Source organism: Corythoichthys intestinalis, chromosome 3, assembly GCF_030265065.1.
Source record: "Corythoichthys intestinalis isolate RoL2023-P3 chromosome 3, ASM3026506v1, whole genome shotgun sequence".
Lineage (NCBI taxonomy): Eukaryota > Metazoa > Chordata > Actinopteri > Syngnathiformes > Syngnathidae > Corythoichthys > Corythoichthys intestinalis.
Window position 1 is genome coordinate 18,069,456 of NC_080397.1, and position 60,948 is coordinate 18,130,403.

The following is a 60,948-nucleotide window of genomic DNA, read 5'->3' on the forward strand; positions in this document are numbered from 1 at the left end:
CATTATCCTGTTGCAAGGGACATGACCCATGACTGAGAACAAGCTTTCTGACACTGGGCAGTATATGTCTCTCTAGAATACCTTGGCAGTCTTGAAATGTAATTTTACCCTGAACAAATTGAAGACACTCAGTGCCAGATGCATTAGAGCAGCCCCAGACCATAACAGTCCACACCGTGTTTCACGGTAGGGACAGTGAAAATTTCCTGGTATGCTTCATGATTGCTTCTGTAAACATTAAGCTTATTTGCCTACCTGAGTTAATTTTGTTGTTGTTGTATTTTTAGTCCAATGGACATTCTTTAAATTGTTATTTTTATTATTATTATTATTATTTTTTTTTTTTTTGTACTTGAAATCGACATCAAATAAACTATAGCTAAACATCATCAGACACATGGGAGTGTTGTGCTCTCCAAACCATTTTGAATCTGAGAGCTACCTTTTGGGTATTGATTAATTCAAGGGGAGAGGTTTCATGGAGGGAAAGGATATTGGATACAATTCTCGACTAGAGCTACACACATCATAATAATGCTTAATAAAGCAACGTGATCATTCCAGAGAGATAAATATCCCTTGCTTGCGAAAGGTGTTGTCATACACGAAAACCCGTTGACGCAGAAACCAACAGATGGAGCTCAACGACATGACACTTTTTTGAGACGAGCATGATGGTGACGAAATTACGGATGATTGGCTTCTGCCATGCCTGTGTTTCTATTTTATTGTAATAAAACCAGGTACATTTTGTGTTAACACAAGGGCGTAGATTTGGTTTAAACATTGGTAGGGATGCTAACAGCATAACCTGCATTTTCACTTTTTGCTGGGGACGGGACATTGATAAGACCAAGCAGATTGGGCGAACGGGTGTCAGGGCTACATTTCTCACTATTCTGAACCCGATTAATCGATAGGCTAAATGATCAATGCAAAATAAATCTGTATTGACTGATCCTAACTTTCATGTCTATCGGTTCAGGTGATAGACCGTTCGATTCAAGCCTTTGATTACAAAAATGACTGAAGAAACATTTCTAAAATTTCCAGAATAAATGTCTGGATTTTATTACCAAATTTAAAATGCAATATTTGAGCATAACTTAATTATAATTAAACTTGACTAATTAAACTTCACATACACAATAAATACAAACTTGTTAATAATCTCTTAACTATCCAGGAATGCAAAAAATAAGCATGTGTCTTAAGACCACTCAACATTGTCTGTCTAAATACACAAAATATAACTGAAAAACCTTCTTAGTCAAGGAATGACAAAACTAAATAAAAATGGAGCCTTCCTTCAGGTAGAACACAACTGCTTTTGTCCACAAGCACAGCCAAACTCAACAAAAACTGAAAGCTCCTTTGGGTTGCTTTAAGACCGCACAAAAAAAAAAAAAAGGAAATTGGGGAGAAGGGGGAAAACCTCAGTTCACTACATTTCTCACAGTTTAATTAATGTTAGTAGTGCAAAACACATACAAGAGGACACTTCTCTCTACGCAGCTTCCTACTCGAGTTTTGCCGGTTAGCAAGTTCACAGTTTAATGTTATGATTACTTGATGCCACAACATTGACGTCTTTTTACATTGTGTACAGTGGCTGCTGCCAGCCGATCAAAAATTCTAATATACAATGGGGCAAATAAGTATTTAGTCAACCACTAATTGTGCAAGTTCTCCCACTTGAAAATATTAGAGAGGCCTGTAATTGTCAACATGGGTAAACCTCAACCATGAGAGACAGAATATGGTGAAAAAAAACTGAAAATCACATTGTTTGATTTTTAAAGAATTTATTTACAAATAATGGTGGAAAATAAGTATTTGGTCAATACCAAAAGTTCATCTCAATACTTTGTTATGTACCCTTTGTTGGCAATAACGGAGGCCAAACGTTTTCTGTAACTCTTCACAAGCATTTCACACACTTTTGCTGGTATTTTGGCCCATTCCTCCATGCAGATCTCCTCTAGAGCAGTGATGTTTTGGGGCTGTCATTGGGCGACACAGACTTTCAGCACCCTCCACAGATTTTCTATGGGGCTGAGATCTGGAGACTGGCTAGGCCACTCCAGGGCCTTGAAATGCTTCTTACGAAGCCACTCCATTGCTGCCCTGGCTGTGTGTTTGGGATCATTGTCATGCTGAAAGACCCAGCCACGTCTCATCTTCAATGCCCTTGCTGATGGAAGGAGATTTTCACTCAAAATTTCTTGATACATGGCCCCATTCATTCTTTCCTTTACACAGATCAGTCGTCCTGGTCCCTTTGCAGAAAAACAATCCCAAAGCATGATGTTTCCATCCCCATGCTTCTCAGTGGGTATGGTGTTCTTCGGCTGCAATTCAGTATTCTTTCTCCTCCAAACACGAGAACCTGTGTTTCTACCAAAAAGTTCTATTTTGGTTTCATCTGACCATAACACATTCTCCCAGTCCTCTTCGGGATCATCCAAATGCTCTCTAGCGAACCGCAGACGGGCCTGGACAAGTACTTTCTTCAGCAGGGGGACACGTCTGGCAGTGCAGGATTTGAGTCCCTGGCGGTGCATTGTGTTACTGATAGAAGCCTTTGTTACTGTGGTCCCAGCTCTGTGTAGGCCATTCATTAGGTCCCCCTGTGTGGTTCTGCGATTTTTGCTCACCGTTCTTGTTATCATTTTGACACCACGGGGTGAGATCTTGCATGGAGCCAGATCGAGGGAGATTATCAGTGGTCTTGTATGTCTTCCATTTTCTAATAATTGCTCCCACAGTTGATTTCTTTACACCAAGCGTTTTACCTATTGCAGATTCAGTCTTCCCAGCCTGATGCAGGTCTACAATTTTGTGTCTGGTGTCCTTCGACAGCTCTTTGGTCTTGGCCAGAGTGGAGTTTGGAGTGTGACTGACAGAGTTTGTGGACAGGTGTCTTTTATACCGATAATGAGTTAAAACAGGTGCCATTAATACAGTTAATGAGTGGAACCTTGTTAGACCTCGTTAGAAGAAGTTATACCTCTTTGACAGCCAGAAATCTTGCTTGTTTTAGGTGACCAAATACTTATTTTCCACTGTAATTTGGAAATAAATTCTTTTAAAAAATCAAACAATGTGATTTTTTCCCCCACATTCTGTCTCTCATGGTTGAGGTTTACCCATGTTGACAATTACAGGCCTCTCTAATCTTTTAAAGTAGGAGAACTTGCACAATTGATGGTTGACTAAATACTTATTTGCCCCACTGTACCTCTTCTTCGAAGGGGGCGGAGGAGGCGGCATGTCGCAACATATTGTCTGTGTCTGGGCTGTGTACGTGTGTGGGGGGGGTGGGTGTGGGGTGTCAAGTCGTCACCCAATCAAACCTGTGTTTAAGGGGGAAAAATGGACTGGCACATTGAGCAAGTGAAAAGGGTTAATGTAAGTCTGAACATGATGAAAATAATTCACTAAATAATGGTAGGGTCAATTTTATTCTTACAACATATGGGAAGACAATCTAAATTACCTGTATAATAACTAAACTCATTATATAATATCAATAAAGTTGCTTAAAAGTTGATGCGGACAATTTTAGCATCCTAAAAAGTTGGTTGTGTTATGTCCCCAGCGTCCCTATGCAAACCTACGGTCTTGTGTTAACAGTAACTCCACACGTGTGCACAGGAAAAGCTAAAGTATGTCTGAATGGCTACAGTGGAAGGCAAACAAATCAAATTATTATAAATGGACTGGCTCAGAACGCTTCGCTCGCTGTGTACTTGGTACGTAGGCCTTTAGTAAGTGTCTTTTGGACTTAATCAAACTGTTAATAATTCATTACATAGAGGGAATTCATCAATACTGTACAACCAGAGTTGCCACAGCATCTGCTGTCATCATCCTATACAGCTAGAGCAATACATACTCCATATATACCAAATATGACACAAAAAATGTTTTTAAACCAAATACATGACATTCACTCGAGATGCTGACAATTGCATATGTGCAGATTACTACAAAAACAAACGCTGACGTCATCGAGGGATGGCATTATGCCCCTGTGAGGACGAATTTAAAATGTGATTCTAATAATGGGAAGATTAGATTTTCAAGGAAATCAATCTTTTTTTTTTGTCCAATCAGATTTCATCTCCTATTCAATGGAAGCAGTGCATGTAAAATAAATGCTACTGAAGGGAGGTAATGAAAGGAAGGAAGGAAACACATCTATCAGATTTTAATGGAAAGAGATATATTGATATTGATTAGGCCATAATGGCTTCGAATGCAAGACCAAGGTTGCATTAAAACAAGCTTTATGTTTAGTCATTGAGTGTATGTCTTCTTGTGTGCAAAATAATGCTCCATTTGTGCGTTTGGAACAAAATGGTAGACAAATCCATTTTCATGCACCTTATCGGTCTGCACACTCGGTATTCACAATGAGACCAACCACTTAGGGTGTTAGAAAGTTTGTCTGGAACATTTTCGCGGGCAACACATGCGTGAGATACCAACTGTAAATCCACAGAGACTCTGAAAGGCTTGTGTAACATGTTCCCACAAATTTAAGTGATTACAAAACAAAGAAGACATAAGAGACATTAAGAAAACAATTGAGTGATAAGAAAACCTTTCTCTGTACCTTTGAATTATGGAAGATGTGCAGGGAGAGGACTTCTTTGAATACTGTAATAGCCGAGGTAGTATAGGTGTTGCAGTTTTGGTTAGCGATTTCAAATGAGTGGTAATGTAGCTGTAATTTCAATGTCTGAAAAAGACTATATAGGTAGTCCTTGGGTTACGATGTACCCGTCTTACGTTATTTCGACTTTACGACACCGGAGTCTTTCCGCCATTTTTTTTTTTTTTTTTTTCGTGCAAACAGTACCTTATTGTATCTCACAGTATCTTATTTTGTACTTTATTTTATTCATATGACTGTTCTGCCCTTTGTCGAAATATGTATTTGATTATAATGATGACTTTTGTTTTCTGATGCGTGCTTTTAATCTGGCACAGGAAGCGTAGAGCAGGTAGCACTTACGCATGCGAGTAAGAGTGCATGTACCCACGACGAAGAACATATTTGTGCAAACGAAGAGGAGCGCACACGCGAAGAAAAGCGCATTTGCTCCCATGAAGAAGTTGCGTAGCCGAGTAAGAGAGAGTAGGGAAAGCTTAGCTCGCTGTATAGCTAGGACTTAGCTCCAACGTCTTGGCGAGGATAGTACAACGTAATATACGACATGTTTTTGGATTGTTATTTTGACATTTAGGAGGTATTTAGAAGTACTTAAAGGGTTCATTCTGACTTACGCCGAGGTTCAGGTTACGTCGCCAGCTTAGGAACGGAACTCGTTCGTAATCCGTAGACTACCTGTACAATTGATTACAGTATGCAAACCTAAATTGGGGACCAGTGAGGCCCAACAACAAAATTGAAAAAAAAAATTTGACCATCCAACATCTTTTCACATTGGGACCAATTAAAAGATCTAATTTCTCAGCCTTTTGTCATGTAATCACTCTGTGCTTTTTCAGAGTGACAGACTGTATCTACCCACGTAATTTGACCAATGACAACTTTCACTGTAACAAATTTGGGTGCTGCAGATTTGTTTCTTTGTCCATTGCTGTAGTCAGGTCTTGACTTTTTACATTGATCACCCACCAAGCGTGATTCCTTTCCTTGTCTAACAAAAGAATCCTGAAAACCTTTAATCAATATTTCTGTTCATACGTTCGCAATTGTATTTGTAACTCTCGCTAACTGAAACCATTTACACATTATTTGTAAGGGAAAACGATTCACAGTCCTTGCCTGTAACATTTAAAAAAAAAAAAAAAAAAAAAAAAAAAAACGTTTTAACTGGCAGTACTAGCACTTGTGATCGCACTTCTGAGTCAGCACTTACAGTACGTCAGCATTGCGATGCAAAAACGTGTGCCTTTATGTTGGCACACTTATGAAAGATTACCGGTAATCAATAATTGAACAAATGTTGACTTAATACAAAAAAAATGTCTTAGATCAAGTCCAAATACACAGGACAGTTCTTCCCCGCTTTACACAAATTCATGGCAAAGGGATACATCTGTTTAAATCATGTGACTGAGTCGTTTTGGTGAGCTTTGACAGGAAAAAGCTGAAAGTTGCTTTTTCATTCTTTAAAAATGTGTGCACTTTACGGCAGTAATGAACCATTTGGGCCTTCTACGCCTTTAGAGAAGGATTAAAAAATTCTGAACCAATAAAGTTCCATTTACCATTTTACCATTATACAAATACATTTGAAATATATTTCATTAAAATTTACATTTCATTATATTGGATTGAATAAGTATATCAAATAATTACCTCTTATCTGGGATCAAATTATATCCACTGTCAAGTTCACATTAGCAATGAAAAGGTTACTATTCTAAAAGTATGTTTTTCAATAGCATATCGAACGAATGCTATTTTTAGACCATGACGTCAACATCATAAACCGGAAGTGGGTCAACATAAAAGCGCCCTCGCCTACAACCCATATTAGTACTGCTTGTTTTCTGCCAGTAATCTTTCAGAAATTAACATGCCAAGTAAAGACTGCTGCTATGGAACTTGTAGAAACGACTCTAGACATCATGATATATAAAGAATGTTTTCTTCTTTCGTTTCCCGAAACCAAAAACTCGGAGGAAAAACATGTGAAGAATAGATCAACTGGGCGGACGTCCAAAAGACCAGTTTAACGCAAGCAAGGTGAAGCCATTCACATTTCATTTGCAGTAAACATTTTGTTGGGGGCCATGGTCCTACAGAGGGCAAAGAGGTAAGCCATTTTGATTTTTTTACTTATTTTTTAGCGTGGCGATTTGCCGTGCTGCTTCTGTCTGTCAATGAATGACCTGAAAAATTTTAAATGGTATCTAACGGCAACTGTTACCTTTTCTGTTGTAAAAAAACAGCTTTATTAATTGCTAACATCATGAATTGAAATTGATCATGAATATCAAAAGTGACGTGTTGCGTGCTGGACGGCATTGGAACGAGAAGCATTGAGCATTTTTTAAAAAGTGGTTTTAAGTGCTCCGCAGGCTTAAAATCAGCAGTTACATTAGCCGAGAGTGTTATCCGCCATTTCATTAAAAATATTGCAGTTGATGATAAAACTTGTCAGTGGTACGTTTGGATCGTAGATGACAAGCTTCTCATCAATGGCAATGAAATAGTTGAGCCCGTCTCATCAGACCATAGGACATGGTCAGGATGTGTCTATTGCTATACCGACTTCTACAATCATTAGTGTAGAGGATAAATAGTAAAGGTGAGAGTGCACACCCCTGAGGGGAGCCAGTAGAAGAGACCTGCCGTTCAGAGAGACGATCATTTACTCTAACTCTCTGTGTTCTGTTTGTTAAAAAATCCATTATCCAGCACACAAGATTACTTTCAGTAGTAAATTCTGAATCTTGTGTCATTAATCTGAAGTTGTGCTGTTGCTATGACAATGTATTCTTTTTTTTACAGTGATGACTGACAGTTTGCCACTGACGTGCAGTATGTTCATTCATTCATTACTGGACCTATGCAATATTTTGGAGGGGTTGCAAATGAAGAAAACACAGAAAAGAAGGCTAATGAACAAAAAGTCCATCACAGATATTGTACATTGGGGTGATTCAAGGTAATAGTTAAAAAAAAAAAAGCTCGCCAGAATAAAATAATGGCCTAAGGCTAGAATCTCTCACTTGGGAGGGTTTGACTGAAGCGTGTTTTAACATGCTCAAGCAAAACTTAAGAGTGGAGTGTTTCTTTTGAATGAAAATGTACCAATATATGTGGATGGAATATTGGACAGTGTTTACGTTGGTCCACATAGAAAATGTCAATATGAACAAGAGCGTACACCTCTCTCAAGGCTTTAATCATTCATGGTTGGTAGACGCTTCAGAATAGGGTGGTAGATAGGGTTTTCCGTGTTTCTATCGAGTTTGACATCACAGTTTCAGATTCTGCCCCTGGATACACATGGTGAAACTATGACCTTTTTTTCATCATACTGTGGATTGTCACTCATAAAATGTTTTGATTAATTAATCGAGAAGAACAAAGTTGTGTCAAAGCCAATAGAACAATTCCAAGTTTCGGCACAAGAAATTGAATGGATATACAGTAGTACTGTTGTATCACAATCATAATGCATTGCCCATAAAAAAACAAACAAACAAACAAACAAACAAAAACAACTAGTTAAAGCTAAAATAAGGGTTCAAAGAGATAATAGAAAAAACACGTATTTGTTTTGATTGGGACTAATTCAGTTCTTCGTTCGTTCATTTCTTATTCGAAATAAAAACAAATTGTGAGGTTAGTTTACTCAAGTTGTATTTATCCTGCTAGAAAATGGATGAATGTATGGATTGATACTGTTATTTTAATTTATACTGTTACAAATTATAACGTAATGATAACAAATTTGCCAAAATTATTATATACATATATACTATATAGGTGCACGTACAAGCACGTAGGGGCCCACACAAACTACTGAGAATCATTTTGAGTTGCTACAGTGACATTTTGGCAAAATGGACCAGTGTGATGAATCATAACATTGTTATATATTTTCTGCAAGTGTTGTTTACATTTTAAATGTACAATTTGACACTAGTTCCAGAAAATCACAATGTTCCATCACATCTTTTTACAAAAAGCCTGTCGGTTACTTATGTAGACTTTGGGGGCTTTCCGGTACTCACGGGCATCACATTGGTGACTCCAGATTCAGTGTCTTTAATTAACTTTAAGTCTGCTTCACCCTGGAGCTTTCTGATGAGAAAAAAAGTCACTTGAGACCAATTGCTCAGCAGCGACTTTGCAGCATGAGGAAAAAAAAAAAAAAAATGTTTTCTGCTTCACAAGAACTTGGGGCAAATATGTAATTTGCTATTTTTTTTGCCTTGTAAATAACTGTGTAAAATAAAATGAAATGAAAAAGAAACAAAAGAAAAAGTTTGTCTGCTACTTCAAACTATATGCTTAAGACAAAAACTTCAAGTAGTCTATCGAATAAATAAATATTAGTGCTGTCAAATTTATCATGTTAACGGGCGGTAATTAATTTTTTAAATTAACCACGTTAAAATATTTGACATAATTAACGCTTGCGCGGATTGACCCGTTATTGCGTTGCCTCAAACAGTTTACAATGACGCCTTTGTAGCACATTGAGAGCGTAAAGGCAGAGAAATGCGAGTGGACACAGGTGTGAATTGGACCGCGCCTCAAATTGGCTTAAGCTTTGGCAACCTTTCACAACAAATATAAGTATTGTGGCGAACGACGTGGGGAAGAATGACAGGAGACGATCATTTTCTTAACTCACTTTATTGCACACAACGCAGAACATACTGTATACCATTTGCAGCCACCACTGACAGTCATGGTTGCCCAACTTCCCATCATGCATTTGGGCGGAACAGTTAAGTCGCTACAGTATCATTTAGTGAAATCGCAACAAAAATAATATTTCTATTGCTCAAAAAAAAAATGTTCACAAAAAGAAAAGCGCTTAATGCAAAGAGAACTGGCATTCCCAATCAAAATAGCTATGCAAAATACACATAAAACTTACTCAGACTTTGCCTTGGCTAGATCTTTAATTAATGTAAAACTTGCCATTGACACCTTGTGGTGTATTTCAATCATTACCCTATGCAGTTAAAGACACTGTGGAAGAACGGCAGAGAGCCCATGTGACGTCCCGCTCGGCGACGTCAACAATGGCGAGCTATTAGTTTATGTTTTTGATTGAAAAGTTTGAAATTTTATTAAAACAAAAACATTAAGAGGGGTTTTAATGTAAAATTACTATAACTTATACTCAAATTTATCTTTTAAGAAAGAAGTCTTTCTATCCCTGGATCCCTTTAACAGAAAGAATGTTAATAATGTTAATGCCATCTTGTGAATTTATTGTTATAATAAACAAATACAGTGCTTATGTACATTATGTTGAATGTTTATGTCCGTCTTGTGTCTTATCTTTCCATTCCAACAATAATTTACAGAAAAATATGGCATATTTTTGAGATGGTTTGAATTGCGATTAATTACGATTAATTAATTTTAAAGCTGTGATTAACTCGATTAAAATTTTGAATTGTTTGACAGCCCTAATCAATATATAAATTTATATATACTGTATATAAAAAATAAGTATTGTTGCAAGCTTGACTACTTGTGCCATAGTAACATGTAATCAAATGCCACTGGACAAACAGTGCACACAGTTTGGAACATTTGAAATATCATTCATATAAAACTGCTCTTACAGGCCATGAATCTAATGATAAACTGTAAGTACGGCTGTAAATGAGCATGGCTTCATGTGTGGCATTTTCTTTTAGCTCTATGAGACAAACTGCTGAGAACCCGTTGACAGACATGCCATGCAGGTACACTTCAGGAGGTCTTAGTCAGACTTCAGTCTTTATTCTCCAGGTGAGCTTTTAAGTTGACACAAACAGATGCGCACCACACAACATACAATTATGAAGAGTCATCGTATCGCTTTGGCCAAAAAATGTGGGTCCAGATGTTTATGTCTCATCATGCATGCCAACTTTAATACGGAGAAACAACATCTGCACCTTGGTGTTAAGTGTTACACACGCACAAACACTGCAGACATACAGCAGTCAAACATTACATCTTACATCCACTGACAAACGATTCATTTGATTGAAAATTATGTGGTTTCAAATCTCCTGTTGATTTTGGCTCAACTACTTTGTACTACTACTACTTAAAACACGTTTTTAATCGCTTGTTTTCCAACAAATTATGTCACCTTCAATTCATTTTTGCTTCGAACATTTAATTATAGAAGCTTCAAATGTAAATCATACCATCTCCAAATATGTACTCTATTTCCTTTCTGTAAATAAAGACAGATAGTGAAACCTGTGCAATTCATGACATAATTTGATGATAGTGTTTGGCCCTGGTGGAGTGATGACTAGGACAGAGCAGCCAAATAAATTGCAGGTGTTTACAAGTCGGGGATGACGACGACAGAACAAGTGAGAGAGGCGGTTGCCATAGAAACAGCAGCGTGTCTCCCACTCAACTCGATTGCAGTCAGTCCACGTAACAGTGAGTCATGATGCGTTTGATTGGCTCGTCGCTCTCTTTCGGAAATATTGTGCTTGACGACTCTGACCTCACGGCATGCTCTTTTAAGGGCATGCGGCTGTTTATGAATGAGAGGAGGAGTAATGTGATGGAATGGAATGGACGCCCATCTGACGGCTTGGTAACCTCACAGTTGGAGGGAGAGATTGAAATGCTTCCCTTGTATGGAAGAATGCATACATCGACATCAAATCAAAGCAGTTACAGTATGTTACCTTCCGGCATAACATTCCACCATGCATGTTTTGTATTGTACCTTCACTTACTGCTTAAAGCATATTTGTTTCATTACTAACTCGACCAACGCAACCATGTTGGATGAGGCGTAACAACTCGTGGTTGTGAGGCTTTATGCAATCTTTAAGCACTTTGTGATCAGCACATTTTGGATGCACCTGACTTCTGTGGCTTTGCATAGTTGTGCTAAGTCCTAGTGAAGCACCTCAATGTTTTTTTAATGAATACATTGACTTTAAAAAAAACTCCTGGTTTGAGTAATTGGTAAGAATATGTGAAGGATTTGTGAGTATCGGGAGTATCAACAATTGTTGAGCAATGCTGCCCCACCTACATCCCAGGGGCTTGTCTGTGTTAGTTTTGCTTTCTTTGTCCAGTGAGTCACTGGATTGAAGCCTTTCCCCTTCCACTTGGAATGGGTGCATTTAATAATTTTACATATTTTAAGAAGCTTCCTAAAATCTCCCTCGCCCATTACAAAACAATTCAGCTTGAAAAGTAAGCAGAAAAAGATAGAACGTTGGATAACTCGTTCTGTTCACTGATTTGCAATTACTGTCATGTGCTTTGTGGCTCGACAGGTGCAACATGTGTGTGAAACAATAATCGGAAATTGAGCTTTTAAGTAAGACTCACCCCTGGAATTGTTAGCATGTACGGAACGCAGTGTCTTAGGTCTTTTTCTCCTGCAAACAGTAATTATCTTTACGCCTAAATGCACTTCATTTATCATCTGCAGCACTATCACGCTTCAGTGATAGCACAGGATGTTTGAAGCAATGGTACCTTAGGTAAACCTTTGCAGGAATTGTATAAGAACAAAAATGCAAACTAAAAACTGTGGAATAATGGTGAAACAAGCATTTAAAATTTCACAGCTCCCTGGAAATCCACAACACTTAAAAAAAATATATATAATGTAATACCAAGCGCAAGTCTGTGGATATATGTTATCAGCTTGAATGTTAAACATACCGGTAGTATACATTCGATTGAATACATTTTAAAAATAATTTGTATATGATTGTATGTCATTTTTGCTTTTGTTTTACACATGTGTACACTGTGTTTACTGTATGTTAAAGCTGTTTATACAACTGACGGTATTGCTATCCCAACAATACAATCAGGCACAGTTTCCAAGAACATCACTGGTTGCACATTTTAGCCTTTTAAAGAGTTGCGGGTCACAGTAGTGCACTGCATGCGCCGTGACATACCCACCAAGATGTGTTTTCTTTGCCAACTGTGGCGGAAAACTGCCGACAGCCCACAACTGAAACACCTGGTCATACGTGCTCTGCTCACACAAATAAGGAAAATGCTTTCACAAACCAAATATCTCATACACCATTGAAATGTGTGTGAGCATTTCAGGATTGTGTGAGAGGTAATGTTAAATTATGTTACTCTTGGCCCCTTATAACAATCACTTCTGCTACACTGACTCAGGCTGTTGCCTGCAGACAACTGGAGGCAAGAAGCCCAGATAAAAGATTCCCCTTGTCACATCATCTGAGACTCACGGCTCAGCCTGCCTGCACGCGCTACAATAACTTCTCCAAAGTCGATGTGATTCACCAGTGGGAGCAGCCATGTGCCACACTGACAATACAAACTCTTTCCCCAATTAGACACTAGCTTTCATGCTAGGTGAATGAGTGAGTGTTGTTTGGGCTCTTTAGTGGAAAAGGAGCAATCAGCTTCCATGGAAAAGCCCCTTCAAATAAACGTATTCTGTTGAAAATTGACACAATAACAGTTAAGCTAAATTGGATTGGATGGCGCCAAACGCTACCATTAAAGCAAAGTTGAATCGAAATAAAGACATTGCTTGTTTTCCTGTGCTCAAGTGGATTTACTCTGAACTTCCTTCCACATTCCATAACTATGCATGATAGGATTCTCAAAAACTCCAAATTTCACATAGGATCTATATTGTATGTGACCTACAGTGGTATGAAAAATTATCTGAACCTTTTGGAATTTGTCACATAAAATCACCATGAAATGTTATCTGATCTTTGTCAAAATCACACAGATGTAAAAACAGTGTCTGCTTTAACTAAAACCACCAAAACATTTTTAGGTTTTTAAATTTAACTAGGAGAGCATGCAAACAATGACAGAAGGGGGAAAAATAGGTAAATGAATCCTCTGCCTAAGGAGACTTAGAGAGCAATTTAAACCATTTTTCACCAAAAAATTTAAGTCAGGTGTGTGCCCAATCACTGATGAGCAGTTTAAAGCTGACCTGCCCACTATAAAACAACCGCCGACTATAAAACACACACCTGGAAAGAATTGTCTTGATGAGAAGCATTATCTGATGTGCATCATGGCTCGGTCAAAAGAGCTGTCTTAAGACCTGCGATCAAGGATTGTTGATTTGTATAAAAGATACAAAACGATCTCTAAAAGTCTGGATGTTCATCAGTTGACAGAGAGAGAAGTTGGCTACAAATGGAGAGAGTTGGCACTGTTGCTTCTCTCCCAAGGAGTGGCCTTCCACCAAAGATGACACCAGGATCTCAGCGCAGAATTCTCAGAGAGGTAAAGAAACAACCCTAGAGTGTCTGCTAAAGACTTACAGAAATCCTTGGCACAGTCCAATATCTCTGTGCACACATCAACTATATGTCAAACTATGGCCAAGAATGGTGTTCATGGGAGGACTCCACGGAGAGAGCCACTGCTGTCTAAAAAAAAAAACATTGTTGCTCGTTTAATGTTCGCAAAAAGCACTTAGAGACTCCACAGAAGTTTTGGCAAAATATTTTGGACTGTTGAAACCGAAGTTGAATTGTTCGGGAGTAACAAACAACGTCATGTGTGGAGGAAAAATGGAACAGCTCACCAACATCAACACCTCTTCCCCACCGTGAAGCATGGTGGAGGGAGCGTCATAATTTGGGGCTGTTTTGCTGCCTCAGGGCCTAGACAACTTGCAATCATTAATGGAATTCAAAAGTTTATCAGGATGTTTTGCAGGAAAACCTGAGGCCGTCTGTCAGACAGTTGAAGCTAAAAAGAGGATGGATGTTGCAAAAAGACAATCCACATAATACAGAAATAATCAACTTCGGAATTGTTTCAGAAGAACAAAATACACGTTTTGGAGTGGCCAAGTCAAAGTCCAGACTTGAATCCCATTGAGATGCTGTGGCATGACCGAAAAACAGTGATTTATGCCAGACATCCCAGGAATCTGACTGAACTAGAGCAGTTTTGTAGAGAAGAATGGGTCAAGATTAGTCCTGATCGATGTGCCAGACTGATCTGCAGCTACAGGAAGCGTCTGGCTGAAGTTATTGCTGCCAAAGGGGGGGGGGGGCACAATAAATAATATTAAATGTGATGGTTCACTTACTTATTTACTTATTTACTCACTGAATGAATGAAAAACTATTAATGTTTGGGTGGTTTTAGTTATAGCAGACAGTTTTTTCATCTGTATGATTTTGACAAATATCAGATCACATTTGATGGTGATTTACCATACCACTGTATAATGCACTTTTGCCCTGTGAATTCCCAACTCTTTCCGATAAACATTAGCTCATGAGATGCTAATAGAGACAAGTGCTATACAGAAAGTTGAATGCTGAATAGTTGTATAATTAAGGTACATGTTTTTTCCCCCAATCATTTTTTGTCCAAGCTCAATGTATGTTTGAAAAACCTGTATTACTAATCGTGGCAATAATGTGGGTAAAAAAAAAAGAAACAAATACACAAAGAAAGAGAGATAAAGAAACAAAGGAATAAACCCTGGACAATTGTTCACATTTAGAACATATTTTGTGGCTATGTTTTATAATTGGACACAGGAAAAGGACTCCAGACCCAGTACTAAAAGTTGCAGTTGACCATTTGAGTAATTACATGAGCTTATACTTTGGGCAACTCTTCTGTGTTAATTCACTCAAATGGCCATCAATTGGGGATGCAGGCAGGGCCGGAGTGGGACTCATTTTCAGCCCAGGAATTTAATGTCTTAGACCGGCCCACTTTATATTATTTAGAACAGCGATTTCCCGATCGCATGTTATGGCACCCGCATCCGAGTCACCCAATTTTGACAATCTGCCGATAAAGAGTCCCAATCCGATTAAAAAACAAAACAAAACAAAAAAAACAATTATTTGAACAAAAGTTCCACACTTCTTAAAGTACTTTGTCGTCCTCTTTTTCTGGGAGTGTTGCAGAGGATAAAGCCTGTATATTTTTGTTTCTTTTGGAAATGCCATTGTAATTCTGGATTATTTTGTTACTTTTTAGCTCTTAAAAAATACAAAAAATCATAAGTGTACTGCCTAAAACAGTGCATTTCCTTGTGCACTGCCCAACAGCTAGCTAACATTGAATGTCCTCGAATAAACCACAAGGCTTGGTCTTTTCTTGTTTTTATATGAAGTAATTTGTTGAATTTTGTGAACTTTAACCAAAAAAAAAAAACATGTATGCATTCAACACAATTGCACAATACAAGCCGGTATACAAATACCATGTAGACACTAACTTCACTTGACTTCAATTCAGTATGAAGTTTGCCAGGGACCATCTGAATGATGCAGAGGAGTCATGGGAGAAAGTCATGTGGTCAGATGAGACCAACGTAGAACTTTTTGGTGCAAACTTCACTCGTCGTGTGTGGAGGAAAAAGAAGAATGAGTACAATCAAGAACAACATCCCCACTGTGAAGTATGAGGGTGGAAACCTCATGCTTTGGGGCTGCTTTTTGGCAAAGGGGAAAGGATGACTGTACTGTATAATGCAGAGGATGAATGGTGAAATGTATCGTCAGATTTTGAGCCACAACCTCCTTGCCTCCGTCAGAGACTTGAAAATGAGTCTTGGCTGGATCTTCCAACATGACGATGATCCGAAGCACACAGCCAAGCTGACCAAGGAGTTTCTGCGTAAAAGGCATATCAAGGTTCTGGAATGGTCTAGCCAGTCTCCAGACCCTGCGATTGACTGGCAACCAGTTCAGGGTGTACCTTGCCTACTGCTTGTAGTTAGCTGGGATAGGCTCCAGCACCTCTGCGACCCTCGTGAGGAAAAGTGGCATGGAAAATGAATGAATGAGTCTCCAGACCTTAATCCAATAGAAAATCTTTGAATGTAGCTGAAACCTCGTGTTTCGACAGCCCCGAAACCTGACAGAGCTATAGAAGATTTTCGTGGAGGAATTGGCCAAAATCCCTGTTTCCATATGTGAAAACCTAGTGAAGAACTACAGAAAGGGTACGACCTCTGGAATTACAAAGGCTTCTGCACTAAATATTAACCCTCAGTTTCTTGGGGGTAAGAATACTTATGAGCCCCAGTAAATTACAAATAAATTCTTTTTAAAACTCATACAATGTGATTTCTATACCTTATTTTTAGATTATGTCTCTATAAGTGGAAATGCATCTGTGATTGAAACTTCAGACCGCTGCCTATTTTCTAAGTGGGTGAACAAAATCACAAGAAGTTTATATACTTCTGCTCCTCACTGTATATTTTAAAAGAAGCTCCACTCAAGACAGATGGAGAAAAGATTTGACCTCAGAAACTCAGAACCCCGCTAACCACTAGTGCAGAGAGCTGTCCTCAGTTATTAGAAGCTAATGTTCTCCCAGTATTAATCACAGTGCATGTCCTTCAATGGCATTTCAGGTCAGCATCCCTAAAAATCCCCAGTGGCAGGATGATTACACGCTCTTGGTACTGGTATGTTTTTCTTTTCCAAGCATACCTCAAGCTATCTTTGAATTTCCTGAATTGTTCTCTATGTTGATGACTTCTGAAGAGCATACAGCGGTACATGAATATGATGCAGATGCTCCTCTGTGGCTGTTAAGACACAAGGTTAAAACGCCCTCGAATGCCACGCAATATCAACATCAACTGTCTATTTGGAGCATCCATTACCGCATCAAACCCTGGAGGTATCGCCAAATGAATAATTCCCGTTCTCTCCCTCACGTTGGCCGCCACTTTCTCTCCTGCCCTCCCACATGGGGTATGTCTATGCATTAGCAGCGAATTGTGGAGCTCTACAGAGCACCAGTATTCTGAGTGAACTTCTAAAGTAGATGATTCAAGTATCCACATTTGACTCCAGCCATTATATAAGCAAGCTGCGGAGGTGAATAGGTGCTCAATAGGCCTGTCAATTGCGCGTTTGCATTATACTGTGTAAGATGTGTGGAACTGACCTCTAACTGACATTCGCAAAGATGAAGAAAAATGTCATTCCTGCTGTTCAAAGATTCTCACTAAATGAGTTTTTAGTTTACCCGGTAAATTAATTAATTAATTAAATCAATAAATAAATTTCTCCGGTTACTCCGGCTTCATCCCAAAATCATGATTTTGCTGCATGTGCTGCAGGATTTGAGCTGGAGTAAGCTCCAGCACCCCAGTGACTCACATACCGAAATGGATGAAAGTAATAAAATTGTTCCCTTAAATTTTTCTATGAATCTTATTTGGAAAAAAATAAATCCTTAGTAGAATGAATAAAAAATAAACAAAAGATTTTTCCTTTGAAGGGTTAAAATTAAAGGGTAACATATGCGTATCTTCTTCAAATGATGATTTTTACTTAAATAATCCGCAAGACATTAAAGTGTGTCAGCTTCATTTATGAAAAGATTCTTTTTATTCCACAAACGCATCATTAGTCAGAGTATAGCGTTTTATCTTTTGACCCACTTACAACATACGCTTGGAAAAAACAATTTGGTGTTTAGGTTTGAAAACCTTTCTTGAATATTTGAAACAAGTACCTCATGACAATATAGGGGAAAAGGTGACTTCATGTTTGAGGGATTAAAATTACTATAATAATTCGAAATGCAAATGATCAAATAAAAATCTTTAGTTCCCCTAAAGAACTACCATTAGTATGCTTAATAAAATGTCAATGTTTCTTAAATTAAAACAATTTGATTGAAATAATAGTTAAGTCATTGAATAAATAGTCTAGGCTTTTACTGAGCAGAAACACAATTTAGCTAATTAGATTTGGAAACATGGGGTAGTTATTTACTGAAGGCAAGGCACCATGAAACGAATTAGGCAAGGTCACATCAGGCTATCTTTGCAGAGTTGAGGCCTTTAATGTTAACATCCTCTTCTATTTCACCAGTTTCCCCTCTCCAAACGTTCATGTTCAGATAAGCCTTGGTTTGATTTGGAACAGAATGAGAGGGGAGTGTCATTATGAGCCATTTAGCAATCATCATCCCTCTTTCACTGAGAAATTACTTCAAAATGTTAATTAACAAATGTAAAATATAACCTTTTCGACATACTTTGATCAAAATCCTTGTAAGTTAATTTACATAGAAGGACTTAAAAGGGAAAAAATCCCTGTACATGACAGTGGTGAAAATAATTATCTGATCCCTAGCTGAATTTATAAGTTTGACGAAAAATAATAATTTGAAAACCTTTCCATCAACACAAGCTCTTCAACTCCATTAAAAAACAATCAACTTTGTCGCATAACTGGAGTTGTCTTTAGAATTGATCATTAATATTTTACTGTATTTTAGATGGATTTCGGCACATACCCACCACAGTTTAAGTTGCGAGGTTCTGGTCCTCTGTTTTTCTGTTTCCTTTTCTTGCAGTCTGACAGTTTTGTGCTAATACAGATTCAAAGATTATGGGGAACCATAAAGGGAAGTACAGTGATAAAGGGAAAAAAACACTCTGTTCTAAGAAAATGCACTTTATTATTAAATAAATAAATATGGCACTTTTTGTACACAATAAATTATGTAGTATTTTTCTTCCGGATGATAATGCTCTTAATAGGACACTTAAAAAAATGCATCCTCCCTCAACAATGTGGGCTCAGTTTAGTTGTCATTCAAAATAAGAAATCACTTTTCTTTTTTTTTGCATATAATTGTCCTCCCACTCACTTACTCACTCACTGGTACACACGTACACAAACAGATGAACATTCAGTATATTAAAAACACTTGAACCCTGGCCCATCCACACACATATTAGCATGTGACTGTATGGTGGGTTAGTTTACACTGTACATCATTTACAACAATGAGACAGTCTTGCAGCCTTTTTGTTTGTTTTCAGCTGGTGCCAGCCCAGCTTTTGGATCTTCCCAAAAGACATCCGCTTTCCTTTCTTTCTCTTTATCCAACACATGTGGATCGTAGCAACATTCCTGGGTCCAACATACTTCTCTCTCCTGCAGTCCTCCTCCTTTCCCTTCCATTGCATACAGTCACTTTATTATCCACAGTCTCTTGTTACTCCACAATTCCATTTGCACAGTTCCTCACTAATGGATGCAAGCTCTGCAGGATGTCCGAGTTCATGTGTCTAACATGCTCTTCTGTATTTATCCGGGTTGGTGTCTCTAGCTGCACCACTGCAGCAGCATGTTAAGCGAGTAGAGCATGCGCTCACGCAGGTCGGCAGGACAGCCAGACGCCAGCAATGAACTGAGCTTGAAAGTCTTTGAAACGCGTTCCTCGTTGATATAGGTAAGCATGTACTCGTCTTTCTGGCAGCATAGGATTATCTTTGTGTGGTCGTGGTAAAAGTTCACCTTTGGGAAGAAGACATGATAATAAATGTTAGTATAAAGCACGTGAGTTTTTGCTGTTGATTTTCCCCCCCCCCGCCACATTCCTTCTTAGTATGAATTAAATGGTAGTTTTATCATCTAATATTTGGTTGTCACCAATTTTCATGACTTGTGATTCCAAACTGAGTTTGTTGTAAAGAAAAAAAAAAATCTATATTGGTAGTAATGAAATAAATGCAGGAGAATTTATGTGCAGCATATGTAATCTAAAGGGTTTATCTACATTTTGGTGATTTTTAGTGAGAATTAACTTCTAAGAAACAGAATGAGTCCTGAGGTAAAAATGAGCTTTACATTGTAAAGCTGTGTGTTATTTTTGTTTCAACTCCACCAAAGAGGTTCTCCCTGATAAGGGTTTGTTTGTTTTCCGGTTCTGGTTTTCCTGTTTACAGTTTCATTTTACATTCCCGCAAAGAGAGCTGTGTAACGGACCGAAACACAAAGTTTCCACTCGTAATTAATTTTGATAGGGGGGTGGTGGTGCTCTTCTATATTCATTTACAGTCATAATAAAGGTTATGATACAAGTGTCCAAAAGCCATCAAATGTTCCAGAAAAACACAGTTCAGTTTGACTTTCCTAATTGATGTCTATTCAACACTGGTGCAATGTGGAGAATGCCACAAAGACATTTGATTTCTAAAAGCTTGTTTTACCCAAGAAAGGTGAGCCACCACCCATTTTGCAAAGAAAAATGTTTCATAATAGGATGCTAATTGTATTTACCTGTTCTGACTAAAAATAATAATAAAGCAATTAAATCTTGCTTAAGTCTGATCAAATGTGCTGTGTGTAGACAGTAGTGATTGTGGTTTGGCAGTTTAACATAAAAATGCTTCAAAAGCATACAATGTCAACTAAACCAAGACAAAACTTCATATATTCATATTGCTTTCAAATGGTAGGCATTTTGAGGTTGTACGCAAATACAGTATCATAAACAATTGGAGAATGCATGTATTGGTGGTTGAATATTATGTTCTCTTCCTGATCCTTTGCTATTGATGTGAATTCAGTAATGTTATCTCGCTGCTCCTAGCAACCCCACCCGTGTTTTCCCTAGGAGTGTTTACCTGGAAAGTGCCGTCATTAAAGAGCATCATAAGGGCGCGGTCTGATTTGAGCCACTGGAGCAAATAGAGTCTTGGCATGTGTACATCCGTCATACTGCCCAAGTCACCGCCCTGAGAACACAGCAAAGTGTTGACTCTTGCACGCTGTGACACGCTGTCATCACAGAACAGAATGAATGAGAGGGCTTACATCCATGAGGTTCTCCTCCATATAGTGGGAAAAGTATTTGAGCACAGTCACTTGGCCCACAAAGTGTTCAGGAACCTCGCAGGTAGGGAAAACAGAGCGCTGGCCCAACCCTGCATAATAATGGATTGTCCTGGTGATGAAGTGGAGACAAACAAAGTGAGATAAAAACTCAAGTACATAATTTTTGGGCAGTGGCTGAACAGTACTTGGCAAATTATGCAAAGCGTAACATTCGAGGTGGCGCGTACTTTCTGTCTGGCAGGAGGCTCATGTGAGTGCCATTGTTGAAGAGAACGCCCACGTTGTGGTCGGACAACTGGTATCCAAAGCCGTACTTGTTGGAGTAGTCCACCCACTTGGTGACCCACTGGAGGCCGCAGCTATTTGTGCTCTGAGGAATGCTGTCAGCTGTGGTGCGGAAAACGACAGGGGGTAATTAGGATTCATTTGTCAGGAAGATGGTGTGCTATTCAAATACCTGACCATCAAATAGACATTAGAAAACATTGGAAAAGTGAAAAGAGACAGACTGGTAAATGGTGGCTAGTGGGCTTATTTATTCATAAAGGATCTATTAGTTTTTTAATTTTCAGAGCAGGAAGTGACATATCTCCGATATCAGCGGGACCCAACTCACCTTTAGGCATGTTCTCCAGACATCCTCTCAACACACCAGCAACCGTGTCGGCAACACTCCCCGTGGTGTTGTATTCGAGACCTTTAGGAACAATAGGGAATGGACATTAGCATTTTTTTCTACATGTCTAAATCTGAGTTAATCAAGCAGACACACAGAAACATTTTCACACCTAGCGTCTTCCCATGAAACTAACATGCACGTTATCGGAATATAGGAGCAAGCTGGAGGAAGAGGAAAAAACCCATGGGAACAAGGAGCTATAAGACATGCCAACTACATGGTCATTGTGCTAACCGTGAAATGAAGCAATAATGAGGTCTATTTAAGGACGTTTAACACTGCTCTGTCATTATATGTCATTACAGCGAATGAATGAAGTGGCCAATGTACAAGTATGTTCCAAATAACTCACATTCACTGCTGCTACTGCTGCAACTCCCCAGGCTTCCCCTGACGATCAGACGGATGGTATCTCGTGTTGTTAGGGATTGGCTCTCTGTTGCCAGGGCGACAGGACTCTGGGCAGATGGCGGAAGTAAACTTCCATTCTGAGGCAAACGAACCAAATGACGACAGCGTTTGAAAATGTGCGATGGCGGCTGAGTAGGTTTCATCTCCTCCCACTATGACTCAAGCCGAAATAGTTGAAAATAACCGCCTTTTTACCATGCTGCATAACCTGCTCGCTAAGGGGCAGTATGAAAATTCATAATTCATTCTTACCTCAGCTGTCTTTTTGCTCTGTTGCTGGCTGATACCAGTTCTCTCCAGGTCATGCTGCAGCTTGTAGATCTCCTCTTCCTCTTTGGTTAATTTATCTGAAGGGTAAAAAAAAAGACTTTGATACAGTGTAAAGACACACAACATAAGTGCCCAGCAACAGTGGGCCATCAAGGGCTTGTTTACTGATCACAACCAGAAAAAATGAAATGTATGAAATTGTATTCAGATGTTCGCCAAGTTGAGTTTCTCATGGCACCAATTTTCCATAAATTTTTACAAAAACTATTACAAGCATGTTAAACTAGCAAACTTGCTTTTTTAGCAATCAACACATTTGAATATTATCTGCTCCCGATGATGGCAAAGATACATGCCTTAATTTTGTGTTTTGTATTTTTAGAACTGGTTGTTTCTGTAATTGTGAATAATAATGGTGGTGTAGCTCAGTAAGTCAATCATACTCACTTAGAGTCTCGTAGTATTTGACCTTGTCGCGTTTGCCTCCAAAGAGGGCTGCCGCTGCTTTCTTGAAGAAGCTCTTGGCGGGACTAGAGATGTGGAAGTCGGGTGCAGAGTGACAACAGCTCGCTGACAGACGTTCTGGACTAAAGCCCTGCAACGGCACACCAAAGATGGGTCAGCACCAAGCTGGAAGGAAGGGAGGGGAGAAGTGATCTCATCCAATGTAAAATTGCATATCACCTGTGTGAAGAAGTCGTGCCTCAAAATGTGTTCCAGGTTGGGTCTGTCCTCTGGTGTCTTGGCAAGCAGGCTGGCAATGAGCTGCTTGGCCTGTGGCGATAACGAGGAGGGTAGCGCGTAACGAGCCTCCCTAATGCACCTGTACGTCTCCTTGAGATTGGTGGTTTCGAATGGCGGCCTTCCCAAAAGCATCGTGTACCTGGAGCAAACAGAAAGGGGTTAGGCTCTTTCCATCCATGTTCTATAACATTTATACATGAGTCCCTGGTGAACTGCAGACAGTTACAGGTAACTTTTGGAAAAATGTTTCTGTAATATGAATGACTTACATTAATGACTTTGCAGTTAACAAACATGCTAGCAATGATGTTTGACTAAAGCGGAATACATGGCAACAACTATGTTAACTAAAGATGTCCCGATCGATCGGGATGCCGATCGATCAGGTTCGATCACATCATTTTCAAAGTATCGGAATCGGCAAAAAACTATCGGACATGCCTTTTTTTAATATATCTATATATTTTATCTAAATCGTTTTCTAATTGTATTTAACGTTACAGATAAAATGTCTTACACTCATCCAGAGTAGTTTTGGCTTAAAGTAGGGCTATCAAATTTACTGCATTAACGGCGGTAATTAATTTTTTTTTTTTTTTTAATTAATCACGTTAAATAATTAACGCATGCGCTGCACGACCCACTCACGCATTGTCGCGTTCAATCTATAAAGACGCCATTTTACCTATAGATAGACGGCAACGTATAATGAGTAGAGAATTTTGACAGCCTTTGGTGCCATTTTTTATGTGGCTAAAGTCTTACAATACCTCTCTCAGCAATTTAAAATAACGTGGGAGGCAATGTGGGGAAGAAAGGTTGTAGTTGATCATTTTCTTAACACCCTATGTTCTTTCCAAACGCAAAGAAGATATATCAATTGGTGCCCCTACGCACAGTCATGGTTGCACTGCCCATCATGCATTTGGGCAGAAGTTAAATGGCTGCAGTATCATTTATTGAAAGCTCAACAAATACACTAGATGGCAATATTTAGTCACAATATACAAAGTCACATTTATCCTTTAAGAATTACAAGTCTTTCTATCCGTGGATCCCTCTCACAGAAAGAATGTTAATAATGTAAATGCCATCTTGAGGATTTATTGTCATAATAAACAAATACAGTACTTATGTACTGTATGTTGAATGTATATATTCGTCCGAGTTTTATTCATTTTTTTCTTAATGCATTGCCAAAATGTATATGATCGGGAAAAATGATCAGGAATGATTGGAATTGAATCGGGAGCAAAAAAAAAAACAAAAAAACAATCGGATCGGGAAATATCGGGATCGGCAGATACTCAAACTAAAACGATCGGGATTGGATCGGGAGCAAAAAAACATGATCGGAACAACCCTAATGTTAACTAAAACTACATATTCCTACTGTATACAGCTTTCATCTGTGACAATGCATTACAGGTTATCGATGCTGCAGTTTCTGAATGTTTAGTACAATCAGCGGTAAAAGGGTTCACATTAGGACTCATTGAGAAGAGTCTACTCACATTACACAGCCGAGGGCCCAGATGTCTGATTCACAGCCGTGACCCTGCTTGTTCAGCACCTCGGGGGAAAGATAGTTGGGAGTTCCGCAGATCGTCTTCCTCCTATTCCCTGCCGGCTCCAGTTTGGCGGCCAGCCCAAAGTCACCCACCTTCAGCTCCATGGATTCGCTTACGAAAAAATTACCTTGAAGGGGATAGTTGGAAAGATGAGCAAGGGCAGGATGAGGAGGCTCCTCTTCTATTCAACTTGCATGCCATTAAATGCATGCCAGACCTACCGAGCTTAAGGTCCCTGTGCAGAATTTCTTGCTCATGCAAGTACTTGAGCCCTGAGACAATCTGTCGCAGGTAGTAGCGCACCTCTGGCTCGGTGAGTACTTTGCGAGCCTTCAGTATGTGTGCTAAGGACTGCAAAAAAAAAAAAAGAAAAAAAAAAAAAGGAAAGATTGATTGGGCATGCAATCCACTACAGGAAATACTGACTCAATGGCATTGAAAAATGCAACAAAAAGGTAGATACAGAAATGATGATCTCATTTCATATAGACAATTTTACTTAGTCAGCAATTGAGCCAGTCACCTTATGCCAAATATTTGCACCAATTACAAGAAATTGCCACACGTCTCATGTCACAATACAATGTCATGTCAAAATACAATGTGACATGAAACAGTGCTTGGAATCACTGCTGTACACATATGAATTTTCTTGTCTTACACACAATTCTAAAATCTTGCAAAACACAGAGGAGTTGTTATAAAAACATTACCCTCATGTTACAATAAATGATAACAGTTCAAAGCAATGTCCATTGCATTAAACTCCACCATTGATTTGGTATGCCATATTTCAAAATCGTGCAGTTGGTGTATATACTGGTAAATGCCTTTTCATGCGTTTTGATTATATCTATCTGCACCGGGAAGGGAATGCCACACCATGGCAAGAAAGAGAAGCAACAAGCAGCAAATACGCCTGAAGGGCAAAATAGAGAAGGCAGGAAAGAAAAGGTTGACTACTCCTCACGCTTTAAAATTAAGCGCTTTACTCACTTTTCTGCTGCAGTACTCCAGCAGGATGTATATGTTCTCCTTGTCCTCAAAATGGTGGTAAAAGTGCACTATGTGCTTGTGATGGAGTAATCGGTGAAGCTCGATTTCTCTGTCAATCTGGACATAGAAAAAAACATCAACCACGGTTAAAGACGCATTTCTTTCCCCTAAGCTCATTCAATTAATAAATCTGTTGAAACGTGGATTGTGTTGGTTTACCTTTTCCCGTTGGTGTGGTTTCGAGACGCGCGCATGCGGGATGATTTTAGCTGCGTAAACTTTGCTGGTGGAAAGATCGGTCATCTCGTAGCACTTTGCAAAGCCTCCCTGTAAAGACAGTTTTGTCAATGTCGCTTTAAGCAGAGATTGAATTCGTGCAAAAAAGAAAAAGCACGTGCTTTGTCTTTTTACCTTTCCTAGAACTTTTCCCCGGCAGTAGCACTTGCCGGTGGCCGGATCGGTAATGATCCGAGACATCTCCGAAGGAGCGCCGCGCTCTTCGGCTCTCTTCCGCCGAGGTTCGCCGGACCTCGGCGTCGACTCGCACATGTTGCCGCTCTTAGCCTGCTGGAGCCCGGCAGTCCTCTGTACTTCCATTTATTGTGTGTATGAATAGGTGTGTATTTGCACAGGTTATTTCCACGAGATTTGTCCCCACACTCTGAATGCCCATCCTAAGCGCTTGCATGAGCTTTTATACTGCGGCAGCAGTCTAGGCCACCGCCTCCTTGTGACATCACAAATTTTACCTCACGTCCGTTGCTGTTAAAACGCTGCTACTGCAGACGTCCGAAAAGATGCATAATAAATTATGTTAGGTATACTCTCTCAAGCAATGACGCTTGAGAGTCAAAAGATTATGACTTTTCATTCTTTTAATAGTTGTTTCATAAAGAAAAACGATCACAAATATATTGACTTAATACTCTGCGCATAAAATGAACCTTTTATTTGATAGCTTCCAAATGCATCTGATGTATTTAGTCATCGACAAACTCAACAGCTGATAGTTATCCTGTGACTTTTGTATCAAGTCTCTCTTTGCAGCCTTGTGGAGCACTAACGCCCCCTGGGGGGCGGTGTGCATGTAGTGAAATTTTTGCACAGGTGAGTTCACTGTGACTCCTGCTGGTCACCTACGGTGACACTCCGACTGAGACCGGATCTCACGGCACCGACGTCGTAAGCCCACGTCTGGTTGAGTCCTGAACCAAGCCTCGACTGGTGAGGCCAGCAGGGGAAAGGATAGCGGCAAGCTATGACACGCGCATTGTCAGGGAGCTCTTTCAGCAGCTTCTCTCCAAGTGCATCCATCTGTCAACCCATCATATGAGCCTGATGTCATATCAGCCACACTGCTACTCCACAACAGAGGTGGGTAGAGTAGCCAAAATTTTTACTCAAGTAAGAGTAGCGTTACTTAAAAATAATACTACTTAAAAAGTGGTCATCCAAAAAATGTACTCAAGTACAAGTTAAAAAAGTATCCAGTGAAAAGAATACTCAAGTAATGAGTAACATTTTGAGTAACTGCTTGTTTTTGTGTGTTTTTGCTAAACAATGGTATTTTTTTCTCTCTGCTCAAACACATCTAATGATACTGTACAATAACCCATTACATGACCAAATTAAGCCAAAGAAATACAAAAAATAAATAATAATTAAAGAGAGAGAGAAAAAAAAAAAAACGGTAATGTCGAGGCCCCATCCAGCACCAAATCCTCGCACTCCAAGACGCCACCATGCCGCCGACTCCAGGCTAAGGCCCCATCCAGCCCCAAATCCTCACACTCCAAGACGCCACCACGCCGCCGACTCCAGGATAAGGCCCCATCCAGCACCAAATCCTCACACTCCAAGACGCCACCACTCCGCCGACTCAGTCAGGCTAAGGCCTCATCAAGGCCTAAATCCCCACAGTCCCGGAAGCCACCCCGCCGACGACTTAGTTTGGATGGAATAATGAGTCAACCTGATTGGGACTCCATGGGTCTAGATAGCAAGGTTAACCAGTCTCTTGATCTCCTCAAGTTCATGTCTTCGCTTCCACCCTGTACCTGCCACACCCGACAGGTGCCAGGGGAAGATGGCAACAAACCAACCAGCCTCCACTGGAATTCTCTCGGGGCAAAGCCAAAGCACTACAACTCTGGAACTACACGGTATTATCCTTCTATGGAGGAAGCCATGTTTGCGACACCAATATGATGTGCACCGGGTCCAGGCTGTGACAACATTACAAAGACTTTTCTGTCCCAGCAAAAGCCGGGGCCTTATGGAGTACAGTATGTATGCTCAACAATCCCAGTGGTGATAAACAACAAAAAAAGGGCTAGACTGGTGAGAAATAAAAAACGTTCAATAAATTCTGCCAACCTGTTAACCATAGTATGTCATTCCCAAAGCTCACCAGTGAATCCAGTCTGGCATCTCCAATTGGCTCTGCTAAATATTAGATCTTTAGCTGGCAAATCTTTCTTAATTAATGATTTTATCTGCAAACATAACCTTGACATGTTGTTCCTAACAGAAACTTGGTTAGATCAAGATAAGAGTTCGACAGTTCTGATCGAGGCAACCCCCGCAAACTTCAATTTCTTTAGTGCGCCAAGAACCCATAAGAAAGGAGGTGGGGTTGCCAGTCTGATCAGGGACAGTTTTCAATGCACGAATATTTCATGTGGTCAGTTTGATTCCTTTGAGTATATTGTCATTCAGCTAAAAAGCCCTTGCAGAGCTGCCTTGGTAACAATTTACAGACCACCGAAGTATAACACAATGTTTTTTGATGAGTTTACCAAAATACTGTCTTCTGTGTGCATGGACTTTGATTGTGTTGTTTTAGTGGGTGACTTTAACATTCATGTTGATAATCCTGAAGAAAGATGTGCTAGAGAGCTTTTAAATATTTTGGATACATTTGGTTTATCTCAGCATGTCACAGTTCCAACACATAACAGAGGGCACATACTGGACTTAATAATATCCAAAGGTCTTAACATCTCTGAGGTCACAGTGAATGATGTTGCTCTGTCTGATCACTACAGCATTATGTTTAAAATGACCACCCCTGTCCATCCTCTGAAAAGGGAAACAGAGTTTATTAGGAAGCGTTACTTAAGTGATAACACATGTGCGTTATTCACACAGGCCTATGCCTCATTATTAACCCCTACAATAGCTCCAGTGGAAGAACTTGTAAATAGTTTCAGTTCCAGTGTGATGACTGTAATGGACACTATTGCCCCGATTAAGACAAAAACTTTGTCAAGAAAGAAGAGGTCACCCTGGAGAAATGCCATACTAGCTATAAAACAAAAGCAAGTTTGTAGACGAGCAGAACGCAGATGGCGAAAAAACAAACTCCTAGTTTTTTATGATATCTACAAAGAGAGTCTTCGCAAATACAACCAGGAACTGAAAAATGCTAGACAATCATATTTTTCAGAGATCATTAGTAGAAACACCAACAATACTCGCACACTATTTTCTGTTGTTGACAAACTGACAAACCCACAAGCATCAATACCTCAGGAATTGGCATCTGAGGTGTCCTGTAATAATTTCGCAGCATTTTTTACACACAAAGTACTAATGATTAGACAGACTGTGTGCAACTCCGGATTAACAAATGTTACACTAAATGCCTCCCAACATGTCCCCCACGTCAATCTTAGACAGTTTAGCCTCTTGGACTATGCCACTTTAACAGAAATTGTGTCGAAACTAAAGCCCACAACATGCTGCCTTGACATCCTTCCTTCAAACTTTTTCAAAACTGTTTTTCATTGCATAGCCCCAGACATACTTCAGATTATAAATACTTCCCTCCAAACAGGAGAGTTTCCTCAGACTTTAAAAACTTCAGTAATAAAACCTCTCCTAAAAAAAACCTAATCTGGATGCCTCAACCATTAGTAATTACAGGCCAATATCAAATCTGACATTCCTGGGGAAAATTATCGAAAGGGTTGTGTTTGAACAGATCCAGACTTTTATGATCCAAAACAATCTTTTTGACTCATTTCAGTCTGGATTTCGGCCACAACACAGCACCGAGACCGTGCTTATCAAAGTCCTAAATGATATTCGTCAGAATACCGATGCAGGCAAATCATCTGTTCTGCTACTATTGGATCTCAGCGCCGCATTTGACACGGTTGATCACAACATACTACTCAGCAGATTGGAACAGTGGGTAGGGCTTACTGACACTATTCTTCAGTGGTTCACATCCTATTTACATGATAGGGATTTCTTTGTGTCAATCGGAAATTATCAGTCAGAACGAACCAAATTCACGTGTGGAGTCCCTCAAGGGTCAATTCTTGGACCACTCTTATTTAACATCTATATGCTTCCGTTAGCTCAGATAATGGAACAGTATGACATCTCCTATCACGCCTATGCAGATGACACACAACTGTACATTTCTGTGTCCCCACATGATTATAGTCCCTTAGTCTCCCTGAGTAAATGCATTCATCAAATCAATGAATGGATGTGCCAGAATTTTCTCCAGTTAAATGTGGAGAAAACAGAGGTGATCATTTTTGGGCCAAAAAAGGAAAGGTCAAAGATAAGCAGCCAACTTAGCACAATGTCACTTACAGCTACAAATCAAGTCAGAAACCTTGGCGTAATTATTGACTCAGACCTAAAATTTGATAGCCATCTAAAGTCCGTCACTAAATCCGCTTATTACCACCTAAAAAATATAACCAGAATTAAGGGGCTTCTGACTCAACAAGACATGGAAAAACTTATGCATGCATTCGTTTTCAGCAGATTGGACTACTGCAACGGTATATTTACAGGTCTTGATAAAAAATCAGTCAGGAAGCTGCAGCTAGTACAGAATGCTGCAGCCAGAGTCCTCACAAATACAAGGAAGCTGGACCACATTACACCGGTTTTGAAATCGCTACACTGGCTTCCAGTGAGTCAAAGGATAGACTATAAAATACTACTGCTCGTCTACAAAACACTTAATGGCCTTGGACCAAAATACATGCTTGACTTGTTAGATTCCTATGAGACATCTAGACCCCTAAGGTCGTCTGGAACGGGTCTTCTGCATGTTCCAAGAACCAGAACCAAGCAGGGTGAGGCAGCATTTAGTTATTATGCTCCTCACCTCTGGAACAAGTTACCCGAACGTCTGAAGTATGCTCAAACCGTTAGCTCCTTTAAATCAGGGCTAAAAACGCTTTTGTTTAGCACTGCATATCCATAACTGTCTATATATTTCAATCTACCTGCCTTCTATTCCTCTTGTGCATATCTCCATTGCTGATTTCAATGATTATTATTAGTAGTAGTTTTGGCTTTATTTCTATTTTTGTTTTATTTTCATTTATTTATTTTTATTCTGTGATTAAATGCGATCTTTTGTCTTGGTTTTTACGTTGTGTTGATTTAAATGTGATTTTTATGGTTTTCATGTGATGTAAAGCACTTTGAATTGCCTTGTGTTGAATTGTGGTATATAAATAAATTTGCCTTGCCTTGCCTTGCCTAATGAAGCATTATTTGCCCAAAGAGCATGAGTGCCCTGCCCTCTAGTGGAGAAAAAAGTTCTTAGTTTGAGTAGTGAATACTGTATTTCCTTCATAGTCACTATTATGAAATTAAAAGGATCATACAGTGTATCACAAAAGTGAGTACACCCCTCGCATATCTGCAGATATTTAAGTATATCTTTTCATTGGACAGCACTGACAAAATGACACTTTGACACAATGAAAAGTAGTCTGTGTGCAGCTTATGAAATAGAGTTAATTTATTTTCCCCTCACAATAACTCAAATAGCCATTAATATCTAAACCTCTGGCAACAAAAGTGATTGTCAGTCTCCCTCCAAAATGTCATGTGACTTGTTACAGGAGTGCTGTCAGCATTGCTGCAGAGATTGAAGATGTGGGGGGGGGGGTCATTCCCACCCCCATGCTTGACTGTAGGCATGACATACTTATCCTTGTACTCCTCACCTGGTCGCCGCCACACATGCCTGAGACCATCGGAACCAAACAAATTAATCTTTGTCTCAGCAGACCATAGGACATGGTGTCAGTAATCCATGTGCTTTGTTGGCATGTCTTCAGCAAACTGTTTGTGGGCTTTCTTGTGAACAATCTTCAGAAGACCAGTTTGACGTAGAGTACGGCTTATGGTCTGAGCACTAACAGGCTGACCCTCCACCTCTTCAATCTCTTCAGCAATGCTGACAGCACTCCTGTAACGAGTCACATGACATTTTGGAGGTAAAATGACCAGCTGTACTCAATTTGGACATTTAGGGATGTATGTAGTTCCCATGCGGTGTACTCACTTTTGCGGCCAGGGGTTTTAGATATTAATGGCTATATTTTGAGTTATTTTGAGGGGAAAATAAATTCACTTTATCATCTAAGCTGCACACAGACTACTTTTCATTATGTCAAAGTGTCATTTTGTTAGTGTTGTCCCATGAAAAGATATACTTAAATATATGCAGAAATGCGAGGGGTGTACAGTACAGTGATTAATCGGGAGCTTCTGGACAATTCCAGAAGGGCCGGCCGGCCAGATGGGCCGGTCCGCGTTTTGTTAAAAAAAAAAAAAAAAAAATTACACTGTTATCATTTTTTGTTTGGTATTTATTTATGACAGTGTCACTGAGTATAACTTACATTCTGTTACCGCTGTCCCTGTGGGCCGTCTTAAAAAAAAAAAAAAACAGTATTATTTTTTTTTCCAGACTCATCCTCACGTGTGCAGACGAAAAATACAGCATGCAGCTCCGCCCCCTAATTGTAGTCTGTATTGAGCCAAATTAGCTGCTATCTCGGTGCTTGGATGGATAAAAAGAGCAAGGGTGGCGCTGAAAAATAAGAATTAAAAAGAGAAAAGCACTCGTGAAAGAATCGGCAAAATGCGCGAAAATAGCTAATTTTTTTCATGCAACGACCTTGCTGCCTCAAACTACAGAGGATTACAACGAAAGTGGTAAGGCCAGATGGCGAATAAAATGCAACTTGCACCGTGTGATACGACAATATGTAATTGTGGAAACTTTGGCTTCTTGTAGCACCTCACAAGGGATATGTAGCAGCAAGCATTAGCCATAATGAACACACCACAGGTGCAGAGCTGGAAGGTAGGATTGCCATGTCGTTCAGCGAGTGAACATTAGAATTAATATAATCAATTACGTGGCGTTTTTAAAGTGGAAATGGAAAATGGATAATAGTATCATTAGAAGTTGTTACAATGTGCAATACGTATTCTTTATTTTTCATATTGTTATGTTGCTATGTTTGTTTTATCTGTAAGCACTCATTTTGTTAATATTTGATGTTGCAGAAAAGGTCTTATTTATTCATTTATTTTGGGGCTGCCAAAATTATCGCGTTAACGGGCGGTAATTAATTTTTTTAATGAATCACGTTAAGATATTTGACGCAATTAACGCACATGCCCTGCTCAGACAGATTTAAATGACAGTACAATGACATGCCCACTTGTTAATTGTGCTTTATGGAGTTTTGCCGCCCTCCGCTGGCGTTTGGGTGCGACTGATTTTATAGGCTTCAGCACCCATGAGCATTGTGTAAGTAATTATTGACATCAACAATGGCGGGCTACTAGTTTATTTTTTGATTGAAAATTTTACAAATTTTATTAAAACGAAAACATTAAGAGGGGTTTTAATATAAAATTTCTATAACTTGTACTAACATTTATCTTATAAGAACTACAAGTCTTTCTATCCATGGATCGCTTTAACAATGTTAATAATGTTAATGCCATCTTGTTGATTTATTGTTATAATAAACAAATACAGTCCTTATGTACCTTATGTTGAATGTATATATCCATCTTGTGTCTCATCTTTCCATTCCAACAATAATTTACAGAAAAATATGGCATATTTTATAGATGGTTTGAATTGCGATCAATTACGATTAATTTTTAAGCTGTAATTAACTCGATCAAAAATTTTAATCATTTGACAGGCCTAATTTATTTTTCAAATGTATCATTTAATATAGTTTTTTTTTTAAATCCATTTTTAAATTTGTTCAAAATATGTTGTGTTGCACTTGTTAAAATAAAGCCACCTTGTTAAACAACCATGACCTGCACTGAATTGGAATACACAGAATTACAGTACACGGCTTTAGAGAACACTGAACTTAACACGTGTATGCATAATGACATAATTTTAAATGAGTGGGCCGGTCTGAGGCATGAAATTCCAGGGCCGAAAATGAGTCCCACCCCGGCCCTGGGTGTACTCACGTTTGTGATACACTGTATCGCCGGATCAGTCTTGCGTGATCATAGAACGGCAAGCTTGCATCTGATTGGTGTAATGGAGTCATGTGATTATTGTTGCAACGTGTCATTGTTGAAATTAGTAGCGTTACTCTTGGCAATAGCATCACTAGCAAAAAAAAAAAAAATAATAATAATAATAAAATAAATCTAATATGTAGAATAAAGAGGAAAAATGTAACGACTCTTGTGTAGCCCGAAGTAGCAGAGTAAAGCCTGAGTTATGCTTCTTCGATAGTTCTGCGGCAAGGGAACGCGTTGCTCTGTAATTCACCGCCAAGCCACTAGAGGGGTGTGGCATTGTATTTGTACGGTTTTGGGGGACGCTTGTCGACTTCCTCTAGTTTTTTTCCGGTTAATCAATGTCAAGAGAAAAAAAAATAAACAATGCCAGAGGGAACGCTTGAATGTGGATCTTCACGAATTGTTTGCCATTTGGCAATCTTTATAATGTCTTCACGAGACATTGTAGAGGTTGTCGTTCTTGCGGACCTCTGTGATGATACTCTTGTCGGCTTGGTCCACTTTTTCGTGTAGCACAACAACGTTTGAAAATGGCGGCGATTTCGCGCTGAACCGGAAACAACAGTCTGAGCGGACCAACCACAGTCCACTTGCGCCATGTCTCCAGGCGTTGACGTGACGCAAAGTCAGAAAATTGAGGAGATGTACAGTACGTCAGGCGACGGCGAAGGGTCGTAAATCGGGTCTGTCTTGGCGGCGTAGGTCTGCCACAGAAGCGTAACTCAGCCATTAGAGTAGCGTTTTTTTCTTCAAAAATCTACTCAAGTAAAAGGAAAAAGTATAGCTTAGTAAAACTACTCTTGGAAGTACATTTTTCTCAAAAAGTTACTCATGTAAATGTAACGGAGTAAATGTAACGCGTTACTACACACGTCTGCTCCACAATGACCATAAACTTAACTCACCGCTCCTGGAGCGAGAAAAGCCGTCACATTGTCATATTGTGATAAATCAATCTATAATAAAATGAAACAAAATGTTAATACAAAAAGCCTTACACAACAAACATGCCCATCCATGTATTTACCCTCCAAAAGTCTTTCTTAACAAAGACAGCCTGGCTAGAAGGCACTGCGTTCCAGCTGGCCTTTGACCTGGCATATGTGACAAGAACGGAGTTAATCTCGAACCCTGTACACTTAAAGCCAGCAGACGAGGCAGCAAACACCTGAAACATTACAAAATCAAATTACCATAAGTCTGATAATAGTTTAAATTTATATATCCCTGGACTGCACCGCAATCAGCAAAGGTCAACAATCATTCCGTTTCACATTCACACCTTCAGAGTATTTCAAGCCTCCTATACACAAATAGCACAATTTTTGAACGTGCACATGAACCCCTATGGAATGAACATAACGTACAAGGGAATGTAGGATGTGTGCCTCTGGGACACTGCTCTTTATATATAATTATTACAGGCAATATTTCAACTGTATTATAGCAGTCTTTGATATTGAGGTCATGAGTAAAAAGATGTTAGACACTGACTATATGTAAAAGTAATGAAACACCAAACTTGAATGATGAAAGACAAAGGTGCCTAAAAGTGTTTGTTGCAACTGTGCCACGCTTTTAAGTGAGTAGGAAGTTAACGCCTTTAAATTGTAAACACAAAACGGTTTGCCTTACACATGTTACTGTTTATTCTTTTTTTTTTTTTTTTTTTTTTTTTTAACAACCCAACTTAATGAGGGTTCGGAGAAGCCAATGAAAAAGTGAAATATGTATAAAATTAATCTTTTACTGCTCACTTCTGAAGGATGATGGCATGCATGACAACAGGCTGATGCCGGACATTTTCTCAAATAATCTTTACTGTGCTAATTCTGGAGTCATTTCCTTACAGTGTGTCTGTCTGGCTTATTGTTACTGTGACCCCCTGTGCTTTCTCAACTTTGATGGGAGGCGTAGACTTCTGCTGCCAAGCCAATGCAATCAATATGCTATATGTCATTTCATTTTGGGTTGCAATTGATTGCGGACAAATTCTGCTTCGAAACAAGCCCAAGGTGATGTGCTACCACCAGAAAATAGGACAGTATGGATATGTCGCACAAAAATGCATACAACTAATTTAGGCAGAGGGTCTTACCCACCAGTCTCCCATCTCCTGATCCCAGATCTGCTAAGCGACCAGTGCGGCCCTCAAGCAGTTTCATAATGTTTAGCGTCTGCTCTTTACTGGAGGGCAAATATGGCACCTGGAGAAGAGTACACAGAAATCTATGAATTACACACACTGAATACATCATCAGGTGCACCTGCACAATCTAATGTGAACTCATATTAATGGTAAATGGAGTTAGTTTTTTTAGCGCCTTTCCACCTTTAAGGCACTCAAAGCACCTTGACACTAGTAATTTAAGTAATGATGACAAAGCATCAGGAGCAATGTGGGCTTCAGTATCTTGCTCAAGGACACTTAGACGAGGTCGCTACGGTGTAGAATCGAACCACAACCTCTGGAACGACTACTCTACCACTGATAGACGTCGCCCTATATGGCAATTACATCAAAATGTTTGGTTTAACAAAAACATGTTCTAGATTCCTTGGATAAAATTAAAATACCATAAAAATGAAAAATTGGAATCCAGGTCTTAGTAGATTGGGTCCAGCAAGTTTTGGCCTCTCCATTGACCAGTATAACTTTGCCTTCATATGCTACTTTTCTTGCATAAAATACATTTCTTTCGTAAGCACGTGGAAATAAAAATGTAGCGAAGGATAATTTCATCAAATGGCAACTCACTTAAGAACAATCACCTCCAGATCAGCATATTTTCTTTATCTGACAGTGGGGAGAAAAGTCTGCATTATGTCCAACGAAATTTCTACTGTATCTAATTTACAATTAGTAAATTCAAAGTAACAGACCACTTTCCATTTTGCTCACAAATACCTAACACTCCACATCGAAAGAAGGAGATGATTACTAATATGCAAGTCTACCTGTTGTTACATTGATTTTTAAACAAATTACTGGTAAGCAAACAGGAAAACAAAACTTTAGGAACCTTCAGATTGGATGGGATTTTGCGGAAGCCGGGCATGGTAAAGAGACTCCACACTCCGTAGAGGCCTGTTAACAGAGCACCCGTGCAAGCAGACAACACAGGATGAGGTCTGCTCAAAGGGAGAATCGTCCCATATTCCTGCATGATCACTTCGATGGAGTCTTCCATTGAATATTCTACAAATGAAAAAAAAAACACTTCCAAATGTGTAGGCAAGTTTTTGTCTGCTTCCCTTACAGCAAATTGCGAGTGTTCATAGGGTTGTATTGCTCCAAAAATTTATAAACAGTTTTTTGCTACTTCTTGAATGGTCTTGATAAATGGCATTTTGGCTAGGTGGGAGACAGCCACCATAAAACAACAAGGCTGTGATGTCATCAAGGATTATGTTGAATTAAATTTTAAGATGGGACAATAAAATGTGTTGACCTGTTACAAATAATACAATGGAAGCTATAACAGTTGTTGGTACTTGGGATGGCCCCGATCCGATCACATGATCGGAAATTGGGCCGATTGGGTCATTTTTCAAAGGATCGAGATCGGGTGAAAAGGACTGAAAAAAAAAAAAAATTCAATTCTTAAGAGCTAAAATGTAACAAAATAATCCAGAAATACAATGGCATTGCCAAAACAAACAAGAATATATATGTTTTATACTCTGCAACACTCCCAGAAAAAGCGGAAGACATACTGTAGTGTAAACACAAAAGTACTGTTTGGAACTTTTGTTGCAATTTAAATAAATAAAAAAGTTTGGGATCGGATCGGGACTCGGTATCGGGAGATTCTCAAGATCAGGTGACTCGGACGCAAAAATATGCGATCAGGACACCCCTCGTTGGTACACTAGGAGAAAAACTCCAAACTCACTGACGTTAACCTGTTCAATGACTTGAGGAGCATCCTTTAAGAGAAACCTTTTGAAAAATATCTACATTTTTTTGCTTTCTACAATTACAAGTCTTTATACAGTTCTGAAATTAAACCTGTAGCAAGCGTGTCCCTTTCTGAGCATTGGTTAAGGAGGGCAAAATATAGCATTTTAAATGACTGCAAAGAGATTGCAGTACCGAGAGGTTTTTGAGGTTGCAGAGACACAAGCCATTTAGGTTTTATTTTATTGTACAATGTTTTGGCTATTTTTAAACTAAAGCATGAGAATCATAAAATGTTACTTAAAACATTACCCGTAAGTAACATTACCTGTATAAAGAAATACAATTAACAATTCGGTCAATAAACAAGCATTTTGATTTTTTTTTTTTTTTTTTTTCAATAGTGTTATTTATTTCCTGGCTTTTTCTGTGAAGAACCCAGAGAGGGTTATTTGGTTATTATCTATTTAATTAACAGTGTTATTATTATTTATTATTATATTACTGTATTGGCCCGAATATAAGACGGTGTTTTTTTGCATTGAAATAAGACTGAAAAAGTGGGGGTCGTCTTATATTCACAGTCTAGACATTATACCCATTCACGACGCTAGATGGCGCCAGATATCATTGAAGCGATGTTCTGTCATGACAGATCTCAGCTACTCTCAAGTTTAACCAGTTTGCATTATTTTATTGCAATGTTTTTCCTTATTCAAATTTCTTTCAAGACTACAGTTAGTTAGAATTCACTTTGATTGTTAATGCAGTCATTGCAATTTTGTTGTTTTATCACAATAGATTGGTTTATTTACATTTCAAAAACCAGAAGCCATTCATTTACGAATGTGATTGCACTTTACATGTTTAAATGTTCAGATATTAAGATTTGAATGAGGCAAAATAACATGCCTTTTCTCTCAAATATATTGTATAATCATATGTTTCAGATGTACTGTAATTATTTTCTGTATAAAAATTAATTTGGTGTTCAAAAAGTCTTTTTTCAAACTTGAGTCTTGAAAAAGAGGAGGTCGTCTTATAATCAGGGCCGTCTTATATTCAGGCCAAAACGGTATATTATATTGTATAATATTATATTATGTTATTATATTATTTTTATTTTATTTACTTTTGTTCCGTGAAGAAACCAGAAAGGGTTATTTGATTGTGGCTTTCTGAAAAACAATACATTTTTACATTTAGGCACTCCTGCAATAGTCACACTTTTTCTGTTACAAACTGACCCCGGCCCCGCATCAGAGAAGGGAAAAGTTATGCGGCCCTCACAGGAAAACGTTTGGGGACCCCTGCTTTAAGGTGTATCTCGTGTCTGTTTTTAAGCAATTTGAGATTTGATGTTGGAACATTAGAACTCATCCAATAAGAGTAATGCAATGTATTTTTGATGACATATGAACAAAGAGTGAGACAACAGCTATTGAGTCACTGTCCCTGATAACAACACAAACATTCTCTTGATTGTTGGAATAGATTAGATTTAATGGATAGTTTAAGAAAACAACCGTAAATTGTTCAGATTCTAGGTACTGTAGTGACTTTGACTGATAGACTTGTGTATACAGCACGTAACGTATGTCAAGACAGGGTGTGTTTCCTTGATTAATTTGTATCTGCCCCACCGTTGCGCTTATCTTGACCCTTGGCATTTACTTTTTGCCACTAGGCAGTTCCAAAACCTAAATACAGAGGGCGCTAAAAAAGTTTTTTTTTTTTTTTTTTTTTTGAGCCACGAAACTTAGAAAAACTAAACGCTTGCACTTTCTGGTTATAACCTTTTAAAAAATTGATACTTTTTGAAGTGTGTTCTTCTTACGCACCATCATTACGCGTGTCCCTTTTCACAACCGACTGCCAAAACAGACCGCAAGCTTGGTTAAAAAGCAACAAAAAGTAAAAGTACACAGAAGCGATGATTGAATGTGCTTTTTATTCCATAATAAGTGAAGACAAAGAAGCAGGTTTGTTAGTGCAGCCTACCTTGCCTGCTGCTTGAGTACCAAATACTGCGTGCTGCGTACTACCCGCTGAGTGACTTCGCCAAAGCTGGGTGGGCGGCTCTGACCAAAGACGGCAAATAAGCAACCTCGCCCGACAAATCGTCCTATCAAAACCCTCAAGCTTGATAAGGACCCTCTTAACCACACACTTTATTTGACGTTCGGATCCACCAGAACAATGCATATTTATCTTAAGCATTAACGTAATATTCCGTTTTGTACTTCTGTTTTCTTTTAATACGACAACAACATGGACTTGTACGGGAAGGTAAGGACGACACACGCTTTAAAACACACCCATCAAGTACATGGACCGTATTTATGACATGTGAGCCATAAAAAGCTTATTTATTCTTTCTTTCTTTCACCGCGTCGCCATCGTAAATCATGCAGCTGGGTACTCAATGCACCGCTGTGCCTGCCGGGAACAGTAGTTAACGCTCTCCTTTTTGGTTGCGGCCGAACTTCCGTGTCGGAGCCAACTGAAAACTACAACTCCCGTCAAGCTCTTGTTGTAAATGACTACCGACGCATGCTCGTGCCGCGGCGGGAGGACGGGAGAGAGGGAGTGGGGAAGAGGAAAAGAGAGAAGGGTGGGGGAGGTGGTCGGAACAGCTCCCTGGTGCTGAAATTGCTTCAGCATATCCAACGAGGAACGCGAAGGGGGGGAAGAGAAAGAAGACGAAAAACAAACATTTAATAAAAGGAGGAGAATTTAACACAGAGCAAACCCGAGTCAAGGGCCGTGGAGACAGGTTTGTTTATCAGCATTATTTATAGCTTCATCAATGAATCCTTCACAATTCGTCATAAAATGACCTCGCAGACAGATTGCTAGCATTAGCCGGTACCCCCCCCCCCCCCCCCCCAATTCCTATGCCCCCTCCCCCCATTCTTATCACATCTTGCCGTTTTTATATAACACAACAATTGTGAAAATAGCTAACTCCTCTTTGGTAGCCCTCGCAAGTATGTATTTTTTTCGATTGATAGAAGGAAGTGCTAATGACTGCTATATATTTATCTTCTAAAATGACAGCAAGACTATTTATGTTTAGTACCACTGAACGCGATGCTGTAGCCTGGACAATTCACCTTGGAGCAAAGATGACTGCTCGTGTGTGTGCGTCTGTGTTGATATACTGTATGTCTATCTCAGGTGGCTGTTGTACGACCCAGCAAGTTAGATGTAGCGATGTTAGTGTTGACATCAATCATTCTGTAGGCAGATGTGGGTAGAGTAGCCAAGGTTTTTACTCAAGTAAGACTACCCTTACTACTACTAATATCACTCAAGTAAAAATAAAAGTAGCCATCCAAAATTTTACTCACGTACAAGTAAAAAAGCATTCGTTGAAAAGACTACTCAAGTGATGAGTAACATTGTGAGTAACTGCTTACAATGTTCGATTCTTTTTTCTATAGCGTACTGCACGTAACACGTCACCTTTGCTCATTAATATTCATGACGTTTGCAACTGTTGCTAGGGAGGTCAAACTTGCGTTTGTCCCTCATGCTCGATGCATGTAAATAGTGTAAGAACGAGATGTTTACTGACCTAAACCTACCAATTCTGTCCGAAAATGATGTCCCTGGTACCAAATTTACTGGTAGAGATGTGGAAGAACATACAAATGTTCACTTAAAGAGATGGCTTGAGTGTCGAGGGCTGAAAGAAGTCGGGAAATGGAGCTGACCTGATCCAGAGGTAGCTTTTATATCGACACCTTTTTCTAGTGTGTATTGCCTTACGCGACTGACTTTGAGATTCTCCTGTTTCAGCAAGCTATCTTTTACGATGATATGCCCTGTCTTTCTTATATTTTATATCCTCTGACCGTTCTTGGGGCTAATTTATATAGCTATTTTTGTGTAACGATCGCAAATGATGCTCAGTGACAGCCAGTGAACACTTAATTTTTTCATTTATAACAAATCTTTATTAATTTATTTACACTTCCCCTTTACTTAAGTGTTTTCTTGACATCAGAAAAGGTAACAACAGTGACATTCAGGTTCCATTTTGATTTTTTCAGGTCATTCATTGTTAGACAGAAGGAACATGCCAAAATGCCAGGCTAAAAATAAGTAAAAATATCAAAATGGCTTACATCTTCGGAGCAGGCAGGCAGGCAGGCAGGCAGGCAGGCAATGGATCAGCATTGTCATCTGTAGGACCATGGCCCCCAACAAAATGTTTACTTCATATGAAGGTGAATGGCTTCCCCTTGCTGGCGGTAAACTGGTCTTTTGGACGTCCACACAAGTTGATCCATTGTTCACAATTTTCCCCTCTGAGTTTTTGGCTTCGGGAAACGTATGAATAAAACATCCTTCATATGTCGTAATGTCTAGAGTCGTTTCTGCAAGTTCCATAGCAGCAGTGTTTACTCGGCATGTTCTTTTTTTGAAAGATTACCGGCAGAAAACAAGCAGTACTAGCATGGGTTTTATGCGAGCGCGCTTCTATGTTGACCTCCTCCCGGTTTACGATGATGACGTCACGCAGCCTTGCGGTCTAAAAATAGCATTCGTGCAGTACGCTATTGCTTTGGTACGTTCCTCGGATCAGCATTGAAATTCTCAAAACTACTTGTTCCATACTCACAACATCGTATTACTACTAGTGCACATAAAAAACAGTTTCTCATTCCTTTGAGCAAGTTGCAGATGTTTTTGTGCATCCATGCAAATGATTTTGTACAATTCTGCTGTTTCCTACATTATCAGTTGCATCTGTCATGATGGTCAAAATGGATGATCATGGGTCTCTATTGAATAGTCACACCACCCACAACATTACTTAATTTTATAAGTCTTTACATGCAAAATAGACGAACATGTTGTCAGAATATCAATCAATCAACACGTGTGTGCTTATTTCTAAGCATTTTCGTTACTTAGTTTACATAACTTATTTTAACTTCCGAAAATTTGTGATAGTTTGGGACAATATGGGTTTCCACCACTACAACATAATCAGGGAATGGTTTGCAATCCACAACAGAATGGTAATGGAGTTCCTCCCACCATACTTTCCATTCCTCAATCCCATTGAAGAATTTTTCTCCACATGGAGATGGCAAGTGTATGATCGCCAGCTTCACACTCAGATGACTCTTCTGGATGCCATGATTGCAGCATGCAGTGACATCACAGCAGATGCCTGCAGAAGCCGGATAAGGCATTTCCATGCTGTATAGCAAGAGAAGACATTCATTGTGAAGTGGATGAAAATTTGTGGCCCAACAGGGAGGAATGCCAAGATGTGTAGAAAGAATGGGGGGGGGAATCCCGACATGTAGCACTCAAAGTTTACAGTAGTTGGCCAGTTGTCGTATGTTCACATTTCTAATTTTGCTTTTATGTTCTTTTTTCTTTGTGATACTCAATGTTGTCTTTTGCTTTCTGTATCGCAATGACATGGTCTGTCAAGACGTTGTAAAAACACTAAAGGTTTGAATCTTGTCCAGTTTTTTTGCCATCAATCTCCCACACACAAAGGTATAACTTGCCATTTTCAACTTGCAATTTTCATCAAAACCTACGTACACCATCTTCAGCATCAGGGCCTTCCACCAGAGTAACTATTCAATTGAGAGCATGACTAAGCAATTTGGGTGTCTTGTCAGTACACATAGAAACAAGGATTTGTCATTCTGACAGCACTGACATGTTCATTGACACAGAAATTTAATTTTGAGCGATAGACTAGGTATTTTGCAAAAAAAAAAAAAAAAAAAAAAAACTAGCTATTGCAGGTAACCCCTGTTACTTTGCTACTGGTGCGACATGTGAGAATTGAACAAGTAGTTTTGAGAATTTCAATTCTGATCTGAGAAACGTACCAAACCAATTGAGAAAAACTAATAATGGTATATTTTTTTCTCAGCATAACATCTATATGAACTGTTACCTATTACATGACCATATTATGCCAAAAAGATGACACAAAAATCATTTAATTCAGACCAGAACAACACTTCAAACATCAACTGTCCACAGAGCATGAGCGCCTTCTGAGTGGAGAAAAGCTTTATTACCTCTGATTGGTATAATGGAGTCATGTGGTTATTGTTGCGACGTCTCATGGTAAAAGTGAGACAGCCACTGTCAGCATCTCTGGCGGAAATAACGCCAATATGTACAACAAAGCGGAAAAATGTAATGACTAGTGTAGCCCAAAGTAGAGTTTCTTCTTTACAAATCTACTCAAGTAAAAGTAAAAATTATTGCGTGGTAAAGCTACTGTAAGATGTACATTTTTCTCAATGTTACTGAAGTAAATGTAACGGACTAAATGTAACGCGTTACTACACAACACTGTCTGTAGGTGACACTCTGTTGAGGGCAGAGGATCTACCTGATATTGCTGATCATATACTGTGTTTAGTTTTGAACCATCGTGCCTGATGAATTCTGCCCAACTCTAAGCATTAGTACAATATTAAAATCACATGTAAAAATATATGATAACAAAAGTTAAAAAAAAAAAGTCAAAAATTGAAATTTAACTCACTCAGTGCCGGCCAATTTAGAGCACTTTGATTTTTGTAGACACACAGAATGTTGTGTTCTGTAACAGTTTAAGCACCAAACCTACAAAACAAACCCGAGTAAAATCACTTTCATTAAATAATTTGTGTTTATGGCTTTTTTCATTCTTCATTTAGAAAAAAAAAAAATTAAATCTGAAATGTTAAAGATGAAACACAAATCTCATCAGGTACAACGCCATTTTCTTTGGCCGTTACATTAATTGAAAATGTGACATAATTCTTTGTCAATTTTAAATTTCAAATTGCAGCAAACCGTGTTATTGACAGTTTGCTGTCACGGAAACTGGTTGCTGGGGGCGGGCTAAGAAAAAATATTTTAATAAACTCAAATGACACTCAGACATCTGCCAAGGTTGAACGGCTGACAAAAATATGATGTATTTGTTTGGCCTTTTGAATGCCAGCCAGCCACTCTTTGGTGGATGTGGAAGAATAAAAATTAAGGACATTCTGTGCCTAAAAATGAACCGTAGTCTCTTTCTATCCTTTTCATGATGTTGCTGAGTACCTTCTCATCTTCTTTTCATTGTCATTGCAGATGGCTGCTACTCAGGATGCAAAAGGGAAGGGGGAGGGCGGTGATCAAAACTTCGACTACATGTTCAAGCTGCTGATCATCGGCAACAGCAGCGTAGGAAAAACCTCCTTCCTGTTCCGCTACGCCGATGACGCCTTCACTTCGGCCTTCGTCAGCACCGTGGGCATCGACTTCAAAGTGAAGACGGTGTACAAAAACGACAAGAGGATCAAGCTGCAGATATGGGTATGAAATGTTGAGGCTATCAATGGCCCTTCATTGTGCCATGGTGCCGACTAAACCTCAAAGATTTTTTTTTTAACTTGATCAAAAGCTATACCCCTCTAAAATACTTGTTTAAGGTTCAGCTGGCCAGAAGGTGACTTTTGCTGTCTTGCATGTGTTTTGAAGGAAACATTACAATGTGCCACACAACCCTTTCATCTGATGTCATCTCATACTGTGTCATTTTTAAGGATCGATCAATAAATTCTATTTTAAAGGTCAGCACTTAAAATTTAGAATTAGTCGTGTTTCATTAAAGAAAAATGCTGTGGTTTTAGACCATGATCTCTGTTTTCCCTATGACTCTTAACTAGATAAAACTGGAAGAAAATCTAGTAAAAAGTCCAGCAGGGTGTGGCGCATCCGCTCTGTTATTGATTGAAAAAAGTCATCTCTGGGGATCTTGCATTTTTTTCTCTGTGCTTTGACATTCATTGAAAGTGGGGAGGCAGATGGAAGTCTGAACATTTCTGCAAGGAGACTTGTAAGTGTTAGCTTGGCTCCCAGCGGGAGGGGAACAACACACACGGACACCTCTCTCTGTGTGTGAGTGTGTGGAAGTGAAATTTATCTGAAGCTTTTTAATTAGTAGATGCTGAAGCACATTGTCTTGTTCTTTCTCTATCACCTTCTTTCTATTTCGTCATTTCAGATTCACACCAAAGGTTAACGTTACTGTCAAGATAGTGCTGTAGTGTCATTCTGGACTATTTTGCAGCAATTAGCCAGCTCCTGACATTCAAATCTCTAAAGTCACTTTCAACAAAGTAGTGACCGTCTTGTCAGGATTTGTGCATTTTTATTGCTATAAAGCCTCCTTTTTGTTTTAAAACACTGGCTTGTTCGATTCTAATTGGATTCAGACTGAACAGACAGTTGCAGTATGCCTCATGTTAATGTAATGGCAGCCAAATGATTGTGACTCTTTGGATCCTCAGGGTAGGTTATAATTTAGAACAAAAGTAATAGGGACCAACCACTTTTGCAAATAGCAATTTTTAAAAAAAGGCAGGTAATTAACTAATTACGTCGATAGTTGACAAAGTCAGCATACGGACACAGATAGCAGTCTGTAAACCCTAATCGTTGGATTTCATTCAATACATCATTACTCTTGCAAATAAATGCCTCCACTCACCCGTTCTCCACTTGATGGTCTCAGCTATTTGCAATAATTTGCTGTGAGCGTCAAGCACAGCTTTTCACTGAGTTGCAATTTGCACGACTCAGCAGTTAAAAAAAACATCCAGTCATGCTCTTGTCTTTATAAGAAATCACCATAAATCTCAGGAAAAAGACGTGCTCCTCAAATCTTGTATAAGATAGCAACAACACAGTCTATGATGCATTTTAAATGTCCTGAGTGCATTTGTTTTGTGTCATTGCTAGTGCCGGTTAAAAGGTCATAACTGTGTGTGTGTGTGTGTGTGTGTGTATGCGCAGCAAGCTCAATTTCTGCAGAGTGAAGGTCAGAGTGGGCCTCTAGCTACAGCCAGCACACTGTGATCGTAGCCATGCGCACATGGAAAGCAAAGTGGCGCCAAGTGGAGCAGCCAAAAAAGTCGTCCATCATGATTCCCAGACAGACGCTCCCCGAAAAATACACTTTTCTGTGGGCGGAACAAACTGCCCATCGCAAACGGCAGGCTTCGTGTTGTCATTATGTAACCTGTGGCAAACAGGATGAGGAGTAAACAAAAAGCCCTTGCCAACACGTCCTCCTTGAATACAATCAAGCACATCAAAGCGTCAACATTAGCATTTTCATTGAGTTTTTGGAGCCAGAAGATGCAGTGGCCGGCATTCATTTTCAATGTGGTTTGTGGCTTGTTTTCCCACTGTGCTGGTTTTCCACCAACTGCAGTACAAGCAGTTTTTAGCTCACTCAGTATTGACCACACACAAAATAATTTACTAGTGTAAATACTGAATAAGTATGGGGGTGAATTTCTGTACTTTGCTCGACTTTCGATTTCACCCGTATAGCTAATGTAAAGTATTGTGAAAGTACTTTTACTTTATGCCCAAAATATCTCACCAGCTGAACTCCAATGTGCTGCTGTTCTTAATGTTCTATTTACACAGCTTGCATGGCTGAACTTTGCGAGGAGATGCTGAAATTGAGTCACTGTTTTATATCACTGCAGATTTATTGTGAGGCACTCAGCAGAATGATGTCTGCATCGTGAACATAATACAGACAATGCAACTTAATGCACGCATTGCATCCTGTACAGTTAAAGCTCTCTTGTAATCAGATTGTCATGGACAGTTGTGCATACATACTGTATGACTGTATGTGCGTGTATGTGTATGTAGGACACAGCCGGCCAGGAGCGTTACAGGACCATCACTACTGCCTACTACCGCGGCGCCATGGGCTTCATCCTCATGTACGACATCACCAATGAGGAATCCTTCGGCGCTGTACAAGACTGGTAAGTCAGTTATTTTGGCTTTCATTTTTGGGCCGCCATCTATCCTGGCTTGATGTGTATGTGTGCATAATGGACATTTAAATGTCTAATGCATTAATGATCAAGTTCAAGTTTTGTGTGAGTCTAAAAATGGCCAAAACCATTTTTAGAAAGCAGGTTTCTGGGCAGTCATCTCTATATGACATTGCATTGTAATTGGTAACAATGTCATAACCTCAAATAAGGACACATTGGGAAGTAAGAATTACACATTTTAAATCACAAAGACACCTACAGTATTTGCATCTTATCAAGACAAAATCGTTTCTATCGCAGTTGTCCTAATCAGATTTAAGGATGAACTTGAGACAATTTCAGCTGCCTTTGGGTGAGAGATGAGGTACAGGCTAGATTAGTCGCTAGTTATTTGTAAGACACACGCAGTGAAACAAAAAAAAAAAAAAAACATTCAGACTCATGTTCACTCATGGACAATTTAGAGTAGTTAATTATGGTAAAATTCACTTTTTGGGATGTGAGAGGAAGCCAGAGTATAAAGAGAAAAACATGAAAATCCTACACAAATAGGTTAGAGCAGAGATAAAAAAACAAACATGACAGCAACTAGGTCAGTGTTGGTCTGTCAATGAAATACAGTCTTCACCACTCTTTGTGGCTGATGTAGAAACGTACGTTTGACCGTGTTTAAATGGCATAATGTATATATTAAAATAATGATAATAATAATCATGTAAAAACATGAAACCAGCAAAACATATTGAAAACTATTGGACTAACTAATGGAAAAGACAGAATCAAAAAGAGGAATTTGAACAAGTGTATAAAACAAAAGGTTTCACTGGCCTTTTCGGGTGTAAACGGGGTGTGGTTGAGCAAGGGGAGGGTCAAACAGAAAGAAGATGATGTGCGAAGCTGTAATACAGTGGTACCTTGACACGATCTTTACGACATCCGACGTAAAATTTGACTCGCCATTTGTTTCTACATTCGACGACATGCTCAAAATATGACGATCTGTGACAGCACAGCAGTTTGTTTTCCCGCAAGACGGACAGCAGATGGCATGGCAGATTTTCTTGTGAGAGAAATCAACATGAGGTCCAATAATGTTAGTGCAGGTGGTGGAAAAAAAGGGAAAAAAGGTGATGCTTACCATTACCATTGACATAAAGATAGATATGATGGAAAAATATGAGCGTGGGGTGCGCATCAACAATACAGCCGTAGACGGACTATGACGGTCCTCCTCCGTTCGCTTTTATAAGTTAAGGTGGCAATTATCATTGTGGTAACATCGCCAAAGAAATAGGCAGCCTCGTCAGGTTTCTAATCATTTATTCCATCAACCTATGCAACACAACACTCCTAGTGTTCCCTGCAGCAAGTAAACAAAGTGAAACTAAAAAGGCTCACTCTATCGAGTCAGCCACGCGATGCGTTCAGGTACACCACGCAAACACATTTGCCACATTAGAACCCGGTTTGTTACATTATTACAGTTATTATTATAATTATTATAACTATAATTGCATTATCATTCCGATTTTTATTCATAATTTGTTTTGCTTTTTGTAATTGATATTTGCAATAATAACATCAGTATTTATTAAGAATTTAGTGTAGGTTTTCGGGCTGTGGAACAAATTAATAGAATTATAATCAGTATTTATTAAGAATTTAGTGTACGTTTTCGGGCTGTGGAACAAATTAATGGAATTATAATGTATTCTTATTGGAAAATCCTGCTCGACATACGACCATTTCGACTTACAAACAAGGCCCTGGAACGAATTAACTTCGTATGTAGAGGTACCACTGTATAGTTTTTTTGTTAAAGTGATCCTCCAACTTAAATACATGTAGGCTCTAATAAACCACAATTGTTCTCTTGTACTTAAATATGTTGTTAGAAACACATAAAATGTTAAATCAATGGCAGTATTTTATAATATTCAGTCCATATTTTATCTTTCCAAATTTGTAGCGTGTTAAACAATTGCTTATTGCTGCCTAAACTCGCGAAGTAAAATGCCACGATGTGCTGCTTTTGGATGCCATTTCCAGTCAAATGGAAACAAGGGGAGTGAAGTGAGTGGTCAAGGTGGAATTATTATTTTTAGTGAATAAATGTACATAAGTGGAAGCTTCTCCCCTTTTTGGTCCCTGTATGCACGTACCCTACCCACCACGCGTTACAACTGGCGCCCGAGCATTTTTCCTGGATCCTCAGTCAAGTAAGGGATCCGTCTATTTTCTGGATACGACGGTCCCACCACGTCTGCAATATTGGTTTCGAATCTGTCAATTTTTTTGATTTGTCGGTCCCGCAGCGGCTTTTGTGGAATCGACGGCTGCGACATTGCCAATTGGATCGGTCTAATTCCTGGATCTTCGAGTGAGTAAAAAACGCGGATTTGGATTGCTATTACTATCTTTTATGTTGACTATTCTTCGTGGGAGTTTTCCCCAAATCATACTAAATAATTAAAGCACTATGGCACGCTACAGTGACGACAGTGACTCTGACGTGGACCTCACAACAATGTTGGAGTTCGTCAGGGAACGCGTGTTTGCTTACTGCTGAGCTCCCGAGTGAAGAGTGGTCAAGGTGGAAATATTTTTTGTGAATAAATGTGCATAGTGGAAGCTTCTCCCCTTTTTGGTACTTTTATACACGTATCCTAGATACCACGCGTTACAATGTACAAGACATGGATTACACAAGGTGTGCTCTTTGGCCTGTACTGTATGTAAAGCACACGACAGCTCTGGATGCTAACAATCTACATAATTATATCGGGATAAGTTTGAAAACGCAATATGCTTACCTTGAATATCTGCTAATAAAACCGGACAGCATACACTCTCGCTCCCAACCGGAGTTCCAAACAGCATACACTCTCGCATCACCAGTTTTGCCCAACTTTTGTCTTAGGGTTAGGGTATTTGCTGCACGCATTTTTCCCTGAAGCTCGTCTTGTGAACGACCGACAGTGCTGTCCTGCTCTTCACTTTTCAGATCTGGTTCAAATAGGAAGGGTAGAACTGACGACATGTTGGGAAAGCTAACGAGTGACATGCTGGAATTTCAGCAACGGGACCAGTGACGTCACGCACTGCGACGTAACAAGAATGGGGGTTTTAATATCAAATTATTATAACTCATACTAACATTCATCTTTTAAGAATTACTTGTCTTAAAAATAGAGGATCCCTTTAAAATAACCCCCTGAAATAAATTTCCACTAACAGCGCCTACACGTTAGACGATCATCTTGAGGGTACCGAGCTAACTTCTGTCTTTCCTCCTTGCTTGAGGAGCCCACAATTGTGTGGAGTGGCCCATGAATATTTCTCCACTAGCGTCTCGGTGGGCCCGCATATACTCATCGCACCCACATTTGTTCCGTCACTGGTTTGCTCAAGTACTTCCAGTTTAAAACGCTGGTAATTTGAGAGCGAGAGAAAATCTTTTAAGCATTAAAAACAACCTACAGTATATTCCTTTCAGGCTGCAAGGACATAATTATTGATTCCTATTGGTTGTTTCATCATGTTACAACAAAGAAGTAAGCGAGATGTAGGGGTCGTGTCCCAAAATACATATGTGTGCTGCCTGACAAAACAATAATGTTGTTCCAGAACCCAATCTCTTTATTAATTGACACAACACTAGAACACACACCAAGCGGAAAAAAATGATTTGATGTGTTTAATATGACTTAATGTAATAAAATCTGATCACTTTCAGACACATTGTAACCGGAGCATCGACAGGGAAAGCGTGTAAAAACTCACTCACTACTTTGTTGTAACGTGATGAAATGGAACACAGCAATTAAAATGTATGTCCTCGCAGCCTGAAAGGAATATAGCCTCTTTTTAATGATCATAAGTTTAATGCTCATTCTGAAAAATGTTCTCTTACTGTCAAATTAATCGGTGCTTTAGACGTGTCAGCGGTTGCCATAATTTTGCACCTAGTCGATATTTACTGTATTTCCTGCAACATGATGTTAACGACAATCACTTTAGCAGTATTTGCGAATTGCTATTGACGATCTATCTTGTTTGGAATTAGCTGCCTATTCATTTTTTGCATTTCTTGTAAACAAAGCCAATGTCAGCAGAATCAGATGAGCAAATGTTGTGAATTGCAGCACTTGAAACAAACACAGTTTGTTGGACTGATGTTCACTATTAAAACTCATTCACCGGCATTAAATCCATTTTAACTTGGATGGCTGGCATTGAATGATCATGTTTCAGAGCCATTAACAGCAAAATATGTCCACTCCATTTTGACTGCAAGGGCTGGAAGTGATCCCTTAATAGCTGCTGGCCCTTCTTAGTCAAAATGGATTCAATGTCTACTACCATCAATGGCAACCAATGTATTCATTTATGAAAACATTAAAACTGTTAGAATACTAAGAAGGATCTTGATCTGTGTGCTTAGTTTCAGTGTTGTTAACGGTAATATACCAAAGTTACAATGTGTTTAATGTAAAACCTGTTTCTTTTTAGAGAAATTCTGGTCCATCTATCACCGTCAATGGCAGCCAATGAGTTAAGGCCAATGACCACGCCATACCCATCATTTCAGTGGCGCCAAATGACACTTAATATGGTTTTTGTGGCAGAATCCGATTCCTCCTTTTACATACAGTGACTGTAATAATCCAAGTTGAAGCACAAAACCTGGAAGACCTGAAGGAATGTTGACAAAAACAGAAAACAATACAGAAGAGCACGAGACCAATGTCACTTTAGACTGAAGAGATACAGGGCTACTAGACTAATCACACAGCTGGGTGAAAAACATCATTCTTAATTGCTTGATTGCTCATCATTCCAAATTCCTTTCTCCTAGCAGTCAAAATGTTTAACCAAACATGAGCACAAAACTCAGCTGCATTCTATTATGATCATTATGTTCCTTGTTTTAACACTCAAAGGGCTAAATATGATTCTGTAATGCTGAAATGATGTCAAAATGATATTTATTTTAAGTGACATTACAATCCATATAGCAATGGAGTAAACACTATATATTGACTTTTTGTGCCTCCCACTCAGCTTTCTCCATCTTCCACTGCACCCTGCGTCATGTAGCAAAAAGGGATCGCCATAGCAACCATTCTTCCCTCAGCTGCTCCTGAATTAAACCGTGTGACGTCTTCATATCCTGTCTGTGACATGCACATATTCTGATTTTAGTTCCGCTGCACCGTTTAATGCTTTTTTTTCTTAGTGAGTCACATAGTACATCGCTCTACGTAAGCTATACATAGAGTATGTCACACGTCTGGCCGTCCCGCAGCCTGTTTGGGTCTCTCGTGCTCATGCTCTTCCCAAGGCTGCGGTGTGTTCTCTGTCCTACTTTTTAGTCGGACTGCAGCACTAAAGGATATATTTGCTCCTTAAGCTCTTTCTCTCAATGCGCCTCACTGAGTCACAGTCAGTTTTGCACACACACTGATGCATTGTTGCTGCAGGAATTTTTATTGACTAAGTACGGTGGAACCACCAAAGCCCTGAAAGTGGGGAAATTTGAAGTTCAAATGGAATTCTTTGGGAACAAAATGTAAAAACTAAAATAAAATAAAAAATGAATTACATTTCCAGTCACTGTAAGTCATGTTCACATATTAAAGGGATCCACGGATAGAAAGACTTTTTCTTAAAAGATAATAATTTGACAAAAATAATTTGACATTGGAACACTTCTTGATGTTTTTGTTCTTATACAATTTTTAAAATTAGTTTAACTAGTAGGTCGCCAATGTTGTTGATGTCGCTGGGCGGTGACATCACATGGTTACGCAGCCGGGCTTCCAGAGTATGACTCTAGCGACATAAACATGTCATCTGTTCAACCCTTTCAATTTGAACCCGAAAGGAACATTAATGAGCATGACAGCACTTTCGATATTTCACAAATGGAGCAGCAAAATCAACAGGAAAGATGGGATGAGACGAGATGAGAGAAGGAAAAAAACGGTGTTCTGCCAAAAGTGCTGCACCGGCAAAACGACTACAAGAGGCGAGTTTGACACCCAAAGTACTACCGTTAGCTTTCAGCTTGTTTTGTTTAGATGCATTGAGATAGAACATACTAAAGATGCCTTAAGAAAATACTTAAACATAGTAATATCAAATAAGGGTGGTTTAAATATGCTACGTGACTAATGTGGTCAACAGATCAACAATCTGCTTTAGAGCAAGACAACACAATGGTTAAAAGTATAAGAGGGAAACACATGCAAAAAGTATTTTGAGGCAATGAAAAGGTAACAAAAGTCAATAAAAACACAAATAGTGAGTACTCGCCGCTTTTAACTGATGAGCGCACGTGTTGGACGTATCGCCGCGTAGAAGGAATTTCAGTAACCTGGTGGCCGGTAGTATTTGTCAAGTAACATTAACAAACTACATCATCAACCCGAGAGTCTATTGCAGGTATAAAAACATGGCGCTCTCCGTAGGTCAAAACATGTACTAAATATTATAGATTTTTAAATCAATGGCAATATTTTATGTTTTTCTAATAACATACTGTATTTTAGTAAAAGACAACAATTGTGGCTTATTAGAGCCTACAAGTCTTGAAGTCCGAGGTTCTCTTCAAGTATAAACTATTATAGTAGAAACACATTGTAATGCTACAGCAATACCTTCTCCATATAACACCATTAGGTGACATTCCTGTGTTTTCTCTCAAGTGTGTTTCCTTCGAGATTATCAATGGATGGCTTATTTGTAGTTGTATTATTTAGTGGTTTACATTCTCTCATACTTGCATGGTATGAAAGTAACGTAAATGGTAAACAACAACAATATGGTGTTATGTTGGAGACCATTTCACCATGGAAATAATGTCCAATAGTGCTACAAAAAAAAAAAAAAAAAACTGAAACAAAAACATTGGCAGTTCCACAGTATCATGGTTTTGGAACTAAGAATAATTTAAAATAGAGATTTACAAAAAATGATTTTCAACAACTATAACAAATTGCTTAAAATGGGAAAGACCCCAAATATGATCAGGAAAAAAATTGAGAATTCAGAGGATCCAGGGATTGATTGTCGTAAACATTGAACAGCTTTAATATTTCTTATTGTCTTCCAAAAGCGTTTTCCAAGCAGATCGTGCATGAAAAAAAAACAAAAAAACAAACAAAAAAAAACAATTACACTAAAGAAAACCCACATCACAGGAAAATTGTTTTAGCGCTCATCCATTAATCGAGATTTGGCTGACTTGGATCGGAAGGGATGCAAAATCCTCAGGCCCTGAATTGTCTGTTATTATTAATCGTGACTAGCATTCTTCATTACTTTTCACTTCTCAATACAGAGAGGATGAAATAAAAACTGAAAGTATTGCAGAAGTCGCGAAAAGAATAAACTGACCTACAAATATTTGAACATGTGCAGCCTAGAACAGCACTCGACCCACTTTCCCTTCCCAATCAGCAATGATTCACACAACAAACTGACTAACAAACAATGATGCAAGTTTGACCCATGACCTGTCCAAATGGCGGGCCATCTTCACATCCTGTCCATCCAACTGTTCGTGCTGAAGAGCAAACCTGCGACCTGAAAAACAGCTTAGTTGTTCGACTGTCACGTCCTTTTGTTGTTATGTACAGGTCAACCCAGATAAAAACATACTCATGGGATAATGCACAAGTGGTTTTGGCTGCAAATAAGTGTGATATGGAAGAGGAACGAGTGGTGTCGGTGGATAGCGGCAGGCTGTTGGCGGAACAGCTGGGTAAGTGTGACAAAAATCTTACTTGGAATTGAAGCGTACTATAACCAGTATTGTTAATCTTACTTTAAAAAAGTAATTAGTTACTGTTACAAATTACTTCTCCCATAAAGTAATTGAGTTAGTAACTCAGTTAGCTCATTGTAAAAGAGTAATTAGTTACTCAGCAAAGTAACTAATGTTACTTTTCAGGTTCTATACGTTTTTACATTATACCAGGGATCCCCAAACTTTTTCCTGTGAGGGCCACATAACTTTTTCCTTCTCTGATGAGGGGCCGGGGTCAGTTTGTAACAGAAAAAGTGTGACGATTGCAGGAGTGCCTAAATGTAAAATTTTATTGTTTTTCAGAAAGCCACAATCAAATAACCCTTTCTGGATTCTTCACGGAACAAAAGTAAATAATATAATATAATATAATATAATATAATATAATATTAACGCTATTAATTAAATAAATAAAAACCCAATAACCTTCTCTGGGTTCTTCACAGAAAAAAGCCAGGAAATAAATAACACTATTGGGGAAAAAAAAAAAAAAAAAAAAAAAAAATACTTACTTTGGGGACCCCTGCATTATACATTCTATAACATCTTTCACATCAAATATGTTTATAGAAACTGATTGAATAGGACAGATCTTTTTTCAACCCCTTTGGGGAAAAAAAACCCGTAGGGCACACTTTTTACATTAAAAAAAAAAAAAAAAAAAAAAAAAAAAAAAATCAGCTTTATGAGAGTGTAACGGTACACAGACTTTCTTTCAAATGCTGTAAGAAAAAAAGCCTTTTCGTTTTTCCTGTTGTACTGAACCCGCACCGACCTGTGATCTCCGTATCGAGGTACGTACTGAACCATGACTTGTGTGTATCGTTACCCCCCATAATATATATTTTAAGGGCATAGGTTTGGTCTCAACATTGGTAGGGACGCTATTACAGCATAACCTGCATGTACATTTTTTTGCTGGGGACGTGACATTAAAAGGACCAAACAGATTGAGTACATTTCTCAAAAATAGCTGGTTAATACATAAAAATGAAAAACATTAAAATTATTTTCATAGGGAGAAAGTCATTTTTCAAAATGCTGGCATCATATAAAGGAAATTTACATTGGTTGTGTTTTTGTGTGTGTTTTTTTTGGGGGGGGGGGCGTTAAAAAATGTATATAGGCTGCAAATATATATACAGTGGGGAGAACAAGTATTTGATACATTGCCAATGGGTTTTCCCATTGGTAGTGTATCAAATACTTGTTCTCCCCACTGTATGTATATTTTTTAATGATGTAGAAAATAAATACATTTTGATTAATAAATAAATGCACAAATTGCACAGTTGAATTAAATTTGAGAGTAAAAAACATACAGGAAGACACCTCTCTAAGCAGCTTTCTACTCGAGTGTTACAGGTTAAAACGTTCACACAGTTTAATGTTATGTTAACTCTGATGCAGGTTGGACTTTCAGTAGCAAAAATAGTGGTGTTTTCCCCAACTCCACAACATTGACATATACTATATTTACAATGCTTACAGTGGCTGCTGCTACTGCTGGCCGAAAAAAAACCTAGTAATATCTCTCCTCTTCAATGAGGCGGTGGAGGCGGCATATTGACATGCATTTCTGTCGGGATTGTGTGAATGTGGGGGTTCTAGTCATCAGCCAATCAAACGTGCGTTTGAGGGGGAAAAAAATGGACCGGCACTACTAAATGAAAAGGGGTAAATCAGATAAAGTCTGAACATAATGAAAGTAATTCACTTAATAATGGTAGGTTTAATTCTATTCTAACAACACATGGGAAGACAAACTAAATTACCTTTATCGCTGAACTCATTGTATAATGCAAATAAGATTACTTAAAAGTTGGTGGGGACAGTTTGAGCATCCTGAAACGTAGGTAGTGTTATGTCCCTACCGTCCCTATGCAAACCCACACCCTTGATATATATATTTTTTCAACATGCAGGTAAGGCTCTGAATCTCCTGCCTCTCCCGTCTTTACTCTAATTGTTTTGAGATTAAAAAACATTACATAAGGATTCATGGATATGTCATTTAAGAAAAGTTTAGGGCAGGGTGACTATTTTTGGTAATAAAAAAAAAAATATATATATATATTTATATTGTAGCGTCTACAAGGACAACGCCAACTTAGTTATGATAATGCACACTCAGCAGGAAAACAATTAATTATACCCACCTGGACCCACGAATTATATGTACGTAAAAAAAGTTGCCTGATAGTTTAAGATGACGCTAGCCACGGTAAATGCTAACGAGAACGCGAATGCTATACTAACGCTCTGAGCCACCAAGCCAATCATCATCACATTTGCCACTCCCTGCCCGCCTCCCCCCTCCTGCGCTGCGCTCTCAAGGGCAAGCAGCCAGGCAAATGTATGACATAATCAGACAACTTGCTCTTCATTCAACCAAATTGTAGTAACTCCTTCACATCCTCAGTAATGGTTACAGCATTGCAAAGACGGGAAAATTAATTAATTAGATTACTCACTACTGAAATAAAATAACGCTGTTAGAAACACCGTTTCACTCTAACGCCCTTTTTTTCCTAGTAGTTTAGTTTCATTCCATAGTTCCTTCCATAGTTTCCTAGTTATATTAATAACTTCAGGAATACAACCCCCTAGTTTTTGACACAAAATTGACACTGATTTGACACAGATTATAACTCATAAATATCTGTATTTAGCATTTGAAGTAGATTGCTGAAAATGTGTGTCAAAAAATTATTTTTGTTCAATGCTATTGTCACGCTAAAACTATGAAAGCCAAAAAATGTATCGGAATGAATACGTTACAGCTAACAACATAATTATTGAAATTGTGTGTAAGAAAAACCTTATTATAAATGCTAATGTAAAACTAAAACAATCGAAAGTCTTTATAAACTTTTATATAAATGATACAAATGTATGTGTACTGTATAAGTTTGTGTATGAAGTCTTAAACTTTGAAGGGGACCTAGCATGATTTTATTTTATTATGTATTTTGCATTAGTTTTTTTATACATAATTTTTAGAACCTTTTGATTTTATCAGGTTGTTGCAACAATTCGGATGAAAAAAAAAGTCCTGACCGGATTAAAATTTGAAAATGTAATATTTACAATTATACTCTTGGCTCTAATTGGCTTTTGGCAAGTTTGTGTGTCGCAGGGCAAATGTTTGTACTAAATTCTTGTGTGGCCATTGGTGAGTGATTGTGTAGGAAGCACAAAGTGGGATGGTATAATAAGGTGTGGGGTGACATCAATATGACACTGATTTGAAATCTACTTCTTTATCGAGTGACAAACTTCATCCAGGTCACACACACATTTTGACCTATGATATGCATGATACAATGAAAGAAAAAAGGAATTTGATTCAAGGTCACCTTTCAAAACAAATTGCATGCCCCTTTTGTGTGCAGTACAATAAAATAATTGTAATAACTACTGAGATTTTTCTCCAAATATTTTAAAGAAAGTTTTTTCCTCGTAATATTTTAACTTAATTTCTATTATAAAACTTTACTTCCTCTTATGTTTATTTACTTTTTTTTCACTGTATTTTTCTACAGTATCAGAATGTTTTTACTTGTGAAATTATAATTTTATCTTATAGTTTTTTGATAGTTTTTTGATAGTTTTTATGATAATGATTATTATGAAGTTTATCATGTAGAATTCTTACTATTTTTGAAAAACTATGTATTTTTCCTAGTTATATTAATAACTTCAGGAATACAACCCTCTAGTTTTTGATGAAAAGGCCCATGTTAGTCTAATTTTTTCTTAGTTGGATTTTGGGTAACAATTTGAAGAACCAATGTCATAACAGACATCGCACAAATGGTGTCAGGAAACTCTATGTTAACGTACCATTTTCTCGATTGACCTTTGACAAAGGCTTTGAGTTCTTCGAGACGAGCGCCAAGGACAACATCAACGTCAAGCAGACCTTTGAGCGCCTCGTCGACCTCATTTGCGACAAGATGTCCGACAGCTTGGACGGCGACCCGGCCGTCACCGCGGGAGCACCCACCGCCAAACTGACTGACAGTGCTCCGCCCCCTCAGCAGCCCAGCTGCAACTGTTAGTTCTACTTCGTGTACTGTGTTCATGCCCCCCATCCCCAAACCCAGCTCCCTTGGACCGTTTAGTGGTAGACTTACTAAAATGCTGCCATACTAACCTGTGTCACATTCTTACGTGAGCAAATAAGAAGTTACAGGATGTGTTCTTAGAGAAACTGATAACCTACATGTTTGTTGTCCACTTCATCATAAAGCATCCAAATGTAACTTAAACCCTTAGTGACTACGTCATGTAACTTCAATTTAAAGGAGATATATTATGCAAACGTTTTCACAATCTTAAATGGTTGCCAGATGTCATAATGACATCATCTGACATTTTCCATCAACATACTGAAAGGAGAAATTGCAGCACGCTAATATGGTTAAAATTATTGTTATGGCTTCCGTTTCCATGTGTGAGGCACTTCAGGCACTCAGTGTTGCTAAATGATCAACTTGCATTCAGCAGACATTACTTGTCTGACCCCTTAACAGATTATTTAGTAAAAAAAAAAATTGATTGACCAAAAATCAACTTTTTGTGGTATGATGAAAAATGTCCTAATTCAAACTACAAAAGAATTGGACTTATACAAATCCATCACTGGTAAATATACATTATAAACATACATTTCAATTGCAGTTTCATGGAGGCAACAATTAACCTCCGAATGGCCAAATTCTACTTTCTCGCTTGGTGTAGTGATAGACAATTTAGCCTAACATTTAAGTATGTGGTTATAATCCAAGCTGACACTCTTTAAACTTTGACATGATTGCAGCTCTGTGGAATTGTTTGGTCAGCCTAGCTTAGCTTGGCGGAGAGCGTATGTAAATTAAACTAATTGTGACATCACATTCAGGCAAAAATCAGAACAACTGGCTCACACACAAGCATAAAAACAAAGTGACTTAGTTGCTTAATTTTAAACTTGATGAGTGGTCAGGTACCCCATAGATTCTACAAATTCAACAATCCACTAAAAGTAAAGTGAACTCTTCTTTAATCTAATTGGGTTATGTGTGTATGTTAAT

At 38.7% G+C, this 60,948-nt stretch overlaps 3 protein-coding genes across 13 annotated transcripts; 1 reads left to right on the forward strand and 2 right to left on the reverse strand.

The window, feature by feature from the left end:
• Window positions 1-18,429: 18,429 nt before the first annotated feature.
• On the reverse strand, window positions 18,430-26,743 carry plk2b (polo-like kinase 2b (Drosophila)). Of its 2 annotated transcripts, none has more exons than XM_057831503.1 (14): window positions 26,389-26,743; window positions 26,197-26,304; window positions 25,978-26,094; window positions 25,203-25,332; window positions 24,925-25,108; window positions 23,351-23,549; window positions 23,114-23,261; window positions 22,649-22,743; window positions 22,338-22,443; window positions 21,923-22,003; window positions 21,534-21,693; window positions 21,286-21,415; window positions 21,096-21,206; window positions 18,430-19,983 (listed from the first exon to the last, which is right to left on the reverse strand). In XM_057831503.1, the coding sequence occupies exons 1-14, from the start codon at window positions 26,572-26,574 to the stop codon at window positions 19,792-19,794; spliced, it is 1,947 nt and encodes a 648-aa protein (XP_057687486.1). In that variant the 5' UTR covers window positions 26,575-26,743; the 3' UTR covers window positions 18,430-19,791. The 2 variants fall into 2 exon arrangements, with proteins under 2 accessions (XP_057687486.1, XP_057687485.1); XM_057831502.1 differs by having other exon boundaries at window positions 18,433-19,983; window positions 22,338-22,473; window positions 26,389-26,732.
• A 207-nt stretch (window positions 26,744-26,950) lies between these two features.
• si:dkey-190g11.3 (uncharacterized protein LOC567059 homolog) lies at window positions 26,951-40,649 on the reverse strand. 9 transcript variants are annotated; one of them, XR_009062706.1, is made up of 8 exons: window positions 40,223-40,649; window positions 37,344-37,519; window positions 36,423-36,527; window positions 35,348-35,488; window positions 35,226-35,276; window positions 34,261-35,077; window positions 31,968-32,212; window positions 27,164-27,291 (listed from the first exon to the last, which is right to left on the reverse strand). XR_009062706.1 is itself a non-coding variant. In XM_057831505.1 (6 exons), the coding sequence occupies exons 2-6, from the start codon at window positions 37,509-37,511 to the stop codon at window positions 27,091-27,093; spliced, it is 666 nt and encodes a 221-aa protein (XP_057687488.1). In that variant the 5' UTR covers window positions 37,512-37,519; window positions 40,223-40,649; the 3' UTR covers window positions 26,951-27,090. The 9 variants fall into 9 exon arrangements, 2 of the variants coding, with proteins under 2 accessions (XP_057687488.1, XP_057687487.1); XR_009062711.1 differs by lacking the exon at window positions 40,223-40,649 and adding an exon at window positions 37,079-37,117 and having other exon boundaries at window positions 27,148-32,212; window positions 35,348-35,414; window positions 37,344-37,477; XM_057831505.1 differs by lacking the exons at window positions 31,968-32,212; window positions 34,261-35,077 and having other exon boundaries at window positions 26,951-27,291.
• Window positions 40,324-60,444, forward strand: rab3c (RAB3C, member RAS oncogene family). Of its 2 annotated transcripts, none has more exons than XM_057831507.1 (5): window positions 40,324-40,510; window positions 45,341-45,565; window positions 47,924-48,042; window positions 55,701-55,825; window positions 59,744-60,444. In XM_057831507.1, exons 1-5 carry the CDS (start codon window positions 40,493-40,495, stop codon window positions 59,932-59,934), a joined length of 678 nt encoding a protein of 225 aa, XP_057687490.1. In that variant the 5' UTR covers window positions 40,324-40,492; the 3' UTR covers window positions 59,935-60,444. The 2 variants fall into 2 exon arrangements, with proteins under 2 accessions (XP_057687490.1, XP_057687491.1); XM_057831508.1 differs by lacking the exon at window positions 40,324-40,510 and adding an exon at window positions 40,831-40,997.
• Window positions 60,445-60,948: the final 504 nt, after the last annotated feature.

Bases quoted from the DNA above. Each gene is read 5' to 3' on its own strand.
- plk2b (XM_057831502.1), bottom strand. From the start codon at position 26,574: ATGGAAGTACAGAGGACTGCCGGGCTCCAGCAGGCTAAGAGCGGCAAC. The intron at 25,333-25,977 runs GTGAGTAAAGCG...TTTTTTTTGCAG, and splicing joins TGGAGTACTGCAGCAGAAAA to TCCTTAGCACACATACTGAA. The intron at 19,984-21,095 runs GTAAACACTCCT...TTCTTCCCAAAG, and splicing joins TTAATGACGGCACTTTCCAG to GTGAACTTTTACCACGACCA.
- si:dkey-190g11.3 (XM_057831504.1), bottom strand. From the start codon at position 37,511: ATGGAAGACTCCATCGAAGTGATCATGCAGGAATATGGGACGATTCTC. The intron at 35,489-36,422 runs GTGGGTAAGACC...GTAATGTTTCAG, and splicing joins GATCAGGAGATGGGAGACTG to GTGTTTGCTGCCTCGTCTGC. The intron at 35,277-35,347 runs GTAAATACATGG...ATTTTATTATAG, and splicing joins TTAAGAAAGACTTTTGGAGG to ATTGATTTATCACAATATGA.
- rab3c (XM_057831507.1), top strand. The intron at 48,043-55,700 runs GTAAGTCAGTTA...TGTTATGTACAG, and splicing joins TTCGGCGCTGTACAAGACTG to GTCAACCCAGATAAAAACAT. The intron at 55,826-59,743 runs GTAAGTGTGACA...CCTTTGACAAAG, and splicing joins GCTGTTGGCGGAACAGCTGG to GCTTTGAGTTCTTCGAGACG.